Source organism: Arachis hypogaea, chromosome 4 (assembly GCF_003086295.3).
Source record: "Arachis hypogaea cultivar Tifrunner chromosome 4, arahy.Tifrunner.gnm2.J5K5, whole genome shotgun sequence".
NCBI classification, from domain to species: domain Eukaryota; kingdom Viridiplantae; phylum Streptophyta; class Magnoliopsida; order Fabales; family Fabaceae; genus Arachis; species Arachis hypogaea.
The window spans coordinates 6,641,397-6,713,485 of record NC_092039.1 but is presented as its reverse complement, the minus strand read 5'-3'; the positions used below and the strand labels follow the sequence as shown (position 1 = coordinate 6,713,485).

Here is a 72,089-nt window from a genome sequence, read left to right as displayed (position 1 = left end):
ACAGATGTGGCTGCGTCTATCAACCCTACCGATCCAAGGATCGCAGCACATGCCCGGCGGATATTGGATCAAGTGTCCCGGACGCTAAACCACCACCGAAATTTGTCAACGACCTCCCCTTCGGAAGCAAGCTCGATGCGCCTTCTAATGCATGTCATAAATTCTGTGTTATTGAGCTGTAAATGACCTAATTGTATGTTATTTGTGCAGAAATTGTTGAAAAAGTATCAACCTTTGGTTTGCATGGATATCTAGATAGATTTTTTTCCTTCTTTGTTAGGTGGTTAAAGTGAACTACAGCATGTGTATGTGGCAGTTGTCTTTGGTGCAACTGAGATGTGTGAAATAGTTTCAATGTTTGTTATCTACATTTTCTTTCTGGTACTATTATCCTCAGATGTGTTTTTACTCTTTAGGATATGTTTAGTGGAAGGAGAAAAATGAAATAACTTTTTGATGAATGTTTGTGCTAAATTATACATGGAGTTTAAATAAGGGCATGTTTTTGCTAAATTATACATGTAATTTAATTTTGTTACATTGTAAAGTATAAGATGATTTTATATATATTTAATTATATTATGTCATATTAGTAAAAAATAATTATTTTTTTATATTAATTGTGTGAATAATCATATAAAAAAATATAAAAATACTGTTCTCACTATAATTGTATGTTATTTATTTTACTTTTAATGTATATTTTTATATTTTAATATATATTTTATAAGGGTTGTTGATTTGATAATTGATTTTTATTATAAAAATATTATTTGTATACAAAAATCAACTACTAAAATTAGCTATAAATGTATTTGTGCATATACATGTATGATTTAGTTTATTTTTAATATATATTTGTATTTCAACATGTATTTTATACCGGTAGTTGATTTTGGTGGTTGAAGTTAGTGTACACGTAGCATGATTGTTTTTATTAATTATGAGTTTAATTTTGATGCACTGATCGTGTTACACAGTGGTATAATCACATCCATTTTTTTGGATAATCAATCACATCCGTTCTTTTGGAATCACATCCGTTCTTTTAGATAATTATCTTCGTGGTTAATGTAAAAAATAATTATTTTTACTGATGTGATATTATGTAATTGAATGCACTATTAAAATTATTTTACACTGACAATGCATCGAAATTAAATTCTTTTATTATATACATAATAGATTTGAAAAAAAAACGTGATTAAAAAATTGTATAAATATTTTTAATATTAGCACATCAAAATTAAATTCTTAATTATATATTATTATATGTATTCATATAAGTATACGTTAATTGTTAAGAAATTTTAAAATATTAAATTAATTAAAACATAGTTATTATAGTTATTAAAAGTAACTTTTTTGAAAGACATCTTGACATTTTGATTTTTTTTTTCACTTCACTCCAAATAAAGAAGTAAATTATTACCCTATTTCTTTTTACCTAATTTCTCTTCTTCCTAACAACTCATGAGATATTCAATTTTCACTCTACTTTCTTGCTCTCCCTACCTTTATTTGTTTCCATCCAAACAATGGTTAGACAATATTATACATAGCTTTTATTTGTAAAATTTATATATGTACTAATCTCTCATGAGATATAGATGACATATATCATACTAAATATTATTAAATTTTATAAAATATGACACTACTTTCTTTTCTTCTATACTTCCTAAAAGTTTTACGGTCTTAAATATTATGCTAACAAAATTAATTTAATTATAAAAATTCATGGAGTGGCAAGTGTAATACCTGCTGAAGCCATTGACTTTTGACAAATATCAACCAACAAAAACTAGGGTAGCCTTAAATCATGGTGCATTCATTTACAAACCTGAATCAAACCATATATAAAACCATGAAAACAATCTTTTTATTTTTATTTTTATTTTTTGGGTGTGTTACACAACTTACAACACATAGCCATCCATATATTAGGCTAATTATTCAATGGCGAGTAAAACAAAGCTTTCAAAAAAAAAAAATTTTCAACCCCTTAATTAATTCATTACCTTGATTTTGTTTCTGTGGTATTTTGCTATAACCAAAATTAGATGCACAAAAATTGGAACTAACACCTATCTCACATTTACATTGTTTTAGATTCATGTGTTATGTGTGCATGTTATTATTATTGTGTGTTGAGTTTGTAGGATATGGTTTTGCCTTTAAATCGCTTTAATTAACGTGTGTGCAAATTAAACCTCACACACCATTTTTCTAATTCAGTTTCCTTCACCATATACATATACATATACATACGTATAAACAACTGGTCCTAGAGATACATACATAACATATATACGTACTTTTAAGTCCTCAAAGACTCACAGGTATATATCCACCTACCGCATTACATAATAAGAATAATAATCATTCTGAAAATGTTAGGTCACTCCTTTCTTTATTGTTCCTTTATTTTTTAGAAAAGACTTTGATTTTTGATGTTCGCTTTTATAGTATAATTTTGTTTGTGGTGAGTAAAAAGTTAGACAGATTAGTCTAAATCGTAGAATCTGGAGTGATGAGGTTATGATTTTTCAGTTCGAAATTTTAATTGTAGCGCAAGTTATGTTTTTTTTAGTATTTTTTGCGAACTATATATGTATGTGTATGATTTGATGACCTTGTTTGTGAATTTTGTGTTAACAGAAAAGGTGGTAATATCTAAGATTGCATTGTGTGTGTATAAATGGAGAAGGAGAAGACAAAGATGACGATAAAGAGAAAGAGAGCAAAAGAGGAAGAGAATGAAAACGAGACTAAAAAGATTACAAAGAAGAGAGATCGTGTAAATAAGACAAAGGAGAAGGAGAAAGAGATGGAAAAGAAGAAGGCGAAAGCAAAAGAGAATAAGAGAAAGACGAAAGAGGTAGTGGTGGTGGTGACGAAGAAAGTTGTAAAAGAGAAGGACAAAAAAAATAATAATAATTGTTTGACATTGTCGTCGTCATCGTCCTCGTCATCAAAAAAATTTTCATCGCTAGGAGTGTTTGATTTCCCATGGCTAAAAGATGGTGTGATGTCAAAGTCAGAGGAATGTAACTTCTTGGATTGTGGTGAAGATAGTTTCTTGTTGTCATCATCATGTTTCTCTGAGGCATCAACAATGGCTAATGTTCTTCCGGATGAAGAGAAGTTGATCATGGAGGATCTATGGCAGCCATTTGAGAGTGATGATGGATTGGAGCTTAATCTTGATGCTTCTAATGATGATTTGAATTGTATTTGGAGCTCTCTCCTCAGTAACCCTCTTTAACATCCATTTTTTTTTACCAATATCTCTGTTTGGCATAAAAAATAATGATTATAAAATATATCTTCTAACGTCATCTAATTAAATGAAGATGTTTTTATATTTGTGAAAACTCAGAAAAAGTCGACTTCACGTGAAGTTAATATCTGAGAGCCGTTAAATGAAATTTTAGTCAAATTAGTCAAATCATCTAACGACTTCACGTGAAGTCGACTGCACTTGAGTTCACCTTTATATAAAAATAATAGTTTAACTATTAACATATATTATATTGTTTAGTCAAATATATTAAATTAATTATTGATTATTATTTTTATATGACGAAGATATTTTTATGTGAATAATTTTTTTAAAATGAATATATATGCTAAAATTAGATTAGGTGTCTATATATAGAGATTAATTCTAGTGGTAGTATCTCCCTCCTTTTATTTTGTGCATGGCTTTTATTTGGGGCCATCACCAATTTTGTCACATTTTTTTCTTTTATTGTCCAAATTAAACAACATGGACTTGTATTCATAAATTAGAATATGTAAACACTAGAATAGGGGATTCAAGTTATCAAGTATTTAGTATGCAAGTGTATTAACCACTTACCCTATGTGAACATTGTGTTACTTGTATTTTGTATGCTATAAAAGTTCGATAAAGTTTTATATTATTATTGATGCTATAACTTAATTCTCTTATTTATATTGAATATTTTAATGATTATTTGTTTAAGGGGGGGAAGTTGTTATATGAGTAAGATATATAAGAGCTAGGGGTAGCTTTGTAGAGTAACTTTAGGTTAAAGTTAATATAAATTTGACTACTCAAGGAGCCTCAAAGGTTATCCCAACTACTTTCAATAGGATTTATTATTGGAAAACTCTTTCATTCTTAACATAGATTAAATTTAAAATTCCTCATCAATATTCTCAAATAAAAATGTTTATTCAAACGTAATTATTCATAGTATTATTTCATTGACTATTTATATGGGGGTGTGGATCCTAATTAGCTAATAGGCAGAGAATGAAAATACTAAATAATATGCATAATAGATATATCGAATGTTTAATTTATTAGGTGTGCGGATGATTATTCTAATATTAAAATTTAAGTGGACAATTTAAAGTGTAGTATGTTTTTACTTTATTGGATTAATTTTAAAACTCATTATTCACGTTGTTCACAAAAATTATTGTCTACCTAATAAAGTTCTAAATGAAATTCATACTTGATACAAATAGTGGCAACTTACATTATCCAAGGCCAATTGCAATTTTTTTTATATATATAAAAAGAAAAATTGCTTTGCCTGAACTTCATTTTTTTTTTCAAACTTTGCCTGAATTTCAAAACAGTTGATATATTCAGTTAATTTTTTATTATGTTAGGGGAGTCTCCTGGCCCAGGGATGTAATTGTGTAGTTGCTTTTGTTTGGGCCTGTGACCCCTATGTCTACCAAAAACTAATATAAAAAGATTTCAAATATTTCAAAAATATCACTGTGATTGATGTTGATTATAAAAAATATATATAATATATATTAATTAAAATCAACAGTTAAATTTACTGAAGCATCAATATTTTTTATACATTTAAAAGTTTTTTATAATATAATATAATATAATATTTTCATGTTAATAATATGATTTCTACTATAAAAAATGAAAATTAAAATTTAATGTTATAAAATTAAAAGAAAAGATTTTTTTTATGTATTTATAGTACAAAATATTTCATATAATCATCAAATTATAATTAATTTATTATATAATTATTTATATAATTAATAAAAAATTAATTATTTTTATTAATCTAATATTATATAAACTAAATATACGTATAAAATTATTTTATATTATCATTATATAAAATTAAATTCATATGAAAAAGGACAAAAAGATTTGATAGAGGAGTGTAAAGTTTCTGATAAGAATAGTAAAGTTAATAGTGCAGAAAATGAAATTGTAGAATACAGAGAGAAGAACAGAGAAAAAGTGAATTGAGAAAAAATCAGAATGAACTATCATGTATAAAACTCTCTTCTTTATGTACAAGATATTGTTTATTTATAAAGACATATCGTGTAACTAAATCTTGTAACAGAATTTCAGTTATTGACTCAACTACACATAGTTAACCAAGATTTGTAGCTTTTTGATCTTGATCCTTGACAGTCCCCCTCAAACTGAGTGTAGGGGATGAACACACACGAAGTTTGCCACAAAATTTGAAAAAGAGAGGCATCGATAGTGGATTGGTAAATATGTCAGTCACCTGATCTGAGGAAGGAATATTAGTGACAAATAGTTTTTTATGTGTAACTTGGTCCCTCACAAAGTGAAGATCTAGCTCGAAATGTTTAGATTTGCTGTGTAAAATTGGATTTGCAGCAAGAAGACAAGCACTTTGGTTATCACAGTAGAGAGTAGAAGCTGTGGTGAGAGAGAGATGTAACTCATGAAGCAAATTTTGTGTCCAAATGACTTCAGATTGAGCTGTAGCAATTGCACGAAACTCAGCTTCTGTACTTGAGCGGCTAATGGCACGTTGCTTGTTGTTTTTCCATGCAATCAAGTTTGTTTCTAGGTAGACACAATATCCAGTAACACTTTTTCTATCATTAGCATCTGCTTCCCAATCAGCATCTGAAAAAGCAAATAATCGAAAGTTAGTACAGGCTGTAAATAAGAGACCCTGATCCATACTTTCTTTAATATATCTAAGTATCTTTTTGAGTGCTTTCCAATGATTGACAGTGGGATTGTGCATATACTGACAAATCTTGCTAACAGCAAATGTGAGGTCTGGCCTAGTAAGTGTGAGATATTGGAAGGCCCCTGCAATAGAACGAAATAATTTTGGATCTTCAAAATGAGAGGAATCATTAGCTGACAATTTTGAAGAAGCAACCATAGGAGTTGGGGCTGAATTAGCCATAGTCATTTTGGTTCTATCAAGTAAGTCAATGATATATTTTTTTTTGATGCAGTAAAATTTGAGAATCATTCACATAATTGGCTTCTAAGCCAAGAAAAAAACTGAATTTGCCAAGATCTTTAAGAGAGAAAATAGAGTGAAACTGCTGAATTAATAATTGTAATTCAGAAGGATTATCTCCAGCTAATAGAATGTCATCAACATATGCACATAATAGAGTTACAGATGTATTAGTATGTCTTATGAATAAAGAATGATCTGAACGAGTACTAATAAAACCAAACTTCTTTAATGTGGCAGATAAGGTTAGAAACCAAGTTCTAGGAGCTTGTTTGAGTCCATAAATAACTTTTCGTAATTTGCAAACAAGAAAAGGGTTAGTGTCACAAAATCCTAGAGGTGGCTGCATATAAACTGTTTCATGTAAATCACTATTGAAAAATGCATTGTCAAAATCAAATTGTCTCAATTGCCAACCTCGAGGCAAGGCAATTGAGAGCACAATTCAGATAGTTTGAGGTTTAATCATAGGACTAAAGGTTTGCTCAAAGTCCACACCTTCTCTTTGATGAAACCCCTTGGCCACAAGTCTAGCTTTATATCTAATGACTTGGCCTTGAGGGTTCTTTTTCAATGCAAAGATCCATTTGCTGCCTATAATGATAGCACTAGGTGGTGGGAAGATTAGATCCCATGTTTGGCATTTTAAAAATACAAAATACTCAGTTTGCATTGCCTGTTTCTAATGAGCATGTTTTAATGCTTTTGAAGCTATTTTTGATATATGATGTAGAAAATCTGAATCACTATACAATAAGAAAGTGATAGTAGAAAAGACTTGAGATTTAGAGATTCCAAATTTAGATCTGATTTTCATTGAGTGAATGTTGGATGGTGGTGGAGAAAGAGGTTGTGATACTTGTGATGAAGAAGAAGAGATAATGGGTGGTTGAAGATGTAACACTATTTCCATATCTGAAGTTGGAATTGGGCCAGAAAGCATTGTGGGAGATTGAAGGTCACGATTTATTGATGTAAGATGTGAAGCTGAGTGAGGCAGATTTGAAGATTGATGGGAGGAGATGGAGGGAAAAATTGGTGGTTCTAAAGGAGGTGTGTGGAATTGAATTGATGATGGTGGTACAGGGATAACTTGTGGTGTAGGTAAGAGAGGTGAGGAGTCTGAAATAAAAGAATGTTGTGAAGTAAAATGGGAAGAGTATGAAAATCTTGTTTCATCAAAAACAACATTTATTGATATATATATATATATATATAGTTTACCTGATGGAGAAAGACACTTATAGCCTTTGTGACTAAAATCATAGCCTAAGAATAAACATAAATGAGATTTTTAATCAAATTTATGTTTATTGTAAGGCCTCAAGAGAGGATAGCAAGCACAACCAAATACTTTGAGAAAAGTGTAATCTGGTTGCTAATGAAAGAGTTTCTCCAAGGGAGATAATTGATTGAGAACATGAGTGAGAAGTTGATTAATGACATAAGCAGCAGTTTGGAATGCATAATCCCAGAACTGTAATGGAAGAGCAGCTGTGGCAAGAAGTGATAGACCAACTTCTGTAAGATGTCGATGTTTTCTTTTCACTGTCCCTTGTTGTTGATGTGTATAAGGACATGGAAGTCTATGAATAATTTCCTACTCAGTCAAATAAGTCTTAAAGGAATTAGACAAAAATTCAAGACCATGATCACTTTGTATAGCTTTAAGATGATGTCCAGTTTGTCTTTCCAAAGTAGTTTTATATTGCTTAAAAGATGTTAAGGCTTTAGATTTATTAACCAGAATAGAAAGAGAAGTGTATCTACTATAAGCATCTACAAAACTAATATAATATCTAAAACCATTCTTAGAAGCTATAGGAGTTGGTCTCCAAATATCTATGTAGACAAGTTCTAAGGGATGCACATACACAGATTGAAAATTTGAAAAAGGTAATTGATGTAATTTAGCCATAGAACAGAATTCACAAATAGATATAGGAGTAGAGCATTTTGAATGTAAAATTTGATTTTTATTCAAAATATGTGAGACAGTTTTCATAGAGGGATGGCCAAGTCTCTTATGCTATGTATCTACAGAATTATTGAGAATTGAAGTAGCAGTTAATGCAGTTTGTTGCTTTATACAATTTGGGGTTGGAGAAAGAGTTTTTGGTACAAACAGATTGGAAAACACATAAATTCTATTCTTAGCTATCCCTTGAAGTAAATTATTCCTGGTAGCCTGATCACGAACAAAGCAATGGTGAGGCCAAAACTCAAAAAAGACCAAGTTATCAGCTGCAAATTTAGAAACACTCAAGAGATTTTGGGTTATTTGAGGCACAAGTAATAGATTAGTTAATTTGAAAGAAAGAGCGGTATTTGAATCATAAAGAATAGAAGAACCAGAGTTAAAAATCTTGATACCTTGACCATTGCCTATATACAACTGATCTGACCCAATCTGATTCTCAGCAGCTTGAAGAAGGTTATTAGGTTCAGCTGTCATATGGTGACTGGCTCCAGAATTAGGATACCAAGCTGTATTTTGTGACGATGATGATGATGGTGGTGCTGCCAAGAATGCCCTAGGTTGATGAAAAGATGGTGGAGGAGCTGGAGGGTGATATGATTGAGCTGAAAACGTTGTATTAGGTGACTGAAATTGCTGGTCAAATCTGTAATAATAACTCCAAGCAGCATGTCCGGGGCGATTACAGATCTGAGAAAACAAGCGACTTGAGTTGGTAAATCTACCACCTCTCATGAATCTTCCTCCTCTTCCTCTGCCTCTAGAAGGATTGTAGTTTCTTTGAAAATTCTGATCCGAAGGGATAGAAGATTGAGATAAATTGGCTAAATGAATTGGTTGTGAAGGTTTCTTGAATCGATTTAGCATGTCTTCATATGCTATCAGGTATAATTCTGTTTCAACTACTGTAAACTTGTCCATTTTTGTCATGACAGTGCCAATGAAGCTTTGATATTCTTCAGTGACTCCATCAAGAATGGTTTGAATATATTCATCTTGGAGAACGGTGCCTCTAAGGTAATTAATGAATCTACTAATTGTCTAATTTTTGTAAGATATTCAGTAGTGGTAGTAGTGAGTCTTACAAACTTTAATTGTGATCGAAGACTCTGAATTCTTGCCCTTAATGATGCTGTAAAGAATTCAAGAACAGTATCCCACATCTCATAGAAGAATTTGCAGCGCACAATCTTGTTTTTGAAGGTTGTATCCATAGATGCCAATAGCCAGGTTATAAGAGATTTGTCCTGGAGTCTCCATTCTTTGAAGGTTTCTGATTCAGTCTTTGTTGGCTTTGCTGGGTCTCTAGAATCCACCATTTGAGCTAGGATGTTCTCCTTCTTGAAGTGGCTTTTAAAATTCACTTTCCACTATGATGATTGCAGTTTGTTTCCACATTAGGAAGTTGTTGCCGTTGAGCTTATCAGAGATAACTGGTAAACAATATTTGAAATTGGAAGCGTTAGAAAGGATCATAACCATGGTGTCAACCATTAGGCTCTGGATATCATGTAAAGTTTCTGATAAGAGTAGTAAAATTGATAATGCAGAAAATGAAATTGTAGAATGCAGAGAGAAGAACAGAGAAGAAGTAAATTGAGAAAAAATCAGAATGAACTATCATGTATAAAACTCTCTTCTTTATGTACAAGGCATTGTTTATTTATAAAGACATATTGTATAACTGAATTTTGTAATAGAATTTCAGTTATTGACTCAACTACACATAGTTAATCAAGATCTGTAGCTTCTTGATCTTGATTCTTGACAAGAAAAATGAGATTGTATGGTCAACTTTGCATAATTCTATTTACTTATATGACATTCACTTTTAATGTAAAAATTGAAATTCTATTCAAAATGTAAGAATATTACGAATGTTCATATTGTAAATTTGTAGTATTTATCTGTATCTAATATGCAATTTATAAATATAATTCAATTCATAAGATGATTGAATTAAAAACAAATATGACCCGTTGATCCACATTCTAATCAAATTGTAAATATTATATTTATATTCGTGGATTTATTCTATACAAAATAATAAATAAATAAATAACATATATGTTGTGTTATTATATTATTTAAATTAATAATTATTATTTAAATACATTATATTATATTATTTTTGTTATTTAAAAAAAGTTATTTTAATAAAATATTTTAAAACTAAATATGTTTAAAGCACCGTGGTCTTTAATAGAAGAATCAAGAATATGACCAATATTTTCATGGAAGATATCGCATGTCAGTTGAAGAGAGGGCAAAATATATACTAACATAATATGATGGTCACTGCTATCTTTCAAGGTTTTTACAAGGGAAAGTATATTTTATACTCTTGATGTTTAAGGATAATTTTAATTTTATCTTAAGTTTCATTTTATTATCTTTTTTTAGTTAAAGATTATTCAAAGTTTATTTTCACTTCTTTTTTTTTTTTCATAATTCGAGAGACAAGCTAAGTTGCAATAAGTTATTCTATTTCATTGATTTTTTATCTAAATAAAATAAAAAATATCAACTTATCTCAATTTAACTTTGATTACCGTGCCTTTTATTATAATATTTTTTTAATGGAAAAGTTAACTAATTCATGCATCTTTTATGTAAAATGGTATTTTTCTTTTTTATATTTTATATTTATATAAATTTAAAAATATTATTTATACATTAAAATTAACTTACCATATATTTATATATAAATATATGTGTAATTTAATTTATTTTTAATATATATTTTATATTTCAATATATATTCTATACTAGTGACTAATTTTAGTATATATCTAATATAATTAATATGAATATTTATAAATTATTTGAATACATTTTTTTTATTAACAAAAATCTGTGTAATTTTAAAAATACAAGAATGACCTACGCAAATCGCAATTTAATTTAAATATTAAAAAGTTTATATATAAAAATTGATAGGGTAATTTACTAATTTACAACCCAATTAAAAAAAAGAAAAGCAGTCAGTGAAATTACTTTACTTCTTGTTGTTACCCTATTACTTATTAGTAAGGACAATGCTAATAGATAGGTTAAAGTTGTAACTTGAAAGGTATTGAATCCATAAACAAAATCTAAATACAACCAAAAAAAAAAGTATTTAAGGGTAAAAGAACAAAAACTATGTATATATTTTTTGATCATTTGATAATTAATAGGGTCTATCAATGGCGATATTTCCTAAGGAGGTTCACTACTTTGGTCTTATTCCGATTTTTTTATACTCTTTAAATCAATTTTTTATCACATGAATAAAAACTCAAAATAAAAGAAAATTGAAAAAAAAAAAAAGAAGAAAGAAGTATAAGGAAAAACAACAACAATGTACATACCAAAATAAAAAGAAAAAAAAATTGCATGTACCAAAATTTCATTATTGTCAAGTGTCAACGTTGACTCCTTGACTGTGCCGACACTCTTGTATTTGCGTTTTACATTTGCTATGATTTGGGAACAATTGAGATATGCCCGAAATCTAATTAGGTTTAGGGTTAACTTCAATTCAATCCCTTCATTTGTTAAATATATTAATTAAATACCATAGCTCTAGTATAAATATAAGAAAAAAAGTTATAGTTATGGTAAGAATTAGGCTTGGTTGAATAAAATTTTTTAAAAATGGGTTTGTGTTTTTTAAAACACAAATTTTTTATATTGTGTTTAGTAAATAAAAAAATCATGTACTTATACTTATTGTTTTAAAAAGATAAGAGTGTTTTTAAAATTATCTAAAGTAAAAAAAAATTAAAATTAAGAAACCTAATATAATTTTATATATTAATTAATATTTAAATTTATTTCTTATACTAATATTTATTATAATATTTTTAAATTCTAAAAACTATTTTACTAAGTCCATTTGTTATTATTTATAATTATTAAAAAATTTATTTTTAATGGAATTTATCAAATATAAATTCTATAATTTTTAGAAATTATTTTTAAAAAAATAAAAGTTTTATGAGACCAATGTCCAATTTAAATAACAACTTAATTAATTAAATTTATTTTAGAAAAATAATTTAAAATATAAAATTTTTTATTAAAAGTGTTATTTTATGTTTGAATTTTTAATCATAAAAGTACTTGTTTAATAAATAAGAGTGATAAAATAAATTTTGAGAAAAAAAGTTATATTTTTTACTTTTTCAAAAATATTTAAATACTTTTTAAAAAATTAAAAACATCTTTTAAAAGTTATACTAAATAATATTAATATGATTTTTTATCTTTCAAAAGTAAAAAAAAAAAATTAACTTTTGCCACTTTTCAAATGGGTTACAAATCTTAAATTTATAACCTTTTACAAATTATATACTATCAAGAAAAAAGTTTTCCACCATCAGTAATGATCCCTTCCTCGTGTGTTAACTACACGAGTACATGATTTTTATTGTATTGAATTTGAAATGTATTAATTACTTCAATCTTTAATGCTCTGGATCCCACACAATTAGGACCCTACTAAGAAAATGATATGAATTGCCGACACTATAATGGAATTTCCAAAATCCCATACATTAATACAACTTTTAGTAAATGGTAGGGTTTGACACATTTGACTAATTAGTAATTACTAATTACCATGTTGATTTTATTTTTTTGATTATGGCCATAGAAGATAATACTTACAGTTTGTTTGGATGAGTTCATAATAAAAACATCTTTTTTTTAAGTTATTTTTTTAAAAAAATTATAAAAAAATAAAAATAATTTTATATTTAAATTTTTATATAAAAAAATTTTTATTTATTAATTATGTTTAGTTATAACTATATAAAAATATTTTTTATTACGTAAAAAATATCTTTTAAAAAAAAGATCTTTTAAAAAAATTGTAAATTATAATTTTTTTAAAAAGTTTTTTTTAATATTTTTATTTTTATTATTAAAAATTTATTAAATGCACTAAAAAAATTTTATTAAAAATTTTTTTTATCAACTTAATATATAACGCCTAAACAAGTAGTTAAGTACTTAACAATCCCTCATTTTGCTAATGCTATTATCTATTTTTTAATTTAATATTATTGTTATTATTATATTAGATATACCTTGCTTGATTAATAAGAAAGGTAAAGGTTTCTCTTTATTGCCACATTAAAATTCTTAGCTACAGTTAAGAATTTATTTGAGTACACCATGGCACACAAATATTTTTTTTAATTTCGAGAACCCAATCTTGTTCACAAAGTTATCTATTGGATGAAGCATGATATATAGTAAGTGGTCAAGTAGCCAGGGTCTAACATTACCACAAATCATATTAATAATAAATAATTAAAAATAGACATATGGACAAGCATGCTGTATTCAATTATTTTATGGATTCTTCATATATATTTTATTTTATTTTATTATGATATATTTATTTTTTTAAACTTTTTTTTTCGTTATTTTGTAAGTGAACTGAATTTTAAATAAGTTTTCTCTGAAAGATAATTTTATATATAAAATTTGAATTTATCTTTTATTGCATGAAAATATGATATTCTACTCTAAATTAGCCAGACAGTGAATCTATTCTTTAAGATTCGAGTTAAAAATTTGCATAATATATTATTATTATTATTATTATTATTATTATTATTATTATTATTATTAGAGAAAATAGAAAAGTGTATAATAATGTTTTTAAATTATATTTACTGTTATTAATATTGCTCGTATGCTGAGGATTTCTTTATCCACATGTTGCAGCCTATTAGGGTTATTTGCGGTGTCAGGAGACAACAGAATATGCCATTACACGACCAGATTATATTGTATTTAGAGATCGCGGGCTTGTATCACTTGCCTGGGCTAAACAGTCAGTGATTCTGGGTTGATGAGCCTCTACTTAGCACATTCGTTGAGAGGTGGCGTCCTGAGATCCACACCTTTCACATGCCGTTTGGAGAGTGCACCATCACTTTGCAAGATGTGGCATATCAGCTGGGTTTGCCCATCGATGGGGAGGCCGTTAGTGGGCGCCTGACTGACTTTGAGAATCTGATGGAGAACGGAAGACCCGCATGGACATGGTTTCGCGAGTTGTTTGGTGAGTTACTGCCGCAGAATAAAGTCAAGCAGATGACGGTGTGCTACACATGGTTCCATGAGAGGTTTCGGGTTCTACCAGCAGATGCGAGTGAAGAGACCGTGCGTATATACGCGCGTGCTTATATTCTGATGTTGTTGTCCTCTCAGCTGTTTGCGGACAAGAACGCAAATCGGGTTCACCTTCGCTAGTTGCCTTATTTGGCATCGATGGACGACTTGGGAAGATATAGCTGGGGCTCCGCTGCACTGGCCTGGTTGTATGGATGTCTTTGTCGTGTGACAAACAAAAACGTTGTTAACTTGGCTGGGCCACTACAACTTCTACAGTCTTAGATTTTCTGAAGGTTTCCCAGTCTCAGATCCAATGGTTTTGATGTGTTCGGATTTCTGCTGGCATCCAGGTATGGTTTATTCTTTTCGGTCCATAACTTGTTCAATTTCATGTGTTGTCGTTCCTTATGACATGCTTTCAATGAAACTTGTAGGTGGGTAACATATCTACCGAGAAACGATGCAAGGGATCAAAGAGTGGTGTCTGCACGCCTTTCTTTGGATAGATTGCGTGTTCGCGATGTGAGTCGTTTAGTTATTGCTCTTACAAGTAGTCGTTCATGTTTACTCTGATGGTCTTACCTAACATTACCTTCTCCGATACAGTTTGTGTGGGAGCCTTATTATGCTCCCGATGTTGCTGCTGTTGTTCATCCGGAGATACTTGTTGATGAGCACCGTAGGCTATGGACGGCGGTCACTAGCCTGATATATTTTGCGGCGACCTTTACCGTAACCGCAGCATCCGCCCTGACCAACAAATAAATTCTAGCACAGATAACGTGGTAACCAAACTGCCGGTGATCACTGGAAATAGAGGTGGCTAAGCAAGTGTGCGGACCGTTATATCTCCTAACCTCCCAAGTGCCCTTTCGTGAACGAAGCGATATGCGAATCAACCAACTACAACCCTTGCCGAACTCCTTGCATTTTCCATGATACTTCAGATGATCTGATTCCAGGACTCTGTACTCAACACCTCGACGGAAGCTATAGTCTTTCACACTCAGAACAACTTCATCTTTATTATGGAATGATTGTCCAATCTGAAATTCTGTAGAAGAACCCCCAATTATAGCACCTCCGTCTGCCTGTTGACCCATAGCCTCCAAGTTTAGAGTGGAGAAGTGTGGAGAGTACTGCTATTTGCCAAAATTTGAAGGGCCATGCTGTGTATGTAGATTGGCACCTGTGCCATCATCGCTGTCCCCAATGATATCTACAGGCTCCTGGTCAGAGTCATCGTCCCGCATTGCATTCTATACTCGATCAGGTTTTCCAAACTCTTGAAGATAATGAATCATGCTACCACCGGTGTCCACCTCAAATGCCTGCTGCCAGACCCCAAGATTCTCCAACGATACAGAAACAACTGCCTCCGTTCGATCTAAATCAGCCGCAAAGGAAGGGGATGCAACCTGCGGAACAAATGGTCCGGCCGCAGGCATCGAACTAGACGCACCATCCGCGGCAGTCGAGCTATGAACTGGAGCTGATGTCCCAGAACTATCGACATCAACCTCCAACTTCGCATACAGCTCGTGTATTCTGACCTTCGAAAAACTCCTAACACAGTGAAATAGAACCCGAATATCTTCATCGGCCGCTATCACAAACGTATCATACTTAACACCGGTCGGCACAACTGCGATGGAAATCTTGTAAAATAGCTTCTTCACCCACTTGCTCCCAAATACCCCAAGCTTATGCAAGATGTTGTTCTTTACATCTGACAAAGTGCTTGATGAACTGATAAATACACTCAACGATTCTCTGTTAGTAAACTTCACACCATATTTTTTGTTTCTTTGAATTTTCCCAGAACAATGCACTAAGACAAGAAAACTCTCTTCCTCACTTGCCATTGTGATAATGCTCCTCTTTAATAGCTTGAATCTCACTCATATATATAGAAATCTTCTCCTCATAAACCGTGGCAGTTAACAAGGTTTTCTGCATTTTCATATCCCTTCATAAACCGTGGCAGGTTAGAGGATTTTATGGTCAAATTTCTGCCTTCATAAACCGTGGTTACTTGCCACGGTTTATGTTCATTGTTGCTTACTAATAAACCGTGCCAGCCTACAACGGTTTATGTGTAAATTGTAAAATATTATTACCTACCACAGTTTACATAATATTGAATCAGGACACGTAGATAAACAAATTGTAATTGTTGTATTTCAGTAAACGTTTCTCTCTTTTATTTTATTCAAGTAAATTGTCCGAATTTTAAGATAGTCACTAGATATATATTAAGAAAAAAGTTTGAGGGTTAATAATTTTAATCGATATTGATCATTATTTTTTATTAGTAACTCAACATTTTTAGTTTAATAACATAATATTATATTTATAGCTAATATTTTTTAATATTATTAATTAATTATTGGTTAAAATAATAAATTATACTAATCTTCTAGCATTGTTTATATATTAATTTGCTAAATGGTAATAAATAGGTTAAAGTGTCCTAGTTATTAAGTCAAGAGAAATTCTCTACATATAAGCGTTTTTCGATACAAGTCATACAAGTTATTTATTTCTTCTTTTTTTTCTTTCTCTATGCCTCCTCTTTTTTTCTCCTCCTTCTTCTTTTTCCGCACCTCTTCTTCGTTTTTAAAGTATTTCATCTTCATTGTCGTGTTTCCCCTCGTTCTTCTTTTGATTTTGTAACATTATGTATTTTTTTCTTCTTTGTTTGATTTTTTTCTCCCAAAAAGAATTATGAGAATATGAAATAAGAAAATGAAGAAGAAGAAGAAGCAGAAGATGAGGAGGAGAAAGATGAAGAGTTCTGAATTATACATAAGGTGTACTTCAACGAATTTTGGGTGTATTTTTTAAATCTTTTGAGTGTATTTTTGTAATCCTTTGGATGTATTTCTATAATCCTTTGAGTGTATTTCTATAATCGTTTGGGTGTATTTCTGTAACCATTTGGGTGTATTTCTGTAATCGTTTGGGTGTATTTCTGAAGTTCCATTATCTTCAAAACGATTTCAAAACTTGATTTCAGAAACCATGAAAATCGAAAAAAACGAAGCAAGAATACCAATGATAAACGCAGATAAAACAACGAATGAAAAAGCAAAGAGAGAACGCACGAAGGAGATCGAATAAATTTGACAAAAAACTTGTTTTCATAGAAGAAGAAGAAGAAGAGTAGGAGAAGAAGAAGGAGAAAAAGAAGGAAGAAGAGGAGGAGAAGGAGGAACGCAAAGTACGCCATAAAAATCGTATATGGGACAGCGTGCTTTTTGTTAAGTTTCTCCCAACTTATACGACTTGTAAACCAAATGACTTATATGTGTAGCACTCCTCTTAAGTCAAATATTTTTCTAATTCACTACAGTAATAATTGATATATAAAATATTTGTTTAAATTGTTTTCTCAAAATGTATGATGATGATAAAAATAATAATAATACCTAAAAAGATTATAGTCAATATTATGTGCTAGTTTAATCAACCTTTTGGTTAATCCATTTCATTAACAAAGCAGCAATCACGGACGCGCAAATTTTATAGTCAGAAATTCAGTTCTTCGTAATCACATGCTAATTAACTATTAATTAAATCCATAAATAAATTGACGCGTAATTTACTTATAGAAAGAAAAAAAACAACTCTACATCACCACAATACACTAAATTTCATAATTAATCTTAATAAGTTTCCATTTCCCTTTTTTTTCAGTTTTTTATTCTTTATTATTGCTAATGAAAGACACTATATGTCTAAATAGTTATCCGGTGGATAAAGAATGTTTTGAGATAGCGAAAATAAAAGGGAAAAAATAACTTGGTTCACATTTTTATTATTAATTTGATCGCTCTAAATCTTTTTTAAAAGAATAAGAAAACAACGATGAAGATCATAGGTGGTGATTAATCTAAAATAAGTTGTAACAAGTTCAATGTGATCAATAATTTATATTAATTAATTAAAGTTTAAGAGAAAATTGAAGAATAATAATACTATTATATACCAAATATTCTTAAAATTTTTCTAAAAATATTATTATTATAATTAGGTATAAATTTAAATTATTTTTAATAAACAAAAAATATGCATGGGTTATTAAAATAGTACTGTTGTTAAAATAATATACATAAATTAATTTTGATACATTATTAGTGAAATTAATTTTATATATACATTTATTTACGAACGTTAAAAATAAATAAAAAACTATTTTTTATTTTGACTGTATAAATAATTATTTAAAAAATAAATATAATTAAATAATTATATAAAATATTTTATACTATTAGTACATTAAAATTGAACTTTAATATGTATTATAAAAAGTGTTTATAGAGGGGAAGTGATATAGGAATGTATGATTTTGACATTTTAAAAATTAATTGTATTTTTTTTATTTTAGAAATAAGTATATCATGCCATAAAATTTGGAAGATAAATTATTGTATTTTGTTACATATGGAGGCCGGATAATAAACAATTAAGCATGTATGAAAATTAATTAGGTTAGATTTTGTAGCATTAATGAAAGTTGCCGTTTGCAAGGTGACAAAAGATTAAAGTTACCAAAATATACAAAATTTGGAAGACAAACAAAGATTAGTCCCAAAAAAAGTTCATATATTTTTCTTCTCTCTCTCTCTCTCTCTCCTGCTTCTTCCTGTTACCTCCAACGTCCTTCTTCTGCTTCTTCTTCTTCTTTCTTTTACTTTTTCCTCCGTGATTGTGATTCTGAACAACAACATTTTTCCAAAAAAGGGTACCAACTCTTAAAAATTGCACAAGGGAGGGTCCAATTGGTTCTCTCCCATTTTCACAAACACACGCACGCAAAACAAGGCATCATTTTTCTCTCTTTCTGATCCCAAAATGCGTTTCCCTCTTTCTTTCTTTCTTTCTTTCTTCTCCGTAATTCAATGTAACTGAAGTTTTCTTTCCCCCTCAGATTCCTTCCTTCCCTTCCATGTTTCTGTGGGTCCAAAGCTTAAACCTTTGAACCTTTTGAAGATTGAAAATTTTCTGCATCACGGAGATTTCGGGCACCACCCACAGGAGGAAGAAAGTGGGTCTTCTTTTTTGATAAAAGAAGTTTATATCTTTGGCATCAATTTGCCCCCTTTCTAATTTTCACCTTGTTGGGTTGGTTCTTGATATCAGTGCCTCCTCTGAAGCACAGAATCTGAAAGAGGGGTTTCAGAGAGATTTCCAATTCTTTTCTTTTTTGATAATCTCTCTCTCTCTCTCTCTAGAAAGTGACAGGAGAAGGATCTCTTCCTCTTGTTAGAGAGGGTTCTTGAGGGTTTTTCTTCCCAGCTGAGTGGTGAAAATGGTGGCTATGAGGAACATTGTGCTTTTGTTGCTTTGCATCACTGTTGTTGCTCCAATTGTTCTCTATACCGATCGTCTTGGCACCTACAAGTCACCATCCAGTGAGTCTTTTTCTTATCATTTTTTATTTTTATTTCAGTGTTTTCACTTTAGAAGTCTTTGTTGTATCTTGTTGCTGATTCTTGGGGTTTTCTGTTTTTTGCAGCCAAGGAAGAGTTTATTGAAGATGTTACTGCTTTTGTAGGTGCAGGTGACTCTGGCCATTTGAATCTGCTTCCTCAGGTAAAGCTCTGAAGAAATAAATATATACCTTGATGGTGGTTGAATCTGTGATAAGTTATAGCCGAAATCTCTAATTTCTTGTTTTACAAATAGGAAACTTCAACAGCTCTTAAAGAGCCTATTGGGGTTGTATACACTGAGGACTTAACCGAAACAAAGAATTTGCCTCGAGGTATTTTGTTTGATCTTTCTATCTGTTGCTCAAAAGGGTTAGTTGTTGCTGTAACTTGTGAGATTTTCCAATGTTATCAAATGTCATTGTTCTGTTGATTTAATAGAGAGGCCGATGGTGGTTGAATCAAGGGAACATGTGTCGGCACGGGTGCTGTCAACTACAACTGAGGAAGATCAAGGTAGAAAGGAGAGCCTCATTAGACTGGTGACTGACAAGCAAGGAAATGATGGGAACATCTTGGAGAAAGCTGATGGCGGTGGTGGCGAAAATGTAAACAGCGAAGATGCTATTGATGTTGATGACAGTGATGCAAAGCTCACTAAATCAGATCGTGGTTCTGATCGCGAGTCTCAAGTTAAGGTAGGTGATGGATTTTCCGTGCTTGTATTGCATCTGTTGCTGCTGTGGTTTGTGTAAGTGTTATCTTTGTTCATCTCTATGATGATATTCTAGTGTTTGAATTGATAATCTTCTCAGGAGTTTAAGGTCTGATATATAGCACATTTTTTAGTTTTAATTAGCTCAATGCCTTAAAGTCATTATAATAAAATCTAGTTGATAAAGAGGTTCCACACTGATAAACCTATTTAGGTATGTGTTTCCTTTGTGTGGAGTTTGCATACATTAGATGAGACTGTATGCATTTGTGGTTTGCATTTAAAAAATTAGTTTGAGTCCGACGAAGATCAAAACAAATGGTAGTTAGTTGAATTGCTAATGTCAATTACAAAAAATGGATCGAATGAGTTGCTAAATAGCATTTCCTGTCAACATTATTTGCTACACGTTCAAGCCTAGTTCATATTCAAGCCAAGTTCATTTTAAGTTTCTAGTTTCACATTTGCTGCAATTTTTTCTCAGGATATTAAACAGGAGCCGCAAGCAACTATCGCCTCCAGCAACATAAACAAGAAAATTCTCTCAGGGGAAACCAATAAGCAGAAAGAACAAATGCCACCAGATGCTAAGGTACAGCAACTCAAAGATCAACTCATCCAGGCTAAAATCTTTCTTTCCTTGCCAGTAGTAAAAAGCAACTCCCATCTTACACGGGAACTACGACTACGGGTAAAGGAAGTTTCACGAACACTTGGAGATGCAAGCAAGGATTCTGACTTACCTAGGAAGTAAGTAACTATAAGAACACTGTTGTTTCCCTGTTTGTGTTCCCATGCTATCTTATTATTTTCAAGTTTATGTTTTCTTCTTTAAGTTTCTTTTATTGCTGCTTATAAAAATGACGAGTAAGTAATTTCTCTACCAAGCTCCATTTCTTGTCATAATATGTCTTACTATTGGCAGCGCAAATGAGAGAATAAAGGCGATGGAACAAACTTTGTTGAAAGGGAAGCAAGCTCAAGATGATTGTGCTGCTGTTGTGAAGAAGCTTCGGGCTATGATCCACTCAACAGAGGAGCAGCTCCATGCACACAAGAAGCAGACTTTGTTCTTAACACAATTAACAGCAAAAACATTGCCAAAAGGTCTTCACTGTCTTCCACTGCGCCTTACAACCGAGTATTATAGCTTGAATTCTTCTCAGCAACAGTTCCCCAATCAAGAGAAGTTAGAAGACCCTCGACTATACCATTATGCAATATTCTCAGACAACATATTGGCTGCGGCTGTTGTTGTGAATTCAACTGCTGTTAATGCTAAGGTATCTGTTTTTCAATGTTGTGAATTCTTGATATCAAAGAAAAATGGTGGAGTGTGCTAGGGGTATAGCTGTGCTTTATCTATTTTAACTAAGAAAGATGGTTTCTATTTTATTTTTGCCCCAAGTTTGTGAAGTAAAAGAAATTAAAAATTATCAGCACTGATGCTGTTTCAATTCCCCATTGACATGACTTGCTTATAATAATTTTATTTAATGAATTTGCAGGACACCTCAAAGCATGTTTTTCACATTGTTACCGACAGACTCAATTATGCAGCAATGAGGATGTGGTTTTTGGCAAATCCACCCGGCAATGCAACCATTCAGGTTCAGAACATTGAAGATTTTACATGGTTGAATGCAAGTTATAGTCCTGTTCTTAGGCAGTTGGGATCTCCATCCATGATTGATTATTACTTCAAGACTCACCGAGCAACTTCTGATTCAAACCTGAAGTTTAGAAATCCAAAATATTTATCTATCTTGAATCATCTTCGTTTCTACCTGCCTGAGATCTTTCCAAAGCTCAACAAGGTGCTGTTCTTGGATGATGATATAGTTGTGAAGAAGGATCTGACTGGTCTTTGGTCAGTTGATCTGAAAGGCAATGTAAATGGTGCTGTAGAAACTTGTGGAGAAAGTTTTCATCGATTTGATCGTTATCTTAACTTCTCCCATCCTCTTATCGCAAAGAATTTTGACCCACGTGCTTGTGGGTGGGCATATGGTATGAATATATTTGATTTAGCCGAATGGAAGAGGCAAAACATCACCGAGGTGTACCACAACTGGCAGAATCTGGTAAGTGATGCAGTTTGGTTTACCTTTTTAGTATGTATCCCATATGATTGGTAATAAATTCACATAAATTATATGTAGATTGGTAACTTTTTTTTTGCCATTAAACTTATTAGCTAATAAATAGGCTTTTAAGGCATGTTTCATACTATCATTCAAAAATTGCGGATAGGAGTATGTATAATAATTTGGACTCGGTTTCACTGTTTGAGAAATGGAATGTATCATATATGCAACATTAGGCAGTTTGCAATTTCCGTAAACTATTTTTGACATATCTTGTTTCTTGGTCATAGAATCGTTGACTGATTTTTGTTTGCAATTAAATTGAATTACAGAATCATGATAGACAGCTGTGGAAGTTAGGAACACTGCCACCGGGTCTCATAACATTCTGGAAACGAACTTTCCCGCTGAACCGATCTTGGCATGTCCTGGGTCTCGGCTACAATCCCAATGTCAACCAAAGAGATATTGATCGCGCTGCCGTTATCCACTACAATGGCAACTTGAAGCCATGGCTTGAGATAAGTATTCCCAAGTTCCGAAGTCATTGGACAAAGTATGTCGATTATGATCATGTGTATTTGCGAGAATGCAACATCAACCCATAGAGATGTGTCTTGGTACATTAAACCACTGATTGAAGTTTTCTTGGCACTAGCCATGCCGCAATGCACCACATAGGTCTGCATTTTCATGTGTAGGGCTTCTAATTTTTTGTTAAAGCTTTACAATTCTTTTTGTATTGGTTTTCCCTGTTTTATGTCAGTATTTTTTGGATTTGGGCATAGTAGAGATTAAGAGTAAAAAATCAGAGTATCAATTTGCAACCATTGAACCTTGATCACTTACCAGCAGAGATGCTAACTGTACTTGTAAATGAAAATAGCTATTTTTAAGTTCTCTCCTCTTTGCCTCTTTGTTGTAGCTTGTACCCTACCATTTCCCTAAACAGTTCCTTTGTCTTGTAGTTGTACAATTCCTTGTTCTTTTATTGAAGTTGACACTCTTTTCAATACCCTTAATGGAATTAATCATTTTTTAAGCTCTTAACCCATCGTTCATATTAACTTCATGTGGTTATGTTTTGATTTCAAATGGATTATTATATATTTCCTCACCTTGTTTCTGGTTTACAAGAATATATGTAGGTGCTAATATTATAACAGCTTAAACTATCTCTCTACTATGCTGGTTGCTCAGCTAAGAAGTTAGTTAGATGTAGTAAAACAAAGGTAAGGTTTGTTCAATAATATAATCATAGTAGTTGGCTGCTACAACAATTCAAGGCTTAAACCTTTTTTTGTGTAATATAATGATATGGTAGGTAATGGTGAAGTTGGAAGTGGTAGTGTACAAGTGTAGTTTGGTACATAATGGTTAAGAAGATGAGTTGAGTAAAGTAGAAGTATGGTAGAAGAGAAATTGAAAAGAACTCTTGAATAGAGTAATCTCCAAATAAGGATTAAGAAATTTTTAGTTGGATATTTTAATTTTTAATAATTTTTAATTATCAAATTTATTATGTTAATACATATCAATCTTTACAAAATACTGATAAAGATTAGCTTGTCTAACTCGGATTTGGGGTGTTACTAATTAAATGATTATGAATAGTAATTGATGGTGAGTGGGACAAAGAATCATATGGATGGAATGCATAATTTTGAGGTGGGGTCCAATTGGGACAGGCTGTTTCCTAATGGGGACAGCATTACATTGCATGGAAAAAGATTAGTCATGAATCAGCACAGCACAGCAAGTGGTTGGTTGGTTGATTCAAAAGGAAAAAGAACATTGCATTGGTGATCATCACGTGGGTGGTGGAACCCATTAACTTAACTATTCATCCCTACTATTCGTGTTTCTCAATAACTGTTTCATGTAAATTTATTATTTTTCAAAATAATTTAATTTAAAAATGTACAAAAAGAGGTAAAAAGATAAGAGAAGGATAAAAAGGTAAGAATGGAGTGACGACGGAATTCACTAATGTTCATTTTGGAGTACTCAGTAAATAATAAGCAACTATATTATATACTTTACATAAGAAATTTAAAATATAAAATTATCTTATGTTTAACATAATGATCAAACATTGTTTAAACAATATTTTTCATTTTTTAAAACTATTATACAATAAATTAAAGACAAATCTTGAAATGATAATTAAATTGATTGTGTAATTTTTAAATCACAAATTTGAATCATAAAAATATAAAATCATTACTAGTATGTTTATCAAATTTAACAAAAGCACAATAAAGGAAGTCGTTTACGTTAAAAATCAATTATATAGGTTAGTTTAGTAGCGCCTGAATGCAAAATAAATTAAAACAACTTGAGCATAAAAAATTAACAGTTGTATAAAATTAATAGATAAATATCTATTGAGTATTTGAGTTACTTTCATTTATTCTCTGAGACGGTTAGTCTAACTCTTACAAAAAAAATTCATATTTTTTGTATTTTATATGTAAAAGAAATTGCAACGATACATTTTTTAATTATAACTTTAAATGGTTAACAACTTTCAAAATTAATAATAGATTATCACAAAAAAAAACCTGAAATAAGTGTTAAAACTTAATATTCCAGCTAAAAAGCATTTTAATACACATTTTCTTGTAGTGCTGCTACTTGAAGTACTTAAGTTTAAGTACACTAGAAGAGGAGGGTTATATCTCCTAGAACAACCAGTTCCATGATCCTCATGATGCTTTAAAACGCTTTGCCAAGCGCTCATACCTACGCCTTTTCTGATTCAAATAAATGAAACAAGTTCCTTAGTTTACTCGGTAAGACACCAGCTTTAATGTGTGAAAGAGAGATACATAAAAGAATGGGACATACCGCGGGAGACACAGAGGGAAAGACCTTACTAAGTGCTATATCAAAATGTCTTGGCTTGCAAGTATAAGTATCACTAGAGGCTTCAACTGAGGTCAAACCTTCTTCAACTGCGGTATATTTCTCATCAAGAGCAGCACGAGTTGCTTCATCCACCTGTATCATCAAGAAAATGACAACTTCCCCTATTATTCCTCCTTCAAAGGATTATTAAAACAAGCAGAAAAAGATAAAGCAGGGACAAACCAATTCAGCAAGGTCTGCGCCACTAAAATTTTCACACGCTTCAGCTATGGCTCTCAGATCCACAGTAGGATCAAGAGGTTCCTTCCTTGCAAGAGCTTTCAATATTGAAAACCGCTGGTCAGTGCTTGGCAGAGGAACATAAAGTTGTTTACCAAGTCTACCAGGACGGAGGAGAGCCTCATCCATCCTATCAGGCCTACAAAATGAGAAATTTACATCACTGCAATAAGATGGAAACAAAAATAACTAAATAGATATGACAAATAAAATTTTACCTATTTGTTGCACCAATGACAAAAACATTTTGGCATTGCCCCGCACCATCTAGCTCAACTAGTAACTGCAGTTGCAAATAATAATGCCATTTTTTAATAATATAATGATATCAGAATTATTTATCCAATAACTAGTATTGTTTGACCTGATTCACCACTCGCTCAATGCCTGATCCACCTTCTGCACCACGTTTGGTTGACAAAGCATCCACCTGAAGTTAATTGAATAGTGGTAGATAACAGTTATTATTCCCAAATCAATGTAACAGAATACTAGAATCCTAATTCAAGAGTTGATTTCGAGCAAACTATCATTTCTAACTTTAAAACACTGACAATATTAACAGTGAATTGACAAAATTAGTTTTGTAACATGACAATATTAACCGTGAATTAACAAAATTAGTTTTGTACCCACAAAAGATGGTTTATACGCGATAAAAATATCTAAACGTTAATTTTATTCATATATACATTTGTCAATATTCCCAGCTTTTATGGATAACAATAACAACTTCCATTTTTCATGGTTACACAATTTTATTTATTCATAGGTAGAATTATCAACATCATGAATCTTTATGGATAGAAATGGTACTCTATTCTAAATGACCTTAACTCATTTCTCCTATAGTCCTACACTTTATTTATAATGACAAACTTCTCTAAGTTGCTACCTATTGGGATCCTTACACACCTTTCAAACAAATTGACCAAACGTACTCAAATAGAACTCCAAATAGGCAACATAAGTTAATATATAAAGCACAGGTCTTGTACATAAATTGTTTACTGAGTACTGACTTGGGGGACGATCCCTCTAGTGCACATATACTTTGCACTTAACAATGATTCAATGAATGAATAAACACATAAGAAATGACTTTTATAATTAAGTCAGACAATTTTGTGTCAAAATATTATAGTTAACATTCATCAAGAGATAAAATAACCAACCTCATCAAAAAATAATATACAGGGTGAACATGCCCTTGCACGACTAAACGTTAGTCGAATTTCTCTCTCACTTTCTCCAACAAATTTATTTATGAGCTCCGGCCCCTAAATAATTCAAGAATTTAAAATAATTGTTTATTCAATATAGCGTAAGTCCCCGTGAAGCAAAACCAAAAATGAATAAGGTAAGATGAAGTATTTAGACAAACCTTAACATGAATGAAATTAGCTCCTGCCTCATTGGCAACAGCTTTGGCAATAAGAGTTTTACCACAACCAGGGGGCCCAAAAAGTAAAATTCCCGTCTGATTTGCAAACCTAAATGCCTGAAATAGATAAATCCAATAACATTTACCAACCTATGAAATTCAACTAACCACCATTTTCAAGGAAAGGGGAGGCAAAAATCAATCCATTAATTTTCAGATGACAAAATGCAATTAAGGCAAGAATTAAGAGACTACTACCAAACTAACTATCAGAGAATAAGAAAGACTGGAAGGAAGAGCTCGTTTAATCTAATAGCCAATTTTTCTCCATATTAGACTTTAGGAGAAGGAAATGAAGGGTACTTTGAAAAAATTACCTGATAAACCTCAGGATATTTTATCGGCCTTATTATTCTATTTTTAAACTCCTTCCTTAAATAATCAAGGCCGCCAACATCTTCCCATTTCTCATCGGGAATGGATGAGAAGCCCTCTCTTCTTAATGAAGGTTGCACAATTTTCAAAGCTTCCTGGATGTATACCCCGTAAATATGAGTAACACTTTTAACAATTATAATAACATTATAGCAACTAATAATAAGACAAAATAAACAAAGAAACAAATCTAAGGCACCTGGAAATCAGACATTGTGTAGACAAGCTTATCCATATCTTCAAGAGGCCAAGGTTCCCTCCACCAGTCTCCAAGATCACTTGTCTCATGCTCCCCTATCCTTTCGGAAATAATTCTCTTCATGGCCAAATTACTAGCCCCCGTAATCAAGGCTGCCAAATCAGCACCGACATATCCTGGTGTAGACCTGGCTATGTCTTTTAGATCCAATGAACCCTGAAGTGGAAGATTGCGAGTGAGCAAGGAGAGGATATGTTCTCTCGACGATTCATCAGGAATGCCAAGAACAAACTCCCGATCAAACCGCCCAGGCCTTCTCAAGGCTGAGTCAAGAGCATCAGGCCTATTTGTAGCTCCAATTACAAGAACATATTTAGGATGAACATTAGAACTGTCCGAATCATTAGCAGATTGCATACACCTACTTGATTGATCCATGCTGGCAAGTAACTGTGTAACAATTCTTTTCTCCATCTCTCGCTGTAAATTGTCTCTTTTCGAAGCAATTGAATCAATCTCATCAATGAAGACGATTGATGGGGCAGTCCGATACGCTTTGGCGAAAAGCTCTCTGATATTCTCTTCAGATGCACCTTAACAATTCATGGGCCAATAGAGTAAAAAAAATAATAAGCAGTACTAACAAGCAAAGACACTAATTTGTAGTAAAAACTAATTTGAAAGTCTATTTTTTTTAGAAAGTCTAGGAGGCCAGCACTTAGCCACAGCACTCCTTTTTTTTTTTGAAAAAAAGCCAAGTTCTCTAGGATTAATCTTTAGAAGAACAAGCGCAATAACCCTGCCATCATAAATAATGCCTGTAATTGGTCTCTAATAACAAAAGAAAGGAAACCTCAAGTTTAAGGAAATGATAACGAAATACCCGATACTCCAGAAACCAACTCAGTAGCTGATATCGGATAGAAGGGAACACGGGTCTCATTAGCTATGGCGTGAGCCAGTGTGGTCTTGCCGCAACCGGGTGGCCCATGCAGCAAGATTCCAGTAGTAGGAGTACGACCTAGCTTTCTTGGAAGCTCAGGATGGTACCATGGAACAATCACTTCTTTCACCAGCTTTTCCAGAAGATCCTTCATCCCACCCAAATCACTTAACCTAGGTCCTGCCTTAACCTCAACAAAGCTGCCACCACCATGGTCGCCATTTGAAACGGAACCCTTCAAATTCAACGCCGCCTTCACTTTGCCTCCGCTTCCATTCTTAGCACAAATCTCATTAGTAGCCTTGTCACTATTGGCGACCTCCATTTCAACGTTCTTATCTTGCACCACGTGTTTCATCTTCCTCACACTATCATCCTTCGTGGGAGTATACGCTTTTCGCAGCATCGTCTTCATCAGATCGACAGCAGGTTCGTACTTCTCCCGGTAAATTGCGTCCTCCGATGTCGACACAGACACTGTGCCATCATCATCATCCTCACCGCCGCTGCTTCCAGACGGGCTCAAGCTTGAAGCAGAGGACGAAGATGCAGAACCCTGAGTTTCTTTTTCGCCCTGCATCCTTTTTCGCAGGTGCAAAGCCTCCATCTTCTGCAACCTCTCTTCACCTTCGTCGACTCTCTTCTGTCTCTTTCGGAGCGCGCTTCGACCACTTTCTTCGTCGCCATTGTGGCCGCTGCGCTTGGCAGACACTTTGGTCGCGTGTTTGGAACGTGGCTCGAGGACTTGTTGAACTAATCGAGTGAGGGCTTGGTGCTTGGTGCGTTGGTAATCGGGGTAAGTGGAGCGTAGGTGGTTAACGATATCATCGACAGTGGAGTAACTGGACTTGCACGACTCCAACCGACCGCGAAGGGTTCCTTGCAGTGCCCTTACCCCATTTCTTCTCCCCATCACACACGGTTGTATTCTCACTCCACCTCCTAATTGTGTCTCTTATATAGGCAGAGATCCTAAATCCTAATTCCTTTTTGGGTCATGGCCAAAGCCCAAAGCCCAAAACCCAACCCGAGACTGGATACACCAACCATCCCCAATCCTGTTGCAAACTATGACTCATGGGCCTGATACGGATACGAAACATATACAAAATTTAAAATTTTAAAGGCACAAAAATACAGTATAGGTATAAAATATAAATTTTTTTAGATAAATTATAATAATATTTTAATATTTTATTAATATTGAAATATAAAATAATTTTTTAATTATTTTTAATATTTTTTTTAATTATATAAAATATTTTAAAATATTTTTTGTTTTAATAAATAATAATATGTATTATTTCTAAGGCTCTGAAAATCGAACCGATTATCAAACCGCTCTAGTGATTGGTTCATTGGTTTATAGGTTCAATCGGTTCGACCGTGGTTGAACCGAAAAATCGTTTTGTAAAAAAATAATAAATAAAATATAAATAAACAAACAAAAATATAATTATAGACTAATATAATCTTTTAAATATTATCCAAATTAAAAGTATTACATCAACCACTATTATAATTTTATCTAAATACAAATACAAAAGTCAAATAACAAAAAAAATAAATAATCACTCACAAACCAATCAATTATTCGCCATCTTCATATTACATGTCAAATTGCTCATCTTCCATTCAATTCTTAATCTCAGGTATTGCATTAGAAACCCAAAAAAATATTTAATGAAGTAACAAAGAAGCTCTGCCCAATGAATGTCTTCTTTTTAATTTATAGCTACATGTAAATTGATATACCTCAATTCCATTCTCTTTCTAATAACAAGAAGTCAAGAACAATTAATTAAGATCAACATCATGAACAATTTAGCAAATTAAGATCAACAACTTGAATAATTTATCAAATCAACACTAATAACATGAACAATTTATCAAATCAAGAACTGCAAACCATAACAAGAACAATTTATAAAATTAACAAATTATCAAAAGGTCAAGAACAACATAACAACTTAACAATCTAAAATTTAAAAGTTAAGAATAGCACTAAAACATTAATTTATCAAATTAACAAGTTAATAAGATCAATTAGAACTGAAAATCAAAATAACAAGAACAACTAAAGCTTTAAAATATAACAAACCAACAAGAAAACAAGAACTGGAACAACATACTAATCATTAAAAACAAAGCTGGAGCGCGAGGAACAGAGCTTCTCGTTATGGGTTTTCTTAACATTCCACAAACTCATTTAAGAAAAACACAACATCTAAGGAAGCATATCTAATATAGCTTGTCGTTCCTTCCTTGTGGACACCTGCATCAAGCTTAGAACTAAGGAATTGATGTGAAGAACATTGAATTACCTTTGTTCGTATTACTAATAGTGTTCAGTATTACATTGAATAACCTTTTGTCTAGTTCCTTCCCTGTGCACCTATATCAAAATCAAAAATAACAAACCACAAATACAATTTATCAAATTAATAAGTTATTAAAATGTCAAAACCAGCACAATCTAACAATTACAGTTTACAAAATCAATAACAGCCCCTAGAACAACAGTTTATCAAAGTAACAAATTAAAAAGATCAAGAGCATAACAAAATAAGTTAATATAGCAATCCAACAACCAAATAAGAACTAAAACTGCAACCTACTAATTAAAATAACCACTAACTAAAACAAGATCTGTAACGTTCATCCAGTCATTGTTCTGCACAATTATCCCCAATTTAACCAAATGCCCAACTAAGTGATTAAGCATAAAAAAAAAACCCTAAGCAAGATCTTGAATGAATAAACTAAATCATACTAATCTTACCAAGCAAAGGAGGAAAGGGACATCTCTGAATCTGAACAACAAATGAACAAAAAAAAGGCAAGAAACTAACCATTACTTTCGATATGAGACTCTGAGAAATGAGCAATGAGCAAAGTATCAAGGAGAAGGAGCAAGAACACCGGTGATGAGAAGGTGAGGGCGACGGTCGACTAGGCAATGAGCACAACGACCCACGACGTGCGACGGGCTAGCAGGAGAATATACAAGCGGAGGCACCGATTGTTTAGCACTGAGTCGAGCCTTGCGGCGGTGGGGAAGACTGTAACCTAGGGTTGAGAGTTGAGAGAGGAAGGACTGAGGATTGGGGGAATGGCTTGGGGGAGAGTGGCTGGAGATGACAGTTGCGACGGCGGGGTGGCACGGTAGTGGCTGGACGGAGCAAGCGACAGAGTGATGGAGGAGCTCGAAGGCCAATGGCCAGTTCCCAGCCAGTTTGGTGGTTCGATAACGATTTTAAAAAAGAACGGTTATGACTTCTGTTCGAACCGAAAACCTCACCGGTTCACGGTTCGACCGGCCGGTTCGAACCGGTTTTCAGAACCTTGATTATTTCTAAACTCATTTCAAGAATACATGTTAAGAATAAGATTAGACACACAGACACAAGTGTGTCCAAGTGTGTCCGAAAAAGAATCTTTTATTTTTTATTAAGACACAATTGGATATAATAAACATGCATATCGAACTAGTGTCGATGAATATCGTATCCGAGATGTGTCCAAAACGCAGATATGATAACTCAACAAAGTATCTATACTTCGTATGTTACTTACAAATCAGATATTTACATTGAGATATAGAGATATAACAGAGACATATTTAGATATATTAAATTAATATATTTTGTGTCCATCTTAATAAAAAAATAAAAAAAACTAAAAAATACGATTTATTTTTTATTTTTTTCATTATTTTTATTAATTTTTTATAATTAAATTTGTAAAATAATTTTACACGCAGTCAAAACTTATTTTATGCTGTTATCATAACTGAACACGGCCTAAGCTATTCTAACTAGACTCTCTTGAGGTGCTGAAAAACACGTTTCCTCTCCCGTAATCATTGACAATTAAACCATTCTTATGCCCCTATTTGGCAAGGTGCTATTCCTCTCGGTCTGCTAGAATCACATGTCAAAGATGGTACATGCTTTGATGCTCTTATTTGGTCTCTTTCATGGCCAACACTTTCGATGACGCTGCGCCACAGAAAGAGAAAAACCGCGATCGAGACTGCCTCTTCATATTGGCATTGACTTGCTTGCGAATTCACATCTACAAACGATTTGCCACTAGTTAATCTTTTCGTCCAATTCGGTTCACCAAGTCATTGGTATCCATCACCATCGGTTCTGCCCTCTACCTTATGAACTGATTGCTGAGATACTAGAGCACTTTTCTTCCACAATTTAATCTATTTGTTCTTTTTTTGTTCCATAATTTTTCTTTGTTTGATCTTTTCTCTACTGATTAATTCTTAAATGCAATTTGTCTGCTTTTTCTTCTAATGGTGCTTGGAATCTCTGCAGGAGGATGAGAGGTCCAATATGGCATTAATTTCTGCTGCTGCTCTTGCTACTTTGTGAGCTTAAGAGATCGTCCTCTCTTGGTGTCTCATTTATAAGTTGTTTACTATAATTAAAGCCTATCTGAGCGCTAAGACTTCTGTTGTTGTGCTGGAATTTTTTGAATTATTCCAATAAAGCCTAACACCATTCTTCTTCTACTGTGTTAAAGCAATTATTCCATTCCCAGTCGCTTTTCTAAAAGTTGCATCCACGTTTGCTTTAAGCCGATCTCCCGGTGGATGTCTCCATTTAACCAATTTCACCCTCCTACTTTCTGTTGCTTTTATTGCTTCTGCTCCTACTTGTTTTATTTTTGTATCCCAATTCCCAAATTCCCAATGCATGCTTTCCAATATTCTTGCTTTTACAATTGTCCATTTTGGGTTAATTTGTTGCCTTTGAAAGATTACATTCCTGATTTTAACCGATTTTAGTACCGAAAATGTTTAGTAACCAAAAGAAATTAGTGAGTTAAATCTCAATTTAACCTTTAAAATTTAATTTGATACTCAAAATGATTTTCACAATTTCGTTGGCCCCAATTAGAACCCTAAATTTACAATCGTGGCTCTGGCTTGTCCCTGTGATCATCTCCGCCACCAGAATACTGATTAGATGCAATTGCATGACACGGGATACTACTTAAACGATGACGCATTGGTTTCGCGCCCAAACCCTTTAAAAACCACGTCGTTTCAGTTTTTTGTGGGTTAAAACTCTCTTTCTTTTTAGAACAACGATCATAAGTTGCAAAATATCAAGAAAACTCTTACACTATGTGGTTTCCAAAGGATTTGGGCGCGAAACTAATGCGTCGTCGTTTAAGTAGTATCCACCATATCATGCAATTGCGTCAAATCAGCATTCTGGTGACAGAGATTATCGCAGGGACAAGCCAAAGCCACAATTGCAAATTTGGGGTTCTAATTGGGGCTAACAAAATTGTGGGGGTCATTCTGAGTATCGGGCTAAATTTCAGGGGCCAAATTGAGATTTAACTCGAAATTAGTAGCATTAATTAATTATTACAACAATTAATGAATGCTAAATAAAGTAAATTCTAGCTGTTTTTCTGTGTCTTCTTAGCATTATTGTTTTAGTAAAATGAATTGCTTGATCAGTGTGATGCACAGATACTGACACGGATATGGGCATACACGAATTTAAAATTTTTATATGACACGGGGATACGACATATATGGAAAATATAAAGTACCTTTTAGATAAATTATAATTATAATTTGATATTTTATTGATATTAAAATATAAATTAATTTTTTAATTATTTTTAATATTTTTTTAATTATATAAAGTATTTAAAATATGTTTTGTTTTAATAATTAAGAATATATACTATTTTTAAACTCATTTTAAGAATATATGTTAAGAATAAGACTGAACAAGCTGACACATGATAGTGTTTAGGTGTGTCCAAATATGTATAGAGAATAATTTTTATCTTTTATTTTTTGGATACAGAAGACACGTGTATCGAATAAATATCAATGATTGTTGTGTCCGAAATATGTCCGACATACGAATACGGCAAATAAAAGAAGTATTCATGCTTTATAGACAGATCAAGTTGAATGGAGTTTGATAAATATGGGTGAAACACAACAACATGGTCTGCATACAATTTGTTTTTGCCAAATTATTTTTAGTAAAAAAACTCTTTTCAATACAATATGATACTACCGTTTTTATTTTTTAAAATTTAAAAATTTAAAATTCACAATATTAGTAAAACACAACAATCAGTAAAAAAAAATTGAAAAAAAAAACACCAACCAACTTTATCTTCTTTTTTAATTTTCAAGAAACTCTCCTGCTCTATTTTTTAAGTAACAAAATTGACATCTAAACTTTTTCTATGTATATTCTTTTTAGACATTATTAATTGGTGTGCATCTTCATTTGGTGTAAGTTTTTTGGTTTAGTTGTTGAATTTGTGGTTGGTTTGAGCTATTTTTTTTTTCTTCAACAGATTTAAAAAGTGCACGATTTAAAATATCATTGCTTCATTTGCTTGCATAATTTTGTTTTCGTGCTATAACAAATTATTTATGTGCTATGAACAATGATTTCTGTGCGAGATGACATAATTTCAGTCTTAGACAGCATAATTTCTATGATCAAACGATTTTGATACTTTTAGATAAAATGACAAAAAAAAAGTTTCAAAAAAGAATATGAACAAGACAAATACAACAAAATATGAGGTAAGTATATATATATATATATATATATATATATATATATATATATATATATATATATATATATATATATATATATATATATATATATATATATATTCCTGATTAGGTTACGAAAATGTGATATTTGTTATAAAATAACTAAATAAATAAGGAAGAGGTAACAAGAATAAAATATAAAGAAAGAGAAAGAAGTATTGTAACATAAAAAGAGAGAGGAAATTGTCTTTTGCTTGTATGTATTTTCCTTCCCAGCAAACTCATATTTATATACATAAAAGGGGTCAACTTTTCAAACTCAATTAATTATAATCTCTCTTGATATTCTCAATAACATAGAGAAATGATCATCCACCTCATACCCACTTTATACTTATCACAACACTCCTCCTTGGATGACCATTTAGGATTATTGTCTCGTTAAAACCTTACTAAAGAAAACCCAATGGGAAAAGAACTTTAGTATAGGAAAAAGAGTACAATATCCTTTGTGATGGGGACTGCCTCATTAAAAACCTTGTCAAGAAAAACCCAATGAAAAAAAATCTGACCAAGGAAAAAAGAGTACAGTCTCCCCCTCTTGTCGACATCATTTAATGTCTCGAAATCGGCGCATCCCAATTTCATGTACTAACCTTTCAAAGGAGGATTTTGGGAGTGACTTTGTAAATAAATCTGCCAGATTGTCACATGAGCGGATTTGTTGGACATCAATTATCCCTTGATTTTGAAGATCATGAGTGAAGAAGAATTTGGGAGAAATATGCTTTGTTCTATCACCTTTGATGTATCCGCCTTTAAGTTGAGCAATGCATGCTGTATTATCTTCAAACAGGACAGTTGGAGCTATCTTCTGATCAATCAGTCCATATGATGACAGAATATATTGGAGTACACTCCTCAGCCAAAAACACTCGCGACTAGCTTCATGTATTGCTAGTATTTCAGCATGATTAGAGGATGTTGCAGCAATCGTCTGTTTCGTGGACCTCCATGATATAGCTGTACCACCATATGTGAACAGGTATCCTGTTTGAGATCTCCCTTTATGTGGATCAGACAAGTATCCAGCATCTGCATAGCCAACTAATTGTGACTTGGATCCATAGGGATAAAACAATCCCATATCAACCGTTCTATGAAGATATCGAAAGATTTGTTTGATTCCACTCTAATGTCTTCTGGTTGGAGAGGAACTATATCTTGCTAGTAAATTCACATCAAATGATATATCGGGTCGCGTATTATTAGCAAGATACATTAGTGCTCCAATGACACTAAGATATGGTACTTCAGGACCAATGATATCTTCATTTTCTTCTTTAGGGCGGAATTGATTCTTTTCCACATCCAAAGATCTTACAATCATTGGGGTATTTAATGGATGTGACTTATCCATATAAAATCTTTTCAAGATCTTTTCTGTGTATGTTGTTTGATGAATAAAGATCCCATTTTTTGTATACTCGATCTGCAGGTCGAGACAAAATTTAGTCTTTTCAAGATCTTTCATCTCAAACTCTTCCTTTAGAGTTTTTATAATTGTTGGAATCTCTTCAGGAGTTCCAATGATATTTAAATCATCAACGTACACAGCAATAATAATGAATCCAGATGCAGTTTTCTTTATGAAAACACAGGGGCAGATATCATCATTCTTAAATCTGTTTTTGGCCAAATACTCAGTAAGATGATTATACCACATTCGTCCAGATTGCTTTAGACCATATAAAGATCTTTGTAATTTAACTGAGTGTAATCCTTGTGAATATTCATTGGATGGTTTAGATATCTTTAGTCCTTCAGGGACTTTCATATAGATATCCCGATCTAATAAGCCGTATAAATAGGCTGTTACCACATCCATTAAATGCATATGCAGTTTATGATATGCAGATAAACTGACCAAATAACGTAATGTTATCGCATCAACTACAGGGGAATACGTTTCTTCATAATCTGTACCGGGCCTTTGTGAAAAACCTTGTGCCACAAGTTGGGCTTTATAGCGCACAACTTCATTTTTCTCATTTCGCTTTCTCACAAATACCCATCGGTATCCAACAGGTTTTACATCTTCTGGTGTACGGACTACAGGTCCAAAGACTTCACGTTTTGCAAGTGAGTCTAATTCAGCTTTCATGGCTGCTTCCCATTTTGGCCAATCATTTCTTTGTCGACATTCTTCAACTGATCTTGGCTCAAGATCCTTACTTTCATGCATGATATTTAATGCCACATTATATGCAAATATTTCATTGACAATTGTCTTATTTCGGTCCCATTTCTTTCCTGTAAAGACATAATTTATCGAGATCTCATCATTTTCACAATTTTCAGGTACCTGAACGTCTTCTGGCATTATATCAGAATTTTGGACAACTACAGGTGTCTTTACTGTGTCTTTTTCAACAGGAATAGTATTTACCTCTTTTCTCTTTCGAGGATTTTTATCTTTGGAACCGACAGGCCTGCCACGCTTCTGGCGTGTATTTGCTTCAGTGGCTATTTGTTCTACTGGGATATCAATTCGAATTGGGACATTTTCCGCCATACCATGCTTCTGGCGTGAATTTGCTTCAGTGGCTACTTGTCCTACTGGGACATCAATTCGAATTGGGGCATTTTCCGCTGGTATATAAGATTTGGTTATCCTCTTTGTATCGGAAAATGTATCAGGCAATTCATTTGCTATTCTTTGCAAATGTATAATCTTTTGAACTTCTAGTTCACATTGCCCTTATCGAAGATCTAAATGCATCAACGATGATGCATTCCAATTAAGTTCCTTTTCAGGAAGCTTATTCTCTCCCCCTAATGTTGGAAATTTTGATTCATCAAAATGACAATCCGCAAACTGGGCTTTAAATACATCTCCAGTTTGTATCTCAAGATACCTCACTATAGAGGGAGAATCATATCCAACATATATCCCCAATTTTCTTTGGGGTCCCATTTTGGTGCGATTAGGTGGTGCAATGGGAACATATATCGCACACCCAAATATTCTTAAATGGAAAACATTTGGCTACTGGCCAAAAGCTAATTGCATAGGAGAGAACTTATGGTAACTCGTTGGCCTCAAACGAATAAGTGTTGCGGCATGTAAAATAGCGTGCCCCCAAACCGAAGTTGGGAGACTTGTTCTCATAAGTAAGGGTCTAGCAATCAATTGGAGGCGTTTAATAAGTGATTCTGCTAACCCATTTTGTGTGTGAACATAAGTTACTGGATGTTCAACACTTATTCCATTAGCCATACAATAAGCATCAAATGCTTGGGAAGTAAATTCACCAGCATTATCAAGACGTATTGCTTTGATTGGATTTTCTGGAAATTGTGCTTTTAATCAAATCATTTGAGCAAGTAATCTCGCAAACGCCAGGTTGCGAGAAGATAATAAGCACATATGCGACCATCTCGAAGATGCGTCTATCAGGACCATAAAATATCTAAAAGATCAACATGTTGGATGAATAGGTCCACATATATCACCTTGAATCATTTCTAAGAATTCAGGGGACCCAAATCCAATCTTTACTGGTGATGGCCTTAAAATTAACTTCCTTTGAGAACATGCAGCACAACAAAATTCATTAGATTTAAGAATCTTCTGGTTCTTTAGTGAATGTCCATGAGAGTTTTCAATAATTCTCCTCATCATGGTTGTTCCCGGATGACCCAATCTATCATGCCAAGTTATGAATTCATTTGTGCTAGTAAACTTCTGGTTTACAATGGCATGTGATTCAATTGCACTAATCTTGGTATAATACAATCCAGATGAAAATGAGGGTAACTTTTCTAATATAACCTTTTTATTTAAATCATGAGTTGTGATACATAAATACTTATGATTTTCCTCATTCATAGTCTCAGTATGATATCCGTTTCGGCGAATATCTTTGAAACTCAACAAGTTTCTCAGAGACTTGGTAGATAATAGTGCATTATTTATTATAAATTTTGTTCCTCCGGGAAACAAAATTATAGCTCTTCCGGAGCCTTTTATCACATTGCCCGAGCCAATAATAGTATTAACATATTCATCTTTTGGCACAAGATGGGTAAAATATATATTACTTTTAAGAATAGTGTGTGAACTTGCACTATCCGCAAGGCAAATATCTTCAGAATATGTCCTTGCCATTTTTCTTCAAAAACAAATAATAATAATAATAAAATGAGCAAAAGTACATGCACAGTAAAAATTATTCACATGAATACTTAACAAACACATATTAAATTATTCCATCATTGATCAAATAGCCAATATCTCCTTCAGAATCCTTAAAGAAATTAGATACATCATAGTGAGGGGTGGAATTTTCATAATTTGAAACAAAATTTGTTTCCTTTTCTTTGTCATTCTTTTTCAAGGATGCTTGGTAAAGATTAACTAGGTGCCTTGGGGTACGACAGGTACGTGACCAATGGCCCTTTCCACCACAACGGAAGCATTTATCCTCAATTGATATACTTTGCCCATTGTTTCTTTCTTTATCCCACTTCTGGTGAGATATTTTCTTGTGAACATAATTTCTTTTCCTTCCATAATTTTTCTTGTTATCAAAATCTTACCATTTACCTCTTTTGGGGTTATAATTTGCCGCATTTGCTTCAGAAAATGGGGCGGCGCCAGCTGGGCGCGCTTCATGATTTTTTCGATAGCAACTCATTGTTGCGTTCAGCAACAAGAAGGCAAGAAATTAACTCAGAATATTTTTTAAACCCTTTTTCTCGATACTGCTGCTGCAGGAGCACATTTGAGGCATGGAAGGTCGAGAAAATTTTTTCTAACATATTGGGCGTGAGGAAGTATCATCGTCTTTCCACAGGTCTGCAGGATCTTTTAATGTGAGATATTCATTTTTCAATCATACTTCAAGATGATGACGAAGGAAAATCATGAATTTGGCTTTATCCTTCGGGGATGTATTATTTTCAGCCTTAATGGTATCTTCAAGATCCATTAAATCAAGATGGATTTTAGCATCTAGTATCTATGATAAATAATTATTTTCAGATATATTAAGAGCATTAAATTCAAGATGAAAGAGTTTCGACATAATGAAAATTTGTTACCTGAAGTCTTTCTAAAATTTCGTTAGTGCTTCGTGCTGATAACGTGTTATAAAATAACTAAATAAATAAATAAGGAAGAGGTAACAAATATAAAGAAATATAAAGAGAGAGAAGTAAGTATTGCAACATAAAAGAGGAGAAAATTGTCTTTTGCTTGTGTGTATTTTCCTTCAGAGCAAACCCATATTTATATACATAAAAGGGGTCAACTTTTCAAACTCAATTAATTATAATCTCTCTTGATATTCTCAGTAACATATAGAAATGGTCATCCACCTCATACCCACTTTATACTTATCACAACAATATTTAATTTTGTTAGAGAGATTAAATAAAAAGCAATAGGATTAATGTTTTTTTTTTGCCCGTGCCAACTTTTTGTAACTCGACACAAGCATGGGCACAAAACTCGTTTTTGTTGTGATAAAAATGGGACGTGGATGTCCATTTTCATGAAAAACTCACATTCTCAAAGAAAGAATAATATTAAATGAATGTTGAAATTTATCCCCTTCGTACATGTATAAATAGAGGCCTTTGCCTCTGAAAAAAACAAACAAGTAATAAAAACAATAGCCTCTCTCTCTCATAATATTCTTTTTCCTTCATTCTATTCTCTTATATACTTTAATATTATTAAATATATTAATTATATCTACTATATTGATATAGTAATTCTAGTGAATATTACTACTTGAGTTATCTAATTATATTTTTATATTTTATATTTGTTACTTCTTTCTTATTTATTTAGTTATTCTACAACACGTTATCAGCACGAAACTCTGATCAAATTTTTAGGAAGACTCAGGTAACAAATTTTTATTATATCGAAACTCTCTCATCTTGAATTCAATGCTCTTGATATATCTGAAAATAATTATTTAGCATGGATATTAGATGCTGAAATCCATCTTGATTCAATGGATATTGGAGATACCATTAAGGCTGAAAATCATGCATCCCAGAAGGATAAAGCCAAAGCCATGATTTTTCTTCATCGTCATCTTGACGAATGATTGAAAAATGAATATCTCACATTAAAAGATCCTGTAGATCTTTGGAAAGACCTTGAAGAAAGGTATAATCATCAGAAAACGGTGATACTTCCTCAAGCTCGATATGAATGGACGCACTTGCGTTTGCAAGATTTTAAATCCATAAATGAATATAATTCTACAATGTTTTGAATCACCTCACGAATAAAATTATGTGGGGAAAAGATAACTGACCATGATATGTTGGTGAAAACTTTCTCAACCTTCCATGCCTCAAATGTGTTCCTGCAGCAGCAGTATCGAGAAAAAGGGTTTAAAAAATATTCTAAGTTAATTTCTTGCCTTCTTGTTGCTGAACGCAACAATGAGTTGTTATTGAAAAATCATAAAGTGCGCCCAGCTGGCGCCACCCCATTTCCTGAAGTAAATGCGGCAAATTACCCCAGAAGAGGTAAATGGCAAGGTTTAATAACAAGAAAAATTATGGAAGGAAAAGGAATTATATTCAAAAAAGAGGATCTCACCAGAAGTGGGATAAAGAAAGAAATATCGGGCAGAATAAATCAACAGAGGATAAGTGTTTCCGTTGTGGTGGAAAGAGCCATTGGTCACGTACCTGCCGTACCCAAGGCACCTAGTTGATCTTTACCAAGCATCTTTGAAAAAGGACGACAAGGGAAAAGAGTCGAATTTTATTTCAAATGATGCTGAAAATTCCACCACTCATTATGATGTATCTGATTTTTTTGAGGATCTTGAAGGAAATATTGGTCATTTGATCAACGATGGAATAGTTTAAAATGTGGGATTGTTATGTATCCATGTAAATAAATAATGTAAAGAACTTATTGTTAAGTTTTATTTTTTATGTATTTAAGTTTCAAATGTGATGTATATAAATAATGAAATATTAATGTTTATTAATTTTGAAATTATTAAATGTGTCAAGTTTTAAAATAAAATTTTAGTATATGACATTATGTGCAGTGTTTCTTAAAAAAATAATTCCAATCAAGAATTCGATTTGATTGTGCATGTATTGCTACTCATTTTATTATTATTTATCTTTGAAGAAAATAGCAAGGATATGTAATGAAGATGTATGCCTTGCGGATAGTGCAAGTTCGTACACTATTCTCAAAAGTGATATATATTTTACCCATTTGGTGCCAAATGAAGAATGTGTTAATACTATTATTGGCTCAGGCAATGTAATTGAAGGCTCCGAAAGAGCTATATTTTGTTTTCCGGAGGAACAAAATTCATAATAAATAATGCACTATTGTCTACCAAGTCTCGAAGAAACTTGTTGAGCTTTAAAGATATTCGTCGAAATGGATATCATATTGAGACTATGAATGAGGAAAGTCATGAGTACTTATGTATCACAACTCATGATTCAAATAAAAAGGTTATATTAGAAAAGTTGCCCTCACTTTCATCTGGGTTATATTATATCAAGATTAGTGCAATTGAATCACATGCCACTATAAACCAGAAGTTTACTAGCCCAAATGAATTCATAACTTGGCACGACCGATTGGGTCATCCGGGAACAACCATGATGAGGAGAATTATTGAAAACTCTCATGGAAATTCACTAAAGAACCAGAAGATTCTTAAAACTAGTGAATTTTGTTGTGCTGCATGCAAAGAAGTTAGGAGGGTTGGGGGTGGAGGGTTGGGGGTGGGTGACGTAGTGGTACGTAATACGGCTTTATTGTTTAAATGGTGGTGGCGCTTCTCAAAGGAGGACTGTCCGTTATGGAAGAAGATTGTGTGCTCATGCAATAGACTGAACCCAAATCAGTTGCTGTCTACTCAGACTTTACCGGTGAGAGGGGCCCATGGAGAGACATATGTCAACTACAAATAAAGGAGCAACAAGTAAGACAGAAAATGATTGATGGCCTTGCTATTGAGGTAAGGGATGGTAGAACCACCAGATTTTGGGAGGATACATGGCTCCAAATAGGAAAGCTGAAGGACTCTTACCCGAGACTCTTCTTAATTTCAAGCAAAAAAGGATCACCAATTGGGGATTGTGGGTTTTGGGATGGGATAGAGTGGGTTTGGCATTTTCAGTGGAGGCGGGAGCTTCGCCAGTGGGAAACAGAAACCTTGGATCAGTTGCTTCTTGTCTTGCAATCTGTTAAACTGATAGTAGAAGTACAAGACAGAGTGGTGTGGAAATTTGATAAGGAAGGCGTTTATACTACTAACTCATTTGTGCAGGTCTTGTAGGAAGCGACTATGGACGAGGAGATCCTGAGTTACAGATTCACAAAAGACATTTGGCGAGGTTTAGTTCCGCCTCGAGTTGAGTTGTTCACTTGGTTTGCTCTGATTGGCCGGATCAATACAAAAGACCGGCTTAGTAGGTTGGGAATCCTGGAACCGAATGAGAATATCTGTGTGTTATGTAAAAAGGCGATTGAAAGTGTTCATCACCTATTGGTTGCTTGTGAGTTCTCTTGGCAAGTGTGGTGTGTATGGATCACGGAATTTGGTCACGTGTGAACAGCCCCTGGGACCTTGAAAGATCACTTTTAGAGTTGGAGATCCACGCCTATGAGAAAGGAGGTACGCAAGTACTGGTTAGTTGGGTTCTTTTCAGTTATATGGAATATTTGGCTACAGAGGAATGGTGTAATCTTCCAGAACAAAATAGCAGGAGTTGTGGAGTGTGTGACACAATCGATGCTGTGTGCTACGGAATGGTGTGGAGCTAGCTCATGTTGTTGATGGCTATGCCAGAGATGACATAAGAGCTGGGTAGTTGTTCATTTTTATCTTTTCTATCTGTGCTCCACTTTGAGTGTTGAGCTCCTTCTTTCCTTTAAAAAAAAATATATTTTTATGGGACTATTTTTTGAGCTAAAAATCTGTCCATTTAAGGTCGTTAAACGAGTTAGAATAAATAATATAAACAATTCAGTCTTAGTGTTTAAAAAAAAAAAGTAGATATGATATATAAATTTGGCTATGGTTAATAATTTTTTTTGTAAAATATATAAATTAAGAAAAGATATTTGATTTTTAAGATCACTTCTACGGTAGCAAAAATCATTGAAATAGTTTTAACTAAGATTTGAGAAAAGTAATTTAAACTTTAAGTGCAGTTTAATTTTATTTTAATGAGAAAAAAAAGTATTATTCTGTTATAATCAAACTATTTATCATTTTGTGTTTAATATATATAAAAAACTTTAGGACAATAGAATATGTATTATTAATATCTAGATCTTGTTCTTTAGTATGATTAATATTATCAGTACCATGAAAAAGATAACAAACATGATTTGTATATTTTTAATTGAATTTTTTTAACATCATAATTTCTAAAAATCTTATATTAATCTAATTTTTTGTATTACATGTATATTACATTATCAAATGAATATTTGATATAGCACCATAAAAAATGTTCTAAATTTATTTAATATATTTGTGTTGTTTTGAGGCTTGGAACAATTTTGATCATTGCTCAGGTCTTCATACTTAATGTATTTTCAGTTTTATTGTTTGATCATTGCTCAGGTCTTTATACTAATTTTTCAGTATTGTATAATTAATTTATCCAATTAAGTTAATCCGTAAGTTTTATCTTTGGAAATTGTACAACTGGAAAGGAAAAAAAAATGTGTCATCTCTAATTCCAAATGTATATTTGAAGTACATAATATTAAACTTTAAGATTAAAATTTTTTATTACAGCTATTATAAAATTTGATACTTCTTTTAATGATAAATGTTATGTGATTCCAATTGAATTAGTATAAAATTATCAAAGAGAAATTACCAATGCCTATTAATAGCCAAAACATCTATTATTGATCCAGGACTACAGGCCTCTCAAAAACCATAGGTTAAGCATTAGACAAGGGAAACTATAATAAAAGAGTCGAGCAAGAATCAAAATTAGATGGGATAAATGTTAACTTCTAAATAGTATGATATAAATCCCTAATTAATAACCATGTATTCCAAAGACTCAAGTCTTAAGATAAGCATCATTGATATAAATTTGTTTGCAGTCCAGAACAACGATCCTCATGATGCTTTAAAAGAGCGCTGCCAAGTCCTCATACCTACGCGTTTCCTGATACAAGTTCCAACGTTTCCACCGTAAGAGAGAAGCTTTAATGTGTGAAAGAAATATACATAGAAGAATGGGACATACCGCGGGAGACAAAGAGGGAAAGACCTTTTTAAGTGCTGTGTCAAAATGTCTTGGCTTACAAGTATCAGTATCACTAAAAGCTTCAACTGCAGTCATCTTCTCAGCAACAACAGCACTAGCAGCTTCTTTCATCTGTATCATTAAGAAAATAACAACTTCCCCCAATTATTCCTCCTTCCTAAATCACGAGCATTATTGATCAAGGTATTAAAACAAGATGAGAAAAGATATAGTTGGGACAAACCAATGCAGTAAGGTCTACTCTGCACCACTAAAATTTTCACAAGTTATAGCCAAGTCTCTCAGATTCACAGCAGGGTCAACAGGTATCTTCCTTGCAAGAGCATTCAATATTGAAAATCGCTCATCAACGCCTGGCATAGGAACATAAAAACGTTTGCCAAGTTTCTTCCAGGAGGACAGAGTCCCCTCTATCACATCAGTCCTGCTAAATGAGAAAACTACTTCAGCGCAATGAGATGGCAACAAAACTAACTAACTAGATATGGCGAACAGAATTTTACCTATTTGTAGTACCAATGACAAAAACACCTTGGCTCTCCTTGTCATCGTTTAGCTCAATAAGTAGCTGCATTTGCAAATAATCATGTCATTTTTTGATAGCATCATGATATTAGAATATGCAACTACGAGAATTATTTATCAATAACTAATCATTGTTCTACCTGGCTCATTACGCTTCCAAATCCAACTTCCGCGCTTTCGGTTGACAAAGCATCCACCTGAAGTTAATTGACCCGAAGATAATTGAAAATAACTATAGAAGACAGGTATAAAAATGTAACAAAATACAAGAACCCAAGTAACCAACCTCATCTAAAAGTACTACACAGGGTGTACATGCCCTTGCAAGACTAAACCTTCGTCGAACTTCTCGTTCGCTTTCACGCCCCTAAGTAATTCAACAAAAGCAATTCAAAAGAATGGTTTATTCAATATAGTATAAGTCCCAGTAAAATAAAACAAAGTTCAATAAGGAAAGATGAAGATTTAGAAAGACCTTGATATGAATGAAATTTGCTCCAGCCTCATTGGCAACAGCTTTGGCAATAAAAGTTTTACCACAACCAGGGGGCCCAAAAAGCAGAAATCCCTTCAGATTTTCAATCCCAAATGTCTAAAATAGATAAATCCAATAACATTCATCAACCTATGAAATTCAACTAAACTCGAGCAGAATAAACATTCTCCACAGAACTCTAGTAAAATTAAATGAAAGTGTCAATATAAAAAGTTAAAACAAAAAATATACTATTTTTAGAATTTTTAGAATGATCTAATTCATTTAACTTGTCTCTCACAGCATGAACAGACTTTCTTTTGAGGGGACACTATTATAGCACACAAGAGAATAGTTTGAATTTAAACGGGCTCAAGAAAAAGGGGCAAAATGGAATAAAATAGTGAAACTGCTGTAAATCCTATACCCTAACCTAATATTAGGAGAGAAATACAGCAAATATAAAACAGAACAACTGCTCAGATCAAAGAATGAGAAGGACAGACTTGGAACCCTATACCCTAACCTAATATTAGGAGAGAAATACAGCAAAAGAGGTGTGAAAAATAACACGTAAATCAAGACAGCTCCCTCTAAACCCTAACCTAATGCATAGATAAAGAGAGAGAAGAGAGAGAAGAGGAAGAGAACAAAAACAACATGAGGTCAGTATAAGGATAAAAGCAAGAATCAAAACAAAAAAGCCTATGCATAAATCTAGGGGACGGCAAGCTTAGGTAATGAGCACACCTTTTTGTTTAAATATCATGATTTTAGTAGGCTTCCTATATAATTAGATTTCCAATGAAAAAATATATCATATTCTAATGAAGATACACACAAGCTAATTATTTATTTAACTAAATTTCCAAGAGATAGGGCATCAATAAACTTGGAAAATTATGCTAAAAGGAAAACAATAAAATATACAATCAAAGAATTAAGAGATAAACAAAAGAGAGTAACAAATATGGATAAACTACTTACTAATTTTATTCCAATAATGAGGGAAACAAAATATGTATTTATAAAGTAACTAATCAAGAATATAAAAAACCAAAAATAAATTTATTAACTTATTTTTTACACACCTATGAGCTTTCATATATCAGAAAAAATAAAGATTATAAACCCACTTAAAAGAACACACAAAAATAATTTATATAAAAATAAGCAAGTAGTTGTATTGAAAAAATGTTTATGATACCTATAAAATCAACATGGGCATCATATAGAAATAACAACCCCTATTATTTACCCCCACAGAAACAGAAAACAAAAACATGAAAGATTCAATCAAGGATTAAAGAAATAAACAAAAGAGAGTAACATATAAGGATAACATTCTTACTAATTTGATTTTAAAAAATACGGCAACGAAATATAGAATATTCCATTTTTTAATACAGAAAGCTTTTTGAAATTAAATGCATAAAAATGTATCACTTGTAAAAATGTTTCAAAAATCTCTAAAAATAAACATTAAAAAAAACACACAAAAAAAACATAATCAGTGTTAATTAGAATTAAAAAAATAAAGGAAAAAAAACTATATTTGACTCTCAATTCCTTTGTGTACAAAATTTCAAAAGAAGAAAAATGGCAAAAATGTTGATGATAATTGTAAAATCAACATGGACCTCATACAAATAACCATCCTCATTAGAAGAAAAAAAAATAAAAAGGCAAAAATCTAAACCTGACTATAAATTCTTTTTAGTGCAAAAAATCAGAAAAAAAATTAAGAGATGACAAAATAAAAAGGCAAAAATCTAAACACTATTTTCAAGAGTAGGGGGAGGCAAAAATCAATTCATCAATTTTCAGATGACAAAATGCAATTAGTGCAAGAATTAAGAGACTGCTACCAAAGCAATTATCAGAGAATATGAAAGACTATAATACCGACAAGGAAACTAGTTTAATCTAGGTTAGACTTTAGGTCAAGGAAATGAAGTGTAGTTTGAAAAAAAATACCTCACAAATATTAGGAAACTTTAACGGCATTATCATAAGTGTTCTAAACTCCTCCTTTAAATTATGCAGGCCCCCAACATCTTCCCATTTTACATCGGGAACAGCTAAAAAGCCCTCTCTTATTAATAAAGGTAGAACTCTTTTCACAGCATCCTGCATGAAAGTAAACATTATAGCAATTATAATAACATAATAGCAACATCAATAATAAGAAAGTAAACAAAGAAACAAATCTAGGACACCTGGAAATCAGATGTTGTGATGCCATGGTTACCCAAATCACCCCAGATAGGTTGCTTCCACCAGTCTGGATTACTTTGAGATTCCCTTTTACGCTCACCGATGATTCTGCGCATCAGTAATCTCCCTGCCTCCCTAACTACCCCTTCCAAATCAGCCCCGACATATCCTCGCGTTGATCTTGCTATCTCATCAAGATCAAAAGTACCCTTAAGTTTGCAGGTTAGCAACTTCAGTATGTCTCTTCTCGCGGCTTCATCAGGAGCGGCTAAAACAAACTCTTCGCGAAGCAGTCCTCTCAAAGCCGGGTCAAGAGATTCCGGCCTACTTGTAGCTCCAATCAGAAGAAGGTGATGATGACCCATGCTGTCCCGCAACTGTGATTTGATTCCTTTCGAATCAATTAGGTCAATATCATCAACGAAGATGATTGATCGGGGAGTATTATATGCTTTAGCAAAAACATCAGAGATGTTTTCTTCAGATGCACCTGAAAAATTCAATTGACAACAGAGACAAATAAATAAATAAATAAACAGTACCAACAAACAAAAGCACTAAGAACTAATTTGAAACTCCATTTGAATAGAAGGGCCAAGTTCTTGGGGTTAATTTTACAAGAACAGGCGCAACCATTCTAAAATGTCGATAATGTCAAAACCCTAAACCCTATCATCATAAATAATGACTGTCATTGGTCTCCAATACCGACCTAAGAACGTAAAAGACAAAACCTCAAAAGTTTAAGAAAATGATTATGAAATAACTGAGACGCCAGAAACCAATTCAGTACCTGGTAATATCTGATATAAGGGAACATTGGTCTCATTAGCTATGGCGTGAGCCAGTGTGGTCTTGCCACAACCGGGTGGCCCATGCAGCAAGATTCCAGTAGTAGGAGTGAGACCTAGCTTTCTTGGAAGCTCAGAATGATACCATGGAACAATCACTCTTGTCATCAGCTTTTCCAGAAGATCCTTCATTCCACCCAAATCACTGAACATCACCTTCTTTTTCACCCCAAGATAGCTGCCACCACTAAGGTTGTCATTCGAACATCCTTTTTCTCGGGTTGCAAGCGATGATGGATCGGGAAACAAGGAGAGGGGGAGAGAAGAGGCACCAGCAGTAGCAGTAACCGCCTGAAATGTATATTGCGTGTCAACGAAGCTTCCCTATTTCCCTTTGCTATATGTTTTTACTTTTTAGAGGGAATAATTCTTTTTTCATTGTAATTAAGATTTTTGAGTCTGTTCATCTCCTGCATAAAAAATTAAACTGGTTAAGTCAGATATAATTCAATAATTATATAAAATTTAGTTTTACGTTTTTATTTTTTAATTTTATTTTATATTAGATTAACCATTATTTTTAAATTTTAATTATTCATCAATTAATCTATATTTATTAAACCCTTTAAATATTTATAAAAATCAAAATAAATATCTTAAATTGAACTACATATGTGTATGAAATCAAAATCAATGACAAAAAACACGTTTTGGATTATTATATAAATTTATTTCCTATTAATATTTTGAGATTAAATCCAATTTACAAATATATCAAATTCCTATCCACTCAAATTGCATAAAATAAATTTATGTGTATATTGATTTTTGATATTTTAGTATTAATAAAATATAACTGATGCTGGCTAGTTACTTCTAAATACTAAACGGATTATGAAAAACCAAGAATGTCATTTTTACATATTATAATTAAATATCAAAAATCACTTAGTTGGCACTTAATAATATTTTATAAGACTTGCATTAAAATAGCATGGGTAAATTATTATTTGTGTAAAGGATAAATCCGTCCCTAACCTTTTTTTTCGCGGACATTTTTGTCCCCGAGGTTTGGAAAATACTTTAATGTTCCTGACCCTCCGAAAAAGTGGACATATTTACCTCTCCGTTAGAGTCGCTCCGTTTGCCCTGACAGAAAACAGTGACGTGGCTCCCGTGGCGCTGACCTGGACGTTACGGGCTGCCACGTGGGATGGACTTTTGAAAAGAGGACGTATTAGTCCTTTCACACTAAAACGTGTAGGACATATTAGTCCCCTCACCCCAAAACGACGTCGTTTCTCCCCCACTGCCAATCTATGAAATCCTTGAGCCCTAATCCTTCGAATTCAGTGTAAAGGTGAAGCGGGTGAAGTAAGAAAGGGAGCATTCCGACCCATGGCATCCGACGGAGCTCGGCCACAAGTCCGATGGCCAGACCATCGAGTGGCTCCTCTGCCAGGCCGAGCCCTCAACCATCGCCGCCACCGGAACCGAAACCACTCCCGCCAGCTTCTCATCCGTTTCCGTCTCCGTACGCGGCGGTGCTGGCCCTCTCTCTTCTCCTTCCTCAACCTCCGCATCGTCTTCGCTCGACCACAAGCCCTTGCTCGCTCCCACTCCCTTCATACTCGGCAAGTGCATACGCATTGACGACGACGCTTCCGCCAAGGACGACGACGTCTCCGTGGGTCCCGCTGTGGGGTCCTTAGTGATTGCTATTTCAGATAAAGCTGAGATTTTTTCTATGTGCTCCTTCTAAACTTTTGCCTTTTTGTAAATTGGTATCTCTGTGCTCCAAAGTTAAATTCTTTCCAGTTGATGGTAAAGTTACTGGCTTTGTGGTGAAGTTGCTTTCATAAAGTCAGGGAATTTTGTGTTTGTTGAGGAGGATTTGGATTTTAGGGGGAATGAAATCAAGTTTAGTTGTGAAAGGGAGGGTTTAGGTGAGGTGTGTATTTAGATGAGAAAGGTATTGGATCCTTTCATTGGAAATTGGCGCTCTATCGCCAGCATAGGAACCAATATGGCATCTTATGATGCAGCAGTTCTCAACGGGAAGCTTCTCGTCAAGGAAGGCTAGTTATGGCCCTTTTATGTCTCTCCAAGGGGACAAGTCTATGATCCCAGAACAGATAATTGGGAAAACATGGCTGTTGGACTTAGAGAAGGCTGGACCGGTTCAAGTGTCGTTGTTTATGGCCACTTGTTTGTTGTCTCTGAGCTCGAAAGAATGAAGCTAAAGGTCTATGACACGAAAACAGACTCCTGGGATGCCATAGATGGCCCCCCTTTGCCTGAGCAAATATGCAAGCCTTTTGCTGTCAATGCTTGTGATTTCCATATTTATGTCATGGGCCGAAATCTTCATGTTGCTGTTGGTCATATCTCTAGACTGCTTCCAGACGAAAATTCTGACGAAAAATGGAGCTTCAGTGTTCGGTGGCATGTTGAATTGTGAACTGAGCCTGTGAAATTGAATTTGTGCTCTGTTGTTGGTGAATATGTCGCTGAATTGCTTGTTGACTCTGAATTTGCTTAGACTCCTTCCTCTCATTTTTTTTGAAATTTCGCTGATGTTGCTGCGATTTGTTACTCTGTTGATTCTTTGTTTATGTGTTTTGGATGCATTGCTGATGACTCTGGAATTGCATAACTGGAAGTGCTGAATTTGCTGCTTTTGGATTTGGTGAAGTATTGTTGATTGGAAATGCAGAAGGGGATTAAAGTGTGTTTGGAGGGGTGGGAGAGAAACGGCGTCGTTTTGGGGTGAGAGGACTAATATGTCCTGTTTTGAAAAGCTACACGTTTTGATGTGAAAGGACTAATACGTCCTTTTTTCAAAAATTCATCCCACGTGGCAGCCCGTAATGGCCAGGTCAGCGCCACGGGAGCCACGTCACCGTTTTTTGTCAGGGCAAACAGAGCGACTCTAACGGAGGGGTAAATATGTCCACTTTTTCGGAGGGTCAGGGACATTAAAGTATTTTCCAAACCTCGGGGACGAAAATGTCCACAGAAAAAAAGGTCAGGGACGGATTTGTCCTTTACTCTTATTATTTTTGATCATATGTCTTGATTACTGGGTCATTAGTTCAACCGCTGGTAATTAACTCGGTTGACCTTATCATAATTAAATATAAATTATAAAATTATAAAATAAATTAAAATTAAAAGTTAAAATACATATTTTTTAAAAACATATTAACAATCAAATATCAATTTTTAGATATAATTTTTGATGCAAAAAGATATAAGAAACTAGTCACTAGTATAAAATATTTTTTCAATTTAAATGAATAAAAGAAAAAACAAAAGATAACACAATCCATGTTGATATATCAATTTGTTTATATATCATGTGTTGTTATTTGTTTGGTATTCATGACAATCCATATTTAAAATGATAAAAAATAAAAAATAAAAATCCATTCATGGTTTATTATATGTTTATTTTTTGTCACATATAATTTAAAGAAACAAAGTGGCGGAGTGGCAAGGGTAGCCATTGCATGCGCAATGTTGCATTTTCGAACCTCATTATCAGTCATTTTTCAGTTGTGGATTTTGTGGGAGCTCCTTCGATGGTTTAGCAGCGTGCGGGTGCATCATAGTCCCGCGCGGGTCGAGTGCAGTTTGAAGCGCGAACTAGCTGATTTTTAAAGGGTTTGGCCATCGTTGATCGGTTCAATTATAAGTTTGGTCTAATTCACTAAGCGAACCGGCCAGACTCGTCCGGTCTAATTCACTAATCAAACCGGCTAGACTGTCGCTTTATCGATTTTTCGGTTGAAACGACCGGTCTGGTCCAGTTCTGATAACTATGGTTAAAGATTCTAACATATATACATATAGAAAAAAGAAATTACCACTTGTCTACTTATCTATCTACTTCTACTTAATATACTAAAATTGAATTTTTCCCCAATGGTTCAGCAGCATGCGGGTGCATCCTAGACCCACGCAAGTCGAGTGCGATTTGAAGCTGGAACTGGCTGGTTTTTAACGGGTTTGACTACCGTTGATCGGTTCAATTACAAGTTCGGTCTAATTCACTAATCGAACCGGATAGACTAGTTCGGTCTAATTCACTAATCGAACCGACCAGACTATCGGTTCATCAGTTTTTCGGTTGAAACGGTCGGTTATGATAACTATGGTTAAAGATTCTGACATATATACACATAGAAAAAAGAAATTACCACTTGTCTACTTATCTATCTCTCTACTTCTACTTAATATACTAAAATTGAGTTTTTCCCCAAATGATTCACCAGCATGCGTGTGCATCCTAGACCCGCGCGGGTCGAGTTCGGTTTGAAGCTCGAACTGGCTGATTTTTAACGGGTTTGACCACCGTTGATCGGTTCAATTGCAAGTTCGGTCTAATTCACTAATCAAACCGGCTAGACTAGTTCGGTCTAATTCACTAATCGAACGGACCAGACTATCGGTTCATTAGTTTTTCGGTTGAAATGGTCGGTCTGGTCCAATTATGATAACTATGGTTAAAGATTCTGACATATATACACATAGAAAAAAGAAATTACCACTTGTCTACTTATCTATCTATCTACTTCTACTTAATATACTAAAATTGAGTTTTTTCCCAACTAATGAAAGCGACGTGTCAATTTTTTAGGCGCTCTTTCTTCTTCCCAAATAAAAGTATTTTTTTCGATATAATAATGACATTGATTATTATTTATCAATTCTTTTTATTTTTATTTCTCACATTTATTAAAAATTTATTTTCAATATTTTAAGTATTAATTATTGTTATTTAATTAACTTATTTTAGGTACTTAATTATTAAATTTTAGTTATTATTATATTCCAGTTACTATATTAAGACTTCAAACATAATCTCAATTTAATTTTGGATGGGAGTATATATATATATATATATGATATTTTAGGTATTAATTATTTTATTTATTAACTTATTTTAGATATTTAATTATTAAAATATTAGATATTAATAATATCCCGTTTACAATATTAAGACTTTAGACATAATTTCAATTTAATTTTGGACAATGTCAGAAGCAAATATATATGATATTAAATTAGGAGAGCAGATCTTAATTTTATATAAAATAATATAATAGATATAGTGAATAAATAAATTTACTTCACAAATATAATTATTCATAGTGTAATATTTTATTATAATATATCTTTTTGTATCTACTCCCTATATATATATACCCTTTTAGCTTATTATTTTTCTATCACATGACACATTCATTATTATATTTCAAACTTAGAGTTTCTTTAGTATTTCATAGGTAAAAATAATATTCTTGGTTTTTCGTATAATAAAATTATCCAACCATTAAAAAATCACATAAAACTTCAAATTACCCTTCTCTTCACCACTACTACCATCATCCCCCCATTCTCTCTCTTTGCATTCCCTTTTTTATATTTCCCATTCTCCATTTTTCTCACTCCCTAGGGGTGCACATGGGGCCGGGTGAAGCCGGGTTCGTCGTGACCCGAACCCGACCCTAAATAATGACCGGGTCTGTTTATGAGACCCTAACCCGGCCCTAGACCCGATGAAATCGTGTTACTTTCGGGCCACATTTAAGCCGGGTTTAGACCGGGTGAAGTCCGGGTCTTGATCAACTTTATCACGACATCACCAAAAATTAGATTCTATATTTTTTGAACCTCTAAATTTTGGAAAATAATTATTCCATAACATTGTAACATTCACATAATAATAATTTAGAATCTAATAATAATAATTTAAAGTTTCATAATAATAATTATGTCAATTACACACTAAACATTCAAAATTCAAAAGACAATTAAAACAAAGTTAACAACCAACACAAAATTAACATAATAATAATAATAATAATTTATAGTGTCATACCAACCAATAACAACAAACTATTAAGTAGCAAACAACTACAGAATAAAATTCATTTGATTGGTAGCTTGCTCTCAAGGTTGTGAACTTGATTCTTGTTGTGTGGATGTGTTAGTAACATCTGCAAAACATAAAAATTAGTCTCTTAAGATCATCATATGAATTAAATTAAATAATAAAAAAAAGTAAAGACATCATAAAGTAAATATACCATTAACAATCTTGTCACTACTGTCAAATTGATCAATCTCAAGTTCTTCAAATATCTGCTTAGAAGGATACAACCAACTTTGAGTGCAGATTAAAGCTTCTGCCATTTTTGGTGACAAAGAGCTACGATAAAGATCAACCACACGCCCACCGGTACTAAAGCATGATTCAGATGCAACAGTTGAAACTGGAATACCAAAGACATCACGGGCTATGGGAGACAGAATTCTATATTTTGATCCATTTAATTTCCACCAAGCCAATATATCAAAATTCTCATCTTCGATGTCCACAGGATCTTCGGCCAAATATTTCTCAACATCAGATTTGCTATCTGCATTAGCTTTTTCCTTCTTTTGTTTTTTCCACAAATTCACTCTATTTGCAGCAACACACCTAGCACTAAACTGACTACTGTCTTTATCATCCAAAACAGCTCTAGAGGAACTGACACCATCATCAAAAACTTTATTATCTACAATTTCTTTTGAATAAAATTTGTACAATGTCTCCAATGTAAATTTCACAAAACTAGTCATACTAGTAGCCACTTCCTTATCATATACATCCTCCAAACACCAAGAAAGATAATCAAGTTTGTATCGAGGATCTAAAACAACGGCAACAAGTATCAAAGGATTAAACTTGTCAACTGGTCCCTAATATTTATCGTATTTAGCCTTCATAGAGCATGCCATAGTTCCCAATAATTCAGAATTGTTGTGGCTCCAAGATGTTAGTTGAGAATTTATAGATGCAATTTCATGAAAGCATTTGTTTGAAGTAACATGTAAAGAAGATGAGAAACACAAAGTAATCTCATAGAAGATTCTCAAAAAATCAATGAATAGCCTAGCATGTTGCCAATCAAGTGCCGTGGGTGGACCAACTTTCTTTTTACCCCCACTATCCTCTCCAAACCATCTAAAAAATCAGTTTCTTGATCATAAAGTCTATCAAAAGCTTTTTCAAATTTTTCAGCATGTTCCAACATTAGATAGGTGGAATTCCATCTAGTTAGAACATCTAAACAAACAAGACTTTTAGACTCTATCAACTCAGTCTCAATGCATTCTTTAAATTTTTTAATTCTTTGGGGAGAAGATCTAACATACCTAACAGCATTCCGAATGCTTTCAATGGAGGCATGTTGCTCTTTAATTCCTTCATTCACTATCAAGTTGAGAATATGAGCACAACACCTCATTTGCAAATATTTTCCTCCGCACACCAATCCACCCCTTGCAGCTAGTTTTCTTTGAAGGTAAGTGATAGCCCCATCATTTGAAGATGCATTGTCTAATGTGATTGTGAAGACCTTTTCAATTCTCCACTCTCTCAAACATGTCTCAATTTCTCTCCCTATTGTTTCTCCCTTGTGGTTCTCAATCAAGCAAAAGTTGAGAATTCTCTTTTGTAGCTTCCATTCGTCATCAACGAAATGTGCAGTTAGGCTCATGTAGCTAAAATTTTGATTTGATGTCCAACAATCTGATGTCAAACAAACTCGAGCACATGACTTTGCCAACCAAGCTTTAAGTTTTTTCTTCTCATCTAAATAAAGCTGAAAGCAATCTCTTGACATTGTCATCCTGGATGGTACAGTGAATCTTGGCTCAAATCGATTAATCATTTTGCGAAACCCAATCCCTTCGACCACGTTAAAAGGGTGTTCATCAAGGATAATAAACTCAGCCATTGCCTTCCTACAATCTTCCACGCTATAGCCATTGACTTTGAAAGTTTTGCCGGCTTCACCTTCTTCACCAACCTTAGGCATATAACCATGAAGTGTCCCATTTTTGCCTGCTTTTGTAAATATCCACTTGTGAGAATTTTTCAAGTATTTATTCAAAGAATTTGTGCCATGTCTAGTTGGATGACATAGATATACTTTTCGACAGTGATTACATTTGGCCTTGTGCTCTCCATTGGTCTCGCTAAATGGAAGCTGTTTAAAATGCGTCCAAACATAAGACTTTTTTCCCTTGCGAGTAGCCTGCTGTCCCTCATTAGCCTGCTGTCCCTCGTTAGCCTGCTGTACCTCCTTAGCCTGTTGTCCCTCATTAGCCTGCTGTCCCTCATTAGCAGCAACCTCATGCTCTATGTCCATAGCTTTGTTGTTCTCATTACATTGGACTGCAATAGAACTAGGATCTCCTCCTCCCATTTGTGTTTATCTAAACATAAAAAAGATTCATATAACAATATATCTAAAAAAAACTAAACATAGTTAAACAACTTATCATAAATTCAATATATCTAAATAAAACTGAGCATATTTAAACAAATCTTCACTGTTCAGTCTCATCATTTAACAATAACAAATGCAAAAAGAATTAAATGTTTAATTTACTAATCCAAAAAAGAAAAACAAAACAAATAAAAAAATTCATAAGTATGTTGGTAGTAACCAGTATCCGTGGAATTCATGGTTTCAAAATGGTTTGGCATTTTCTGCATCATTACTTTTATCTCTCTAAATGAACCTTTTTCAGCACAACATCATTGCAATCTTTTAATTTTTGTACCCTATCTGTGCATAAAATCTGTGACCACTCGTACCCTCACAAAAAACAAACAACTTATAAGGCTTTCCAAGATTAGTATTTAGTATTTACTAACATAAAGTGCAGTAGTGCACAAACCAGAAAATTCAACTTTTAAATAACAATCAAATTTTAAGTGGAAGAGATCAATTACAATTATTAGTGGTGCAAATTATAAACTTAAAATTATTGTTCCTACTTCCTATTTCCAAGAATTTGCTAAGGCAGCCAATAATTATAATTGCAAATTATTGTTCCTGCTCCCAATTTCTCTTAATTGTTAATTCCTATCTCTAATCAATAACTTCTTCTTATTTCATCTAACCCGTAACTTTCATCATTAAAGTATTCAAAATACAAACCAAAAAATTAAACACAAAAAAATCAATTTTGTTAGTTTTTCTCAAAATCAAACCAATTATAGCAAGAAAAATATCAACGATTTCATTAGTTCTTTTCAAAAATTAACAAAACAAACAAAATAGGAGAAATATTTACTATTTAGCACTCAATAGGCCAGTAGTTGCAAGAAAAAATGAAAATCAATGATTTTTAGCAAAAACAAATTACCTGCTCTGCGTCTTGCGATGAGCACTGCGTTGGTGAGAACTCTAAGTCCTTGAGAGATGATTAAAGGCGAGTTACTGGTGCGCGCGGTGTTTGACGGTCAGCAATTGTGGTGGTTGATCAAACTTGGTGGAGAAAGAGGAAGCTCTCCGTTGGCCGTTGGGGGCTTGGGGCTACGGCGCTGCGCCTCAGGGGAAGTGGTTTGAGTGAGAGAGACTGAGAGAGTGTGTTGTATGCAGTTGTGGTGGTTGATCAAACTTGGTGGAGAAAGAGGAAGCTCTCCGTTGGCCGTTGGAGGCTTGGGGCTACGGCGCTACGCCTCAGGGGAAGTGGTTTGAGTGAGAGAGACTGAGAGAGTGTGTTGTATGCTGTGCAGTGTGCCCTAACCCCTGAATATTGTGGGCTATTGGGCTGTGAAATGTGAAGCCTGAGTCTTGAAGAATGAAATTGTAGACATTAAACATAAAGCCAAGAAACAATAAAACATAGTGTAGTGCATATTTTTTTTTATTTTTTCTTACTGCACGCACGGGTCCAACGGGCCGGGGCCGGGTGACCCGAAGCTTGGCCCGAACCCGATTTAATAAATAACCGGGGCCATCTATTGAAACCTCGGGTCTGACCGGGCCATAACAAAGCCGGGCCAAATTAGCCCCGAAGTCACCGGGCCCGGTCCGGGTCTTCGAGCCGAACCGGGTCTTGTGCACCCCTCCCACCCCTCTTCATAATGGACTTCCACCTCCGGCTTCCCCCAATGCTACCGCAAGGGCCAAGAGACCCACAATCACCACAACTACACCTTCCTCTCCACCTCCCAAGACCTCCAACATCCTCCCACTCCCAATATGCTTCGTCGAGAAACAAAACCTATCTCTGTCTTTAACAACTTTGAACTTGTTGGACTTCCTGAAGTAGACAACCTTCATTAGCCATATCAACTTCAATCCACCAACCATCAGCACTGTCACGTGACCTCCATCAGCTGTAACACTATGATTGTCATTATATAATAAACGTACTGAATATGTTATTTTATCTTTATTCAAAGTAAAATGCAAATAGAACAGTTTGAAGTCTATAATATTCTTGAACCATAAGAAAAGAGACCTGAAAAAATAAAAACATATATAACTGTAATAGTAACATGTCAGTTTTACACTAAACTTTCTATCAAAAGACTAATGAAAATTTATCGACAACTTAGTATTATACTAACCTCACATATGATGTTGTGTTCCCTGTTACACATTTCATTTCAAATATGAAAGTAGAGTTATAGATACATTAGTTATATCTATAGTAAATATTTGTACAAAAGTGTAATCATAACATGTTATTAAAATAAAAAAACTATTTTTATTACCTAAATATTATTAAAAACTTCTTTAAACACGACATTTATTGTTGATGAATTTGGATTGTCGTCTTTGTCCAGAATTAGAACCTTGAGGCCACTATGTTTCTTAACTCTTGACAAAGCAACGTAAAGTTGTCCATGTGTGAACATTGATTTTGGCAAGTAAAGCCCTACATGTTTAATGATTGACCCTGATTCTTGTTGATGATCATTGCAAAGAACTCTATTAATGGAAATTATCTTTGTTGAAACTTAAATGGCAATCATAAATCTGAAGGGATCAAGTTCATTCTTGAAATGTACACTTTGTCGCCAATATTTCTACCGGTCACTACCGACGCTCCAATTACGTTGTTGTCAAGTTCGTTAACTATTAACCTTGTCCCGTTGTATAAACTTGAAGTCTCGTCTATGTTTTGCAGTAGAATTACAACGACTCCTGGCTTCAAATTGTAAACTTGTTGTTGGATAGTCTCGAACATTTGATGTCATTCAGAAACTTTGATGTGAACCACTCTTGTTGTACATCTTCATTCTCATCAGCTTGACATGTTGTGTCATAACTTAAATACTTATTTTCCATCTCTGGAAAGATTGTCGAGACGAAATCATTTACCTTCTCGACACTCTCAAGCATGAGTGCAAGAATTGCCCTACTCTGAAAATACTTGTAATCTGTATATTTTGCAAAAAATTTGGATAAGCAAAATCTACCAAATGAGAAAGAGGGTCATTAGTAGTTATAATCAGTAGATTATCTAGAATTTTAACTTTTGACTCATCACCAACAGCAGAACCAATATTTTCATTTTTAATATCAAGTATCTAATTAGCAAATCTCTTCATTTCACCATCATGTTGACCCAAAGAAGACATTAAAAGTCTCATGTTCGTATGCAACTTAAGAACCTTACAGAATAACCACAGATGGAATGAGTTAATAGCTGATGACAATATATCGTGTCTACTCTCTTTTGCAATCACCAGAAGTATCTGTCTGAAATTGCCTCCTAGAACCATAACCTTTCCACCAAATGGTTGATGTGTCTTATGTTGATCAATAACTGATAAAAGATCCCTGAGCGTCCGATCAAGTGTTTCAAAGCACATTTTATTGAGTATTGGAACTTCATCCCAAATTATTAAGCTATTTTGGATGAGCAGCTCAGCCTTCAAACTACCATGCTTGATATTGCAAGTAGATTCATCAGTAATTGTAATGGGTATTGAAAATCTTGAATGAACCGTTATGCCACCAGGTAGGAGTAAAGATGCAATTCTATTGGATGCGACATTTAAAACAATCTTTCCTCTAGATCGAATAGCAGAAGAAAGTTCATTCCAAATAAATATCTTACCACACCCACCATGCCCATAAACGAAGTAAAAATCACCAAATTCTGCAATAACAGCATTGAGTATCTCACCAAAGACTAATATTTGCTCATGAGTTATCTTTTGTTCCGTATATAAGTTTATATGAGTCAACTCATTTGTGTCATATGCTAACTCCTCCTCTATTAGCTTATTATGAAAAAAGCAAACATCAGACAGCTCAGAATATGATATTGATTGATAGTCTCTTAAAGATCTCATCAGCATTTGTACACTAATCGATAATCTTTTGTTTACAAAAAGCATAACAATAGTAAATAATAAAGTAGAGTAAAGTATTATTTTTGTCCCCAACATTTGGGGTAAGTCTTAAAATTATCCCTAACATTTGACTCGTCCTATTTAAGTCCCTAATGTTTCAAAATTGACTCAATGTTGTCATGTCATTAAGAATCTGTTAACAGAATTGACGGCGGGACAAAATTAAGAAGATTTTAAAATGTTAGGGACTTAAATAGAACGAAAACGTTGGGGACAAAAATGATACATAAAAATAAATTTTAATTTTATCCTTCACTAATATCAATCTTTTACGGTATATAGTTATTGTTCCGAGGGTTACCTGAAACTGTAAGTCGATCTTGGACGAGATCTGCTGTGGTGGCCGGAGCTGACATGTCCGGCTTGTGGATGGTGGTCGGAACTATTGCGTCTGACTTGTTGGATTGGGGGTGCTGCTGATCCTTCGTCACCGGAGGGTGGTGGTACCTGCAAGGGACTCCGATGCTTAAGTTAGCAAGGGTATTAAGCAGGTTTTTAGTAGAATCAGAGTATGAGTTATACTTGGGTACTCCAGTGTATTTATAATGATGTGGAGTGATCTTCTCTTTAGATAAGATAGTTATCTTATCTTATCTTTAAGTGAAGTCATCTTATCTTCAAGGGAACCGCCCTTATCTTACTAGGCTTGGGCTGCCTTTGGATTTTGGTCGTGTTCCTCTATTTCCGGCCTTCTTGGGCCTTTGTAGCGATTTGGCCGATCTCTTTGAGAAGAGGTCAGATAGTCCTGTCCTGAAGAGGTCGGTCGTCTTGTCATCGAGCAACCCGGGTCGAACAGCTCGACCCTGGGTATGAACAGTTATTCAATTATTTTTTAATCACATTTAAGTAAATTATATTTAATCACATTACTTTGATTCTAAATAATTTTTTTTATAATTCTGTACTTAAAGATTTTTACTCATCATGAAATATTTATAAAATGACTAAAATCACATTATTTTATTGTATATGTATCATTTTTTTTCACAAGTTTATGTATTAGTCATTCTACAAACATTTTATGATGAGTAAAAATTTAAGAGTAAAATTATAAAAAAATAAATTTATTTAGAATAAAATTAATGTGATTAAGTGTAATTTACTTAGATGTGATTAAAAAATAATTGAATAACTATGTACCGTAAAAAATTGATATTATTGAAGGATAAAATTAAATTTTATTTCTATGTATCGTTTTTGTCTCCAACATGTTCATCCTATTTAAGTTCCTAATGTTTTAAAATTGTCTCAATTTTATCCCGCCATCAATTCCGTTAACAAATTCCTAATGGCAGGACAACATTGAGTCAATTTTAAAACGTTAGGAACTTAAATAGGACGATTCAAACGTTAAAGACAACTTTGAGACTTACCCTAAATGTTGGGGACAAAAATGATACTTTACTCTAATAAAGTATTGATATTATTTCTTCTTAAATTATCTGTATTCTCATCAACATTGAATATAGCTGAGTATTCAATTTGTAAAGAATTATTTACTGTAGTCATATTTTCAGTAATATCCTCAACAACTTAAAAAATTCTTGCAAGATTTATAGCCAAATTTTTCAACAATAATTTTCTTTGTCTCAAGTGTTTTTTCTTTTCAGCTATGTACATTATTTCTAATTCTTTAGTTAATAAATTTGAATTAAATGTAGTTGTTCCTGTAATCATTAGAGATATAATTCTAAAATTTTCTAATGATGACACCTAAACAAATAAATTTCCAAACTTAACGTATGAGCGACACGTCAACATATGAGCTCTTTATATATATATATATATATATATATATATATATATATATATATATATATCATGTATATATATTTTTTACTTTTTATATTGAAAATATAATCGATAAATTTTAAAAAATAAAATTTATCTTTAGCATATTATTCAGTGTACATATTTCTTTTATTATTCAGTTATAAAAGATAAATTTCTTTTTTTTTTAACTTTTTAACAATTGGCATATTTATTATATACTCAAGAATTGGCATATGATTCAGGTAGAAATTCAAAAGTTGGAAAAGTCCTATTTATTAGCATTCAAGGTATATAGCTTATTTGACAAGGTTTTGAAATTTTATTTTTTATAAATAATTATTTGTTTAGTAAATTAATATAATATTATAACATTTATTCAATTATATCTTTGAATTAATAGATGAGAGAGAAAATTATAAAATAATTAAAAAGACTAATATTGTTATAAAAATAATTTTATAATTTATATTTTAATCTTAACAACTCTAATACATTTTAATTATTTTCTTAACCTAATTAAAATTTTAAAAGTGAACATATAGAGAAAATACAAATAAATTGAACAAAACTACAACGCATTATTTTATGCAATTTGAGTTGATAGGAATTTGATGTATTTGGTAAATTTGATTTAATCTCAAAATATTGATAGCAAACAAATTTATGTGTATATAGATTTTTTATATTTTTATATTAATGAAAGATAACTGATGCTCACTGGCTGGCTAACTACTAAAAACTAAATGCATTATGAAAAACCAAAATTATCATTTTTACATATTATAATTAAATATAAAAAATCAATTAGTTGGCACTTAATAATATTTTATAAAACTTGCATCAAAATAATATAAGTAAACTATCACTTTTATTCATAAAAATTGAAGATGTTAACACATACATATAAAAAAAAATTACCATTTGTTCATAAAAATATGGGTTTCGTATAATAAAATTATCTAAACATTAAAAAATCATTTAAAATCCTAAATTACCCTTCTCTTCACCACTACTACCTCCATCCCCCTTCTTTCTTTTTGCATTCCCTTTTTTTTTATTTTTATCATTCTCCATTTTTTTTATTCTCACCCGTCTTCACACTAGACTTCTGCCGCCGACATCCTCCGTTGTTATTGCAAGGGCCAAGAGACCCACAATCACCATAATTACGCCTTCCTTTCCACCTCGCTCCTAAGGCTTCCGACGCCCTCCCACTCCCAATCTACTTCGTTGAGAAGCAAACCCTATCTCTACCTCCAAAAAACTTAAACTTGCTGAACTTCTTGAAGCACTTTCGTGCGACCTCCATCAGCCATATCAACTTTAATCCACCAACCATCAACACCGTCACACGATCTCCATCAGCTACGGCGAGCCGATGTTATACAGTGCAAGGACGCGGTCTCCAATGAGGACAGGATTCCATGGCATTGCAAGAAGATTGGAGGAAAATTTTATCCAGTGGTGGTTGTTGTCGCCGAGAATCAGACGGCAGAGAGTTTGCTGAGGACCATCACCGATGATTTCAATGCCTAGTTCTACAATGGTACTTTTCAGACCCTTCATCTCTTCTCTCATTTTTTATTACTCCTTTATCATTGTTGTTGGTGCTATTGTTGTTGTTGTTGTTGTTGGAGAATGTGGAAAAGAACAGAAACAAAATAGTAGACTTGCACTTTGCAGATTAAATTTGTGGTCTTGAATCTATTTCTTCTGCAATAATGTGGTTGTGCTGGCTCAATTGATTTCTGGTTCTTTTCCATTTAATGTGTTCTGTTATTATTATTGGTACTCTATTGAGAGAGAGAGAGAAAAAGAGAGAGAATAATATGATAGTAATAAAGATAATTTAAAATTTTTTTAATATTTAAATATTTTTTTATGTTAAATTCATATTTTATGGCACAAATAATAATTTTTTTTATAAATAAATGTATCAATATTTTCAATTTTTGTGAATAAAAATAATAATTTAGTCAAGTAGATAAAACTTAGTTTGCAATTTGACATGCTTGTTAGAGTTACATTATTTCCAATGCCGTATGCAAAAGAAATCAGGTTAGATATACTATTTATTACGATCATATATATTATTGAAGGTACTAAATCATATTCTTAAATTTTGGTCCATTAAATTAATTCATATGTTTTTTTTTTTATTAAAGATAGGAGACTTGAACCCACAACTTCTTAATTGAGTATGGGAAGACTATATCATTTGAATTATTACTCATTAGCTAATTCATATGTATTCATGGGTCAAATAGTGTAAGAATTTTATCATAATGTTAGGAATCAACATTTATTTGTCTTTTTCTCTTTCTCTTAATTTATTTTCGTTTTCCCTATTTTTAATTTTTTAATAGAGTAAACTACCATTTGTATCTACGAAAGTTGAAAACGTTGACACATCTACTCATAAAAAAAGAAAATTACTGTTTGTATCCATAAAATATGAGTTTCATATAACAAAATTATCCAAACACTAAAAAATCACATAATAATCCCAAATTACCATTATCATCATCTGCATCATCTTTTTCCCTCCACCACCACCACCACCACTAACCCCATCCTCTCTCTCTCTCTCTCTCTCTCTCTCTCTCTCTCTCCTTCCATTTTCTGAGCTCCAGAGTCCATCAACTCTGTCAACTCCTTCCTCTCTCTCTCTCTCTCTTTCTCTCTCTTCCCTTCTGTGTTTTGCTTCTCTCTCTCTCTCCTACTTCTTTGAATGGTTGCGCGATGTAGGTTCAGTGGTCTCTGGGTTTGCATATTGGCGAAGAGCGGGTAGAACCACGGACTGAACAGGGGTTGGATCGGAGCTCTGTGTCAACGAGAGATGGAGGGCTAGCTGGAACGGGTTGGGGCAACGGTAGCGATCAGGCAGCGACGGCGGGTCTAGGATTGCGAAAGGTAGCGAAAACAGAAGGCGATGGTGGTCCTAGACTCGCGGAGGTGAAGCGAGGGGAAGAAGAAGAAAGAGAGAGGGAAATGGTGGAGGAGGAAAGAAAGGGGGAAAGGACGCGATGGCAGCGAGTGGAGGTTGGGTGGGACTTGACGACCCCAGTGACTATTGAGTGCCACAGTGGTGGTTACGCAGAGGAGCATAGAAGGGAACAGGGGTGAGAAGGGGCGAGAGAGAGAAAGAAGAGAGGAAATCAGGTGAGGGGGCGACAGCTTGGTGGTCGCAGGTGGTGGTTTGTTGTGTTGTTGTTGCTTTATGTGAAGAAGATGATAATGGAGGTATAGTGGTGGTGGTGGTGATGGTAGTGATGATGTAAATAAGGTGGTGGTGCCTTTGAACTCAAAGTTTAGCTCAGGCAAGGACGAAACAGGGAAGGAGAGAAGGAGGGGTGGATGATGCAGATGATGATAAGGGTAATTTGGAATTTTTATGTGATTTTGTAGTGTTTGGATAATTTTGTTATATGGAACTCATGTCATATGAGTCTAAATGGTAATTTTCTTTTTTACAGGTAGATGTCAGCATTTTCAACTTTCGTGAGTAGAAATAGTAGATTATTCAAAAACAAAATATCAAACTCAATTCAATTCAATTCAATTCAATTCAATTCAATTACGTACTATAAACAATCAAAAATATTTTGATATGTTCAATTGGTACCAAAAACACCAATAAATATTGCTTACTTTTTTGTTTTCATCAATAGAAATGAATAATCAATAATGAGAAAATATAGAGAATTAATTTTAGTTAGTCTATATTAATCAATTCTAGAATTTAGAATTATAATTTGAAATTTAGAATTAATAGTTTATAACTTAATATTTAAAATTGAAAAAAAAAAATTTGAAAAGATCGACTAATGTTAGCAAAAAAAATTAATTTTCTAATATTATTCCATCAATAACAATGGAAGATTGTGTCAATGCGATCTACGTTAAATTTCATTTTATTTACAATTATGTATGGATTTTTAGAAAATTGTATGTTGTACTGCTAATTAATACGTTACTCTTATTATAGTAGTAATTTATAAAATATAATCTTATAGATAAAATTCAAAAATTATATTCATAAATAAGTTAGAATAATATTATACATTTAAATTTTTTTATAATTTAAGTCTACTCAAGTTAAACAATAAGACTTAGAATAATATTATTTATAATTTATTTATAATTTATTTTTATTAATGTTAGACCAATTTAATTAGATTTAGTTAACAAAAATATTTAAATGTATAATATTATTCTATAAATTATTGGAGGTGACAATAATTAGACAATTTTATGAAACAAAATATCTTTTGAAAACAATGATTTTCATATTATTATTTTTTAGATGCATGCTAGATTGTTAAGGAGCTAGTTATAGTTATTTACTTAACTAGAGATATACATAGAAGTATCATAAATTTAGGAGATATTCTCTACATCGAAGTAATTTTGGCATCTAAGCTCATTCAAGTAATTTTAGGTCACGTGTTTTTTCTATTTTTTTTCTTTCCTCACACTTCTCTTTTTCTTCTTCTCTTCTCCCCGCGCTTCTTCTTCATCTTCATTCTCCTGCGCTTCTTCTTCTTCTTCTCAAGCTCGTTTACATACGGAGCATCTTCTTCTTCACGTTCCTCCTCCTCCTTCTTTTTCATGTTTCTTCTTCTTCACGTGTTTTCTCTTTATCGTCATTCTCTTGTTGTTGTTGCTGCTATATTTTTTGTCTACTTTTTCTCCTTCTCTCCCTGATAAAAAAGCAGTAGAAGGTGAGGAGGAAGAGTTTTGAATTGTGCAGAACATAAATGAACCGAACATGTTATTATAGTGAAATAATTGTATATTACTAAATGAATGGAACAATATCCATTATATAAATTCAAATTTGAACAACTTTCTGCATAATGAACCGAACACATACTTATGGTGAAACAATTGTATAGTATTGAGTGAATGAAACATAATCCATTATATAAATCAAATTCAAACAATTTTTTGCATAATGAACCGAATACAGTACTCATGGTGAAACAATTGTATAGTACTGAGTGAACGAAACATAATACATTATATAAAATCAAATTCAAACTGTTTTCTGCATAATGAATCGAACACATACTCATGGTGAAACAATTGTATACTACTGAGTGAACGAAACATAATTCATTATATAAAATCAAATTCGAACAGCTTTCTGCATAATGAACCGAACACGTACTCATGGTGAAACACTTGTATAGTACTGAGTGAACGAAACATAATTCATTATATAAAATCAAATTCAAATAGCGCTTTGCATAATGAACCGAACACGTACTCATGGTGAAACAATTGTATAGTACTGAGTGAACGAAACATAATCCATTATATAAAATCAAATTTAAAACACCTCTATCTACAATTTAGAGATTATCAATTTAATTCAATTCAATTCAGATTCAGAACACTTGCGTCTATTCAATTCAATTTAGCAATTGCATTCTATTCAATTCAATTGAAAAAAAATATTTGTTTTATTAGTGATGATAATAACGAAAAAGGAGAAGAAGAAGAAGAGAGAGAGAGGAGGAGGAGGAGGAGGAGGAGGTATACTTAAATTTAAAAGAAAAAGAAAACGACATATGCTTGTATTTAGAAGAAGAAGAAGAAACGTATGTAATGACGTTCTTTTAATGAGAGTAGTTTTTATTGATATTAGATATATTTAAATAGAAAAATATTTAAATGTGTAACATAACCCTAAATTTAGGACAAATTATGAGTGCTAGATACGTAATTAATTTGAGTTCTCAGTTAATTATCAAAAGATCTTAACTGCATGCAATTTTATTTTCTGGTTGCGGTAATAATTAAAGAAAGATATAATAAGTATATAATAGTATTGAGATTGGTAATAATTTAAAATTATCTTAATTTGTATTTTTTAAATTTTAAAACTTAAAATTAAAATAAAGCTAAGGCATGGCATATATACTTTCTTCTCATCATTTTTAATAAAAAATAATTTATAATCCAATAATTTGGATTTTAAGGTTAACCATAGAAGATATCTGTTATCCATTTATCCCACGTCATCATTAAATAGCCTTCTTCCCCTTTTAATTAAAAATTGCATTAGCAGTTATAAAACATTAAACTAATCGAAATAAAGTAAGTCTTATACTCATGCTGAATAAAAGACAAATATGAAAAGGAGAAGATATGGTGACACGCATGCACTCATTTTTTGAGTAAGAATTTTTAATTTGAGTAAACAATTTAATTATTTTTTAAAAAAAAAAATAATTTAAACAATAAATAATTATATAAAAAGTAACTTATAAATAAGTTATTTTATATTTGAGTTTTTAGTTTTAAAAGTACTTATTTTATAAAACTGTGATAAAAAGTAATAGTATTATGAGAGAAGTTTTTTAACTTTTCTATAAACTCCTAAATAGCTTCTTAGAAAGCTGCAATTTAATTTTAAAAATTATACCAAATATTAATACTACTATTTTTCATAAGTCAAAAGCTAAAAAAAAATTACTTTTGAAACTTTTCGAATGGCCTTGTAGTGTTGTACAATTGCACCTTCAATCTTTTTGAATAGCAAAATTTTTTGTTTGACCTTTTTTTTAAATGCAAACATGATTCTAAATTTTAATTTTCGTCCACTAGAAGTAATAAATTGTAATATTTGAGTTTAATTATGAAATTGAAAATTTTTATTTTTTTTGTCAATTTTACCATTTAATTTTATTTATAACAAAAAATACTAAAAATATTATTAAAGTTCTTGTTTTTTTTATGGTTATATTATACAAACAATTAATTTTTTACAATCATTATTAGTGTTACGATGAGTAACCGAAGATTAGTGGGCTGAACTCGTAAGGCTGGCCCAATCGTTTTAGCAAGAAGATCTTCTGACTTGGTTCCGTACTAGGAGCCTTCGTCCGACTTGTGTATGGATGAAGGAGAAGGGGATGGTACCTGCAAAGACACTCCGATGCTTAAGTCAGCAAGGGTCTAAGCAAGTTTTGAGAGTATGGGGTCTTAGTGATACCTGCGGGGTGTTAGTGTATATATAGTAGTGAACCCATAACCATCGTTAGAGTAGTTCCACCTTTTAAGGAGGATAACCGTCCCTTTATCTTAGGGAAGTTGAGGTTGGACTATTTAGAAGTGGGTTGAGAGATTTTAGGGGTAGTTACCTATTCAAGTAGGCTTTATCTGCCAACTAATCCACGTTCCCGACTTCCTAGCATCGAACCCGACTTCCTGCGAAGAGGTCGGTTAAGAAGGGATGCCAATATCATGGATTGGACCCTTTTTACTTATTTGGACTTGGGCCTTAACGTTGGGTCAGGGTATGAACAGTGCCCCTACTCGAGTCCAAATTCTTCATGAGTTGGGCTCGAGTATTCATCTCGGGACTCTAGCCGATGTGTTGAGGGACCGACGTGATTTAAATTTTTCAACCGTCGCGTCTAATCAAACGTCGTGTCTCTTCAGAGGTTTTAGCATTTACAAGCGAGGAGCAGTTACATTGGTAACGGCGCATCTCTTAAATGATTGCATTGTTTTACCATCGTGTCCATATCGTGTTTATAAATACTTTCCCTCTCTTTCCTTGTTTAGTTTCTGAAAATTTCTTGCTTGCATCCTCTGTTCGAAAGATAGAAAAGAGTTTCCTCCTTCTCTGAGCGCTTTGACTGTTCGTTGCTTCTACCTTCTTTTGCAAGTGAAAGGTTAGTTTTTTCACTTCTTCTCCTATACAAATGTTTTTACTTGCGTATTTCTTGTTTAGAGGGGCATTGATTGTAGGCCTAGGGGCTCTGTTTGTCTGAGAAACTTGCTTTAGGCCTTTTAGAGATCCTGTTTTTGATTCTTTTTCCTTTTTTCTTTGTAGGATTCGTCACCCTTTTTAGAGAAAAGATGTCTTCCCTAAAGTCTCTTTCATTGTGGGTTAATGACACCGTTCTTGGGAAAAGTCCCCTGGTGGATACCGACTATCTGACCGACTTGCGCATTCATCACAGAATTTGTGCTCTGGATGAGGATGAGCCAAAATACGAACTGGTTGTCGCGGGTCCAAAAGACCGAGTTTGCTTTGGGAGGGTTTCTGATGAGGACCCTCATTTTTTCTTTATGTACGAAAGTTTTTTCACCCGTTTGGGTGTTTTTCTTCCTTTCTCCGACTTTGAGATAGTTGTTTTATCTCATTGTCGCGTCGCCCCTACCCAGCTTTACCCCAATTCTTGGGACTTTTTGAAAATTTATCAATTTATTAGCCGTGCACTAGATTTTCTGACCTCTTTAAAGATTTTTTTTTTCTTTTTCACATGACCAAGCCCTTTAGTGGGCAAAATAACAAATAGCAGTGGGTGTCTTTCCATGCTATACAAGGTCGGAGAGTTTTTACTATTTTTGATGAATCCTTCCATGATTTTAAAAACTTCTTTTTTAAAGTTCGAGCTGTTGAGGGTCACCACCCCTTTTTTCTGGACCAAAATTCTGCTCCTCGCTTTCCCATGTATTGGTTACAAGCCTTTCCCATGGAGAAATATAG

The 72,089-nt window shown here is 33.0% G+C and overlaps 5 protein-coding genes and 1 long non-coding RNA gene across 8 annotated transcripts in view; 3 read left to right on the top strand and 3 right to left on the bottom strand.

Moving 5' to 3' along the window:
* The window catches only part of LOC112796051 (enhancer of mRNA-decapping protein 4), an 8,733-nt gene extending 8,272 nt beyond the window's left edge, over positions 1 to 461 (top strand). Inside the window, exon 12 of the mRNA XM_025838307.3 lies at positions 1 to 461. This exon is cut by the window's left edge and continues 123 nt beyond it. Coding sequence (XP_025694092.1) covers positions 1 to 186 — 186 coding nt within the window. The 3' untranslated portion in view covers positions 187 to 461.
* A 7,753-nt stretch (positions 462 to 8,214) lies between these two features.
* Positions 8,215 to 9,873, bottom strand: LOC140184283 (uncharacterized). The gene is made up of 2 exons (XM_072234650.1): positions 8,634 to 9,873; positions 8,215 to 8,504 (listed from the first exon to the last, which is right to left on the bottom strand). The coding sequence occupies exons 1-2, from the start codon at positions 9,166 to 9,168 to the stop codon at positions 8,290 to 8,292; spliced, it is 750 nt and encodes a 249-aa protein (XP_072090751.1). The 5' UTR covers positions 9,169 to 9,873; the 3' UTR covers positions 8,215 to 8,289.
* A 9,011-nt stretch (positions 9,874 to 18,884) lies between these two features.
* LOC112796050 (probable galacturonosyltransferase 4) lies at positions 18,885 to 23,639 on the top strand. Its single transcript, XM_025838305.3, has 8 exons — positions 18,885 to 19,769; positions 19,874 to 19,950; positions 20,044 to 20,122; positions 20,229 to 20,485; positions 20,987 to 21,252; positions 21,428 to 21,785; positions 22,011 to 22,586; positions 22,922 to 23,639. Exons 1-8 carry the CDS (start codon positions 19,667 to 19,669, stop codon positions 23,195 to 23,197), a joined length of 1,992 nt encoding a protein of 663 aa, XP_025694090.1. The 5' UTR covers positions 18,885 to 19,666; the 3' UTR covers positions 23,198 to 23,639.
* Positions 23,640 to 24,937: 1,298 nt separating this feature from the next.
* LOC112796049 (cell division control protein 48 homolog C) lies at positions 24,938 to 31,940 on the bottom strand. Of its 2 annotated transcripts, none has more exons than XM_025838304.3 (12): positions 31,553 to 31,940; positions 31,025 to 31,095; positions 28,641 to 29,758; positions 27,758 to 28,350; positions 27,501 to 27,653; positions 27,124 to 27,240; positions 26,915 to 27,019; positions 26,104 to 26,169; positions 25,958 to 26,022; positions 25,683 to 25,878; positions 25,440 to 25,592; positions 24,938 to 25,345 (listed from the first exon to the last, which is right to left on the bottom strand). In XM_025838304.3, exons 3-12 carry the CDS (start codon positions 29,611 to 29,613, stop codon positions 25,298 to 25,300), a joined length of 2,469 nt encoding a protein of 822 aa, XP_025694089.1. In that variant the 5' UTR covers positions 29,614 to 29,758; positions 31,025 to 31,095; positions 31,553 to 31,940; the 3' UTR covers positions 24,938 to 25,297. The 2 variants fall into 2 exon arrangements, with proteins under 2 accessions (XP_025694089.1, XP_072091015.1); XM_072234914.1 differs by having other exon boundaries at positions 28,641 to 29,783; positions 31,553 to 31,929.
* Positions 31,941 to 32,521: 581 nt separating this feature from the next.
* LOC112796048 (uncharacterized) lies at positions 32,522 to 33,228 on the top strand. The gene is made up of 2 exons (XR_003199009.3): positions 32,522 to 32,835; positions 33,032 to 33,228. It is a non-coding gene; the product is annotated as an uncharacterized lncRNA (long non-coding RNA).
* An 11,949-nt stretch (positions 33,229 to 45,177) lies between these two features.
* LOC112796046 (cell division control protein 48 homolog C) lies at positions 45,178 to 49,997 on the bottom strand. Of its 2 annotated transcripts, none has more exons than XM_025838300.3 (10): positions 49,587 to 49,997; positions 48,796 to 49,283; positions 48,554 to 48,706; positions 46,577 to 46,693; positions 46,388 to 46,468; positions 46,242 to 46,298; positions 46,080 to 46,144; positions 45,800 to 46,003; positions 45,556 to 45,687; positions 45,178 to 45,474 (listed from the first exon to the last, which is right to left on the bottom strand). In XM_025838300.3, the coding sequence occupies exons 1-8, from the start codon at positions 49,795 to 49,797 to the stop codon at positions 45,814 to 45,816; spliced, it is 1,362 nt and encodes a 453-aa protein (XP_025694085.1). In that variant the 5' UTR covers positions 49,798 to 49,997; the 3' UTR covers positions 45,178 to 45,474; positions 45,556 to 45,687; positions 45,800 to 45,813. The 2 variants fall into 2 exon arrangements, with proteins under 2 accessions (XP_025694085.1, XP_025694087.1); XM_025838302.3 differs by having other exon boundaries at positions 45,800 to 46,000.
* Positions 49,998 to 72,089: the final 22,092 nt, after the last annotated feature.

Bases quoted from the DNA above. Each gene is read 5' to 3' on its own strand.
- LOC140184283 (XM_072234650.1), bottom strand. From the start codon at position 9,168: ATGACAAAAATGGACAAGTTTACAGTAGTTGAAACAGAATTATACCTG. The intron at 8,505-8,633 runs GTATCAAGATTT...CTAAATTTGCAG, and splicing joins GTATATAGGCAATGGTCAAG to CTGATAACTTGGTCTTTTTT.
- LOC112796050 (XM_025838305.3), top strand. From the start codon at position 19,667: ATGGTGGCTATGAGGAACATTGTGCTTTTGTTGCTTTGCATCACTGTT. The intron at 20,486-20,986 runs GTAGGTGATGGA...ATTTTTTCTCAG, and splicing joins ATCGCGAGTCTCAAGTTAAG to GATATTAAACAGGAGCCGCA. The intron at 21,253-21,427 runs GTAAGTAACTAT...TACTATTGGCAG, and splicing joins GATTCTGACTTACCTAGGAA to CGCAAATGAGAGAATAAAGG.
- LOC112796049 (XM_025838304.3), bottom strand. From the start codon at position 29,613: ATGGGGAGAAGAAATGGGGTAAGGGCACTGCAAGGAACCCTTCGCGGT. The intron at 27,654-27,757 runs GTGCCTTAGATT...GTATACATCCAG, and splicing joins ACACAATGTCTGATTTCCAG to GAAGCTTTGAAAATTGTGCA. The intron at 27,020-27,123 runs GTTTGTCTAAAT...TGAATTATTTAG, and splicing joins CTAATTTCATTCATGTTAAG to GGGCCGGAGCTCATAAATAA.
- LOC112796046 (XM_025838300.3), bottom strand. From the start codon at position 49,797: ATGTTCAGTGATTTGGGTGGAATGAAGGATCTTCTGGAAAAGCTGATG. The intron at 46,694-48,553 runs GTATTTTTTTTC...TATCTATTTTAG, and splicing joins AGTTTCCTAATATTTGTGAG to ACATTTGGGATTGAAAATCT. The intron at 46,145-46,241 runs GTAGAACAATGA...TTGCAAATGCAG, and splicing joins TTGGAAGCGTAATGAGCCAG to CTACTTATTGAGCTAAACGA.